General features: G+C 41.1%; 3 protein-coding genes across 4 annotated transcripts; 1 reads left to right on the top strand and 2 right to left on the bottom strand.

The window, feature by feature from the left end:
• Positions 1-18983: 18983 nt before the first annotated feature.
• rnf144aa (ring finger protein 144aa) lies at positions 18984-50353 on the bottom strand. Of its 2 annotated transcripts, XR_014871094.1 has the most exons (9): positions 49721-50353; positions 34384-34534; positions 31808-31912; positions 30992-31052; positions 28549-28765; positions 27080-27227; positions 26642-26731; positions 21309-24766; positions 18984-21134 (listed from the first exon to the last, which is right to left on the bottom strand). XR_014871094.1 is itself a non-coding variant. In XM_085142764.1 (8 exons), the coding sequence occupies exons 2-8, from the start codon at positions 34516-34518 to the stop codon at positions 24635-24637; spliced, it is 888 nt and encodes a 295-aa protein (XP_084998890.1). In that variant the 5' UTR covers positions 34519-34534; positions 49721-50353; the 3' UTR covers positions 18984-24634. The 2 variants fall into 2 exon arrangements, 1 of the variants encoding a protein (XP_084998890.1); XM_085142764.1 differs by having other exon boundaries at positions 18984-24766.
• Positions 50354-51865: 1512 nt separating this feature from the next.
• On the bottom strand, positions 51866-55329 carry rsad2 (radical S-adenosyl methionine domain containing 2). Its single transcript, XM_085142763.1, has 6 exons — positions 54899-55329; positions 54655-54816; positions 54312-54541; positions 54081-54230; positions 53471-53503; positions 51866-53239 (listed from the first exon to the last, which is right to left on the bottom strand). The coding sequence occupies exons 1-6, from the start codon at positions 55221-55223 to the stop codon at positions 53075-53077; spliced, it is 1065 nt and encodes a 354-aa protein (XP_084998889.1). The 5' UTR covers positions 55224-55329; the 3' UTR covers positions 51866-53074.
• Positions 55330-55525: 196 nt separating this feature from the next.
• Positions 55526-63684, top strand: cmpk2 (cytidine monophosphate (UMP-CMP) kinase 2, mitochondrial). The gene is made up of 5 exons (XM_085142762.1): positions 55526-56481; positions 56735-56849; positions 57237-57438; positions 57635-57868; positions 58757-63684. Exons 1-5 carry the CDS (start codon positions 55888-55890, stop codon positions 58875-58877), a joined length of 1266 nt encoding a protein of 421 aa, XP_084998888.1. The 5' UTR covers positions 55526-55887; the 3' UTR covers positions 58878-63684.
• The last annotated feature ends 8194 nt before the right edge of the window (positions 63685-71878 follow it).

Below are 71878 nucleotides of genomic sequence, written 5' to 3'. Positions count from 1 at the left end.
TAACAATGGAAAAAACAAACATAAACTTCATGTTTAACTGTTTCCCACTTTTTATTTGGTCATTTTTGCCTTTTTGGCCAGGGTGAAGGGAGTATCTGCCATCAAACAAGAAGACAGCCGCATGTAGCTATGATGGTGTTTGCTAGTTCACCTTACATACATTAATGTAATAACGTGGTTAGCCTACTCAACGTAAATTATACACGAACAACATTAAGCTACTCACGCAGAGAAGAACGGCTGCTGCTGCCATCATCATCCTCATCATTTCTGCTACACTGGCAGGGCTAGGGGCCAGGACTCTACTCTTCAGCTTTTTGGGGGATGTTGCTAACTCTTCGTCCGATAACAGGCACCACACCTGCAGTAGATGCGCTCGGTGTGAGGTCTTGCATTAAGCTATCAAATACGGCGCATTTTTCGGCTTTTAAAAAAAACGCTATGCGTCGCCAGGTGTTTCATCGGATTTCAGGTGTTACCTCCTTTCCACAGTATCACCTTAAAGCACTTGTTGCAGGCTGCTGAGTTTGCATCTTTTGCTGTGAAGTACAGCAAGACTTTTGACCGCTTCGCCTTGGGCATTTTTAATCTGTAGCTCTGCTCTAAAAGAACGTACGTACCTGGACCCGCCTACTATCCCCGGAAACGTAAAATGATTGGCTAGAATTCAAAGTGTATCACATCTCAGGAAAAAAAAGCACCGAAATAAAGCACCGAAATGTGCGCTGCTTTTCGGTCTGGTTACTACCGTTTATGTCAGAACCGGTGCCATCATGGCACCGGATACCGGTACCCATCCCTAGTTCTAGCTGAGGGACAAGAAGTACTGTATTTTAGGAATTACCAGTGACTTCTACCAGTCGGTATAATGATGTTTACTCCAGCACAGTCCTGGTCTAAACTATAAATTATATCCAGCTGAACTAGACAGCAGCTGAAAATAATACTTTTTGCAGTTGCTCCATGATCTCCAGCTTTTCAAATGTAGACATGTTTTGTAATGGTGAGGTGATACTGGAAGTTCAAAAATGACTGTACCCCAAAACAGCCCTCAATGATGTCTTTTGTCAGAGGGACCTGTGAAATACTGCTGTTCAAGTCTTTTAAGATATTCTTGAATATTTTAATGGGTGGGAGGGAGATTTATTTCTTTATGAATTATTTTAGTTTTAAATTTGTCTTTTGGGTGAGCATTTCTAAATGTTTAAATTCTAGGTTTGTGGTGTCATTATTGTAAATTTATGATTTTAATGATGTTACCTTCTGCGGCTTAAGTAAAAGTACGTGTCCTGGAACATAAATAATGAATTAGATTCTCATTCTGCTTCAGTACATCTTAAAATATCTTGTAACAAATTGTATTAAAAATCTGCACATTATTACAGTGAACCACATTCTTTTTGATAGTGTAACAATACACTCAGAAAACAGAGAACTGTCACTGACATGTTTTGCATCGATTCTCCCTGCCTGGTATTCAGATAGTCCTGTTTCAGTAGTGAAACTGAGATGGATGAACAATATATATAGAGAGGAGAAACCTCCCAGAGGGAGATCTGCTCAGCACTGCAAGGAGATCCATTTCATAATCACAATATACTGCTATCGATTCCAAGTTTGAACAAAGCATTGATTTGATTGAACTGTCATTACATTGTGACCCTTCGCAACCCTAATGTGATCAGACTAAAAGCATGTCTAATGCTATTTAGCTAGGGATTTTTGTCAGTGTGCACGGTAAACGATACTGTACTTCAAAGCAATAGTTCAGCATTTAGGCACATTTCAATTCAAAACCATGCACATTGGGTATAGCATTAGAAAAATGAAACGTTATGCTTAGTTGAGCATAGATGGTAGGGGGGAAGCATGTAGCCTGGTTGTGTAGTTCAAAAATACATCGCTATTACTGAATGTCCTGCAGCCCAGAGCAGTGACTTGATGTCACCGTGAGATTGCAAGCAATCAGCTGAGACTTAAGCCTGGCTTATATTTCTGTGCTGAATCGACACTATAGGTACACTGCAGGCATGTATCCAAAGGCTGAGCTAATGAGCTAGCTTGACGTGCAGCTCCCCAGAAATGTAAACACATGTTGCCTGCAGCAAATCTGCTCTGTCTGCTGGCCGTGATTTGTAGAAAGGTAATGCTTCAGCAAAAGAAAATGTTATAGGAGTATCTGGCATGCAAAAAACAGCAAAAATAGTGCAAACACTGGAGCTAGTATTCTGCTAGTGCAGCAATAAAACACTTATTCTCTTTCTCAAAAAATGTGTTGTTCTGATTTGTTATTTACACCTGTGGTTCGTTCAGGTGTCCAGAGATTTTGAACTAGTTGTTTAACAACGCGCATTTATAAAAACCTGCATTTTCAGGTTAAGTCACGATCCAAGAAACAGCCTTAAAATATTAAATATTTGGTAACACATCCATCCGTGCTGGTAGATTTTGAGGAGGCAAGCACGCCTGCCTCTGTGTTGAACAGACTGTGGGATGTCACTGTAGCGTCACTAGGGTTTCTTCTGCTCTGTTCCTGTCAAAAAAACCCACAGGCCCACCCATCCAAGATGGCCTCTCTGCTTCCCACTTAGAGAAATAGATGGAGTGTTTAAGTGTTTTTGTCGAGTCAAATGGCACCAGGCAGATGACTGCATGCTATTACCATAATTTACCCTGATGCAGGCTGTCAGGGTGTATCATCAGCAGGTCTGTTTCCTGCCCTACGGAGCTTCCAGGAGCTTACAGACAGGTCTAGCTATTCACAGTCATGCTGTGAATCTCGATGCAGGTTCAGATTATCGTCTGCATTTAGTTTTTTGTCTGTCACAGCTTGTCGCCAGTAAAGTAAGCTTCACTTTCTCTTTTGCATGACAGCTGAGGGGTGCTGAGTGGCACTCGTCCTTCAGTCTGTCTGTCTGTCCGTCCCCACCTGTCTCTCTCTGCCAAAGCTTTTAGGGGCTGCCCGCACAAATCTGTCAGGCAGATGGGGGGCCGGCTTTTTACATGTCACTTGAGGGACGCCCATGCAACACAATCTGCGGCCCACAATGCAGTGTGTTTGAACCTCGCGAAGCCCAAATGGAGAATCGATGCAGCGCCATGCACAACCCAGATTCTCTGAAGAATCCCTCCATATCTGCCTGTCTGTGTCTACCTTCTGCTGGGCTCCTTTAGAAGAACTCTGCATCTTTTATTTATCCCTTGAAATAAGGCTGGACCCTGACGAGAGCATAGGCTGCACACACAGACACTCTTTTCACACAAACGTGTACACACACACACGCAAATGGGCCTCCTTCTGTTACTGAAAAGTCGGCAATTATGGAGAGAGAGGGGAGGGACAGTTGGGATTTGCATATGTCGTTGAGAGAAGAAACTACATCTCCCACAAGGCCCGGCGGTGGAAATGAACCAGCTGTCCATGGTTTGTAGATCAGATCCCATCCTCTTGATTACGAAATCACAGAATAATAAGGACCAAAAAGTTGTGGGCCACGCTGTTTGTTCCTCCTTTGTTGTTCCCTAGAACAGAAGTTATTTTGCTTCCGCTGCCTCCGAGCTGTTTGCCATGTGCCAATGTTTGGTGCACTGTGCTCCACTTGTTCTCCTTCTCACACAGAAAATCAGAAGGCTCCAGCCCTGCCCCTCCAAAGCTGTCATGTGAACTCCCGCCTTTTGTTTAATTTACATTTTGAGGCACAGCCCATCAATCCCCCCCTCTTCCTGCTGCCCCCTGCCAACACCACCACCCCACCACACCAACTGGCTTCATCAGAAATGCAGAGTTCAAACTAATTAGTGACATTTGGCCATTTGTGAAACTTTTTTTTCTCTCCAAGCTCAGCTTCTGTCAAAGATGGCCTTATAGCTCATAGAGGACTGTAGTACTTTTCATCAGTATGAAAACTGAATACTGTATACCAGAGACAAAAGACTCTTTCTGCCTCTTCGCTGATGCAAGTTTGAGTAGAGCTCAGATGCACATTACAATATGTGAAGCACTTGTATCTGTATAATCTATAGAAAAAATAAACTATGATCACTTGTTTTTGTCATGAGAAACATCTGTCTCACTGATTAAATGCAACTCTCCTATGAGGGAAAACATCTGCAGGGCCAAAACGACACAGATAATGTGACAAAATGATACTGGAAAGCCAAATAATGTAGACAGGCATTGATATTTAGTAAGTGTAGAATCAAGGGACTGAAGATGGCACACACAGAGGAGTATATTTTATATATGTACAGTGTGCACTGTGATTTGGCCAGTGCAGCGACATATTTAGTAAGTGATTCTGAACTTTCAGCTGTTTTTCAGACATACCAACAGCTGTTGTTTATGCTTATATATGTATATATATATATATATATATTTTATTTTGAATAATAATGTTTTGTACATTATAGGTCTACGTAGGTAGCGATAAATCACTTTATTACACATTTCACTGGGCAGGCATCCTGAATTTTACTCTGTAACATCTTGTATTTATAGGTGTTTTTGGTCACGTATGTAGTTTTAAATGCCACAGTTAGACGAAAGTCTGTCAGTCAATGTTACAGATCAAAAACCATAACAGGCTTGGTGGGTACACACAGCAGCTGTGTCCATGCACTGTGCCATGATAGAAATGAGAAACTGGTAAGGTGGGACATGAAGCATGGACAGTAACCATTTGAATAAAATGGCAAAATAAAGGCTTCCTCAGAATGAACATTTGGGTAATTCAGAAAGCATTTTTTAATGCGCTGTAACATTTGTACTAAATCCTTTTGTCAGGATTTGGATCATCCCTGCTGTCATATGACTCAGACGCACACAATTAAAATCATGGGAAAGTCAGGACTTGCTCATATATTGTGTTCTTGCAGCTTTGCCGCACAGTGACACCACGTCCCCGTTAAATGAGTGACATCTGTCACTGATTTAAAAAAAATCTTCACTCTTTCAGAAATAATGACGTTTTTAAATATTGCTTTGATTTGAGAACGACTTGTCACATGAAACGGTTCAGAAAATATTACAACTCTGCAAAGCCGAAAGTTTTTTGCCAAACTTTCTTGCACCTCTGTGGACCGTGTAGCGTCTGGGTGTGAGGGGAGCCCTTGATAATGAGCAAACAACAGAACACGGTGAGGTATGGAGCAGTGCAGGTGAGGAGAGGGGAGGTAAAAAGCTGACAACGTTAATATGGAACGAAAAGGAGAGTGCAACCTGGCAGTCACTCAAATCCTGCACCTGCACCTTTATAAAACAAGCTCTCCGGTGTGTCTCTCTGGCTCCCTCTCTCTGTTTTTGTTTCCCTCATTTCTCTCTTTCTCCCTCCCTCTCTCTCTCCCTTTCCTTTCCATGTGCTGTGGCTCGGGGCGTTGTCATTTTCGGCATGTTTTCTCTACACTGTGCACTCTGTGTGTGTGTTAATTGCAGCCATCCTTGGGGAAAGGGGGAACGATGAGTAGGACCTGTTTGAGAACTGCCGTGCCAGGTTCTGTGGTACGACTCAGCGTGGAGCTGTAGACACCTGGTCTGCCTGAAGGGCACGAGGAAGGCACGCTTGCGCTCGCTCTCTTCTCCCTCCTTCTGCCCTCCCTTCACTTTCTATTCGACCTCTCTCTCTTTCTTTCCTCTCTCTCACTTTCGCACATACTCTCTCTGTCTTTGCTCTCCTCGAGCTCGGAGAAAACAGCTGCTCTACAGCCTGCACACAGGCATCCCCCCTTACCGGCCCAACCTATCCCATCAATCATGGCGCACTGCTTACCCCTGCTTGTATGAATGCAAGTGTGCTAGAAAGGGAGAAACTTGGAACTTTGTGGGTCAATAACTCTGAAAGAACTTATCCAGGAGGCCTAAGGCCGCTGTTCCAGCTTTAAATGTTTCAGAAATCACGACAATACTTGCCTGACCATCCTCAGCATCTCTTGGTTGAAGCGAACTACTCAAATAAGGCACAGTGATTATTAATAATTATACATATATTAATGTGAACACGATCATGAAGGTTTATAGCAAGATGTGGTTTACTTTGACCATTTAGGCCATTGTTTCTTTTAGTAATGAACAAAATGTAGTTACTAAAGTAACTGCAGAGATCCGAAAACATGCCTGCACCCATTCCTGAACCAAAGTTACTGACAACAGCGGTGAGCTGATCAAGCAGCATTTCTTAAAATGTTGGGATTTCAGGTCCCAACAAGTTCTGTCATGGGACTTTGTGCAGACGTCAAGTTAAAGTACACCTCATGATTCAGTAGGTTGTTGAAGCATCTTTGATAGCAGTAACTTGAAGTAATACGTTTTTTGACAGATTTTATTAGTCTCTCACATCATTGTGAAGATATTTAGGCCCGCTCTTCATTACCACATTGCTTTAGTTCATTGAGGTTTGCAGGCATTTGTTCATATTTATGGTCTCATTACAGCATTTCAATCAGTTAAGGTCTGGAAACCTTGATTCTTTTCTTTTTCAGACTTTCAGCTGTAGAGATGTTGCAGTGCTTGGGATCATTGTCCTGTTGCATGACACAGTTTCAGCTGTCACACAGCTGGCCTCACATCTGACTCTAGAATACTTTGGTATACAGAGGAGTCCACAGTGAGGTGTCCAGGTCCTCTGGCTGCAAAACAAGCCCAAATCATCATCCCTCTACCACCTTGCTTGACAGTTGGTATGAGGTGTTTAGGCTGAGATGTTGTGTTTGGGTTTCTTCTAGACGTGGCACTGTGCAGTATGTCTGTCACATTCTTCATAGAAAAAAAGAAGCATTTTCCTGGCATCCCTTGCAAACAAGCCACACTTGTTCAGCCTTCTTCTAAGTGCACTGTCAGGAATTTTAACATTTAATATGGTAACTGAATCTGAGAGGGGTTAGTCATTGGAGTGAAATAGCTGGGACATCAACTCCCCGAAAGATTGCGGCATTGTGTGTGGCACCTGAACGTTCCAGAGCAACAAACTGCCAAAGAAATCGACTTTTATAGAGGTGCTCACTCTTCCTAATGAGCAGTTGATCAATGCTTTTGATTAGCAGCACCTGGCTGCAACGTTCCCTTTCAATTCCTATGGAAACAGTAAGGTTGTACTTCTGTGAAAACTTTCTTTTTCACATATGGCTGCATATCATTGCATTCATTGAAGCAGTGTTACAGTTTGAGCTAAAACACATCATTTAGGTCAACTCGTCTCAGGTGAGTTAACCTGAAAAATGAGTTTTTAATGGGGAAAATGCATTGTTGCTTCCATAGAACTCAGTAATTTAAGGATTAGTTCTTTGCTTTGTTACAGAGAGTTACAAGTTCATATACATACACACTTCTCATATGAAGCAGCTTTTACTTGTTTACAGTGCAATACCCACTGGCAGATTCTTTGCCGTCATTACATCTGTGAATTGATCTCCTTTAACATTAGACTGATTATTGTGGCCAAACCTAGACTGTGATCTGTGTCTATCACCAGAGTACAGCATGTATTTATAGTCTGTGGTGCTTTGTCACTGGTCCTTGGCCTTTCCACTCAACTTTGACATTCACCATTAGCGTTGTGGCCTTATGTGCACATGGTGGGTGAGTGATGAAAAAGTTGCCCATTTTCATATTCAAGTCTGACATATTGAGCAATGGAAAGATGCTCGTGGAGTGCTTGTGGGCAAAGACAGTGACATACGGACACAGTATCTCTCTCTCACTCTCTCTGATACACATGCGCACACAACTCTTGGTCAGCAGCACAGATGAGTTCTGGGAAAACAAGCAGCTGCAGGAGGAGGAAAGGACCATAAGGCTGGACTGCTTGCCAAATTTCATCATCTATTATGGATTGCCTGAGATGCACACTCTACTGCAACCAGGGGCATGTCTCAGATTCACGTGCACTAACAAATTTCTGTGCACACTCATGCACACTCACATGTGCAACTTGAGATCCGCTTTGGTGGTGCATGTCAAACCTCTAAAGTCTATCTAAACAGAACCTAAAAGGCCAAACTGCACCTTCAGTACCACCTATGATACAGGACGCCACATCATTGATAAAAATCTACTTCTGTTACCAAAACAATTGGCATTCGTGTTTTCTTTATTGCGTACATGTACAGTATGTGGCTTGAATATTAATCCTTAACTTATCATGAGTAGGATTTGCCAACGTCAGAAAGTTTCAACTTCCAGACAGAACCTTAAGGTGAAATGAATTGTTGCATTTTTCAACACAGAAATGTGTCCACGCAAACAATGATTCTTTAAGTGCAACTAAACAGCTGAAAGAACCACTTCACAGAAAAAAAAACACCCACATTAGCATTCGTGCCAGATGTTAGGCAATCAAGACAATTTAACTGTAAGTGGGCGACTGCTGGATTAACTTGGTGTATTAGTATTGTGACAGCGAGCCATGAGGACATAAATAAAAATGTATATAGGTGTGACTTCTTGATTCACAAAGGATTAGAGTCTAGAAAATACATTGTCCTTGTTGATAGGCTGCTGAAATCTCATTAGAAGTTATCTCTAATGGTGCAAAGTTTTGCTGTTTTGCACCTCAATATGTGAAGGCTTTATGTCATAATTAGTTAAATGTATCAAGCTGCTATCTTCTTTTTTAAGCTCCTGCAGCTCAGATTCATGTTTTTAGTTAATCCATCCCAATTCCCTAGGTCTTAGATTCCCTGCCATGGTTACTGCTGCTTTTTTGCCAAACGGCAGAACAATTGCTACAGTCAGCCGTTACTTAGAAAATGATAGATGCTATATTCTCTTCATACTTCATACTCATGTTAATAATGCATGATACAAGCTTACTCCATGTAAAAAAAAAAAAAAAAAAACTGACAAAAACCAAAATTTGCATTTCGTTGCCCTGTACCTGTGACATGTGCAATGACAATAAAGTTGAATTCTATTCTATTCTATTCTAAAAATTGTCTTAAGGTATTGGGTCACTATGTTCTGCCAGAAAACTTTCAGTATCACGCTTTCTGCAAGTCTTTTGAGTTGTTTTAAAGGGATCGACCCCCATTCTTCTAAAATATGTTTCCGCATTTGAACATCTGAAATATTCAAGTTCTGGGTTGTGATCTTGAAAGCGTTGAAGGCCACAGTATCGTCTTTTTTTATAATCGTCAAACCAAGGCCTTCTCAGACCGTTTTATCATTTATTCACTCAGAATAACTCTCAGAGAACAAATGGGCCCGAACAATGCCTGCACAATGCATAAAAGAGAACTCAGTATCATGGGTTCAGATTTTTCCTTTTTAAACGTGTCCTGTTCAAGAACATCCCATATCTTTGCCTTGAGAAACTCTGGGTTGCTGTTGCAGTATACTTTGGGTTATTTTCCATCTGCGTTTGAAATGCTGTCTGATCAGTTTCACAGCATTAGCCCAGTACACTTCATAATTCATCCTGCTACTTTTATCAGCAGTCACATCATCAATAAACACCAGTGGTCATCTAACAGACTGATGGCCATGCATGCCCATGCCATAACAATGCTGCCACCATGTTTGAAAGATGAGCTTGAGATCATAAGCTGTTTCATTCCTTCTCCATTCTTTTCAATTCTCATCATTATGATACAAGTTGATCTTGCTTTCATCATCCAAATAATTTATTATTCTAGAAATGGGCAAGCCTTTTTGTTTTTAGATACTTTGTGTCAAAGTGCAATCGGGGTTTCATGTTCTTGAGTGTAACTAGTGGCTTGCACCTTGTTGTAAACCAGGAGTATCCAACTCCAGGCCTCAAGGGCTGGTGGAGGTTTTAGATATCACCCTGGGTTAACACACCTGAATCAAATGATTAGTTCATTACCAGGCCAACTTCAAGAGGTAATTTAGCCATTTAAATCAACTGTGTTGGAGCAAACACATCTAAAACCTGCAGGACACCGGCCCTCGAGGCCTGGAGTTGGACACCCTTGTTGTAAACCTTGTATTTCCATTCAAGGCGTCTCTTGATTATGGACTTTGACAATGATATGCCGACATCCTTGAAAGTGTCCTTGACTTTGGTTAGATGTTGTGAAGTTGTTTTTCATCACCAAAGGAAGAATTTTGAAATCACCCACTTTAGGTATCTTTATTGTCTTTTAGTGTTAATGAGCTGGTCGGTGCATTGAGTCTTTTTAATACTTAATCACATTCTTTGCCTGCTCCTGAAGTGTTTTTGTTCTCTGATAGATTTATTTACATTTTTAATATCTTTGGACCTTATTAAGAGTCCAAGTGAAAAGCTCCCAAAGATGAGTTCAAACCTTGAAATCAACACAAAATATTTTTTCTGCTTAGTCATGGAAGAAAAAGGGGACGGGGCTCATTTGTCCTTGAATATCCTTTTAAGTCAGTTATTACTTTCAGCCTAGAAAATGGGAGACTACGTATAACAATGACTGTAATACCTAAAAAGTTGATTTCTTTCTTTCATTAAACCCTTTAAATTAAAGCTGAAACCCTGCAGATTGTTTGATTTAAAATCCACAGTAGCTGTGGATTGGGGCAAAATTTTAAAATGTGTCACTGTCCAAAGAATTTATGGACATAAATACACTATATGCAGTTTATAGAAAAAAAGAATCAAATTACCTTTAAAAACTTATTTTTACTTTGCTTCATGCATGCTTTTGCTACTTGCAAGTAGGTCTTCCTAAGAATCAAACTTACCCAACTTACCAACCTGCAGGCTTCATCTGTACATCTCTGACATTTGTGTATACTAGGAATTCCCTCCACCCAGACTGTTCACATACAGTGGGGCAAAAAAGTATTTAGTCAGCCACCGATTGTGCAAGTTCCCCCACTTAAAATGATGACAGAGGTCAGTAATTTGCACCAGAGATACACTTCAACTGTGAGAGACAGAATGTGAAAAAAAAAAAAAATCCACGAATTCACATGGTAGGATTTGTAAAGAATTTATTCGTAAATCAGGGTGGAAAATAAGTATTTGGTCAATAACAAAAATACAACTCAATACTTTGTAACATAACCTTTGTTGGCAATAACAGAGGTCAAACGTTTACTATAGGTCTTTACCAGGTTTGCACACACAGTAGCTGGTATTTTGGCCCATTCCTCCATGCAGATCTTCTCAAGAGCAGTGATGTTTTGGGGCTGTCGCCGAGCAACACGGACTTTCAACTCCCGCCACAGATTTTCTATGGGGTTGAGGTCTGGAGACTGGCTAGGCCACTCCAGGACTTTCAAATGCTTCTTACGGAGCCACTCCTTTGTTGCCCGGGCGGTGTGTTTTGGATCATTGTCATGTTGGAAGACCCAGCCTCGTTTCATCTTCAAAGTTCTCACTGATGGAAGGAGGTTTTGGCTCAAAATCTCACGATACTTGGCCCCATTCATTCTGTCCTTAACACGGATCAGTCGTCCTGTCCCCTTGGCAGAAAAACAGCCCCATAGCATGATGTTTCCACCCCCATGCTTCACAGTAGGTATGGTGTTCTTGGGATGCAACTCAGTATTCTTCTTCCTCCAAACACGACAAGTTGAGTTTATACCAAAAAGTTCTACTTTGGTTTCAACTGACCACATAACATTCTCCCAATCCTCTGCTGTATCATCCATGTGCTCTCTGGCAAACTTCAGACGGGCCTGGACATGCACTGGCTTCAGCAGCGGAACACGTCTGGCACTGCGGGATTTGATTCCCTGCCGTTGTAGTGTGTTACTGATGGTGACCTTTGTTACTTTGGTCCCAGCTCTCTGCAGGTCATTCACCAGATCCGCCCGTGTGGTTCTGGGATCTTTGCTCACCGTTCTCATGATCATTTTGACCCCACGGGATGAGATCTTGCGTGGAGCCCCAGATCGAGGGAGATTATCAGTGGTCTTGTATGTCTTCCATTTTCTGATGATTGCTCCCACAGTTGATTTTTTCACACCAAGCTGCTTGCCTATTGTAGATTCACTCTTCCCAGTCTGGTGCAGGTCTACAATTCTTTTCCTGGTGTCCTTCGAAAGCTCTTTGGTCTTGGCCATGGCGGAGTTTGGAGTCTGACTGGTTGAGGCTGTGGACAGGTGTCTTTTATACAGATGATGAGGTCAAACAGGTGCCATTCATACAGGTAACGAGTGGGGGACAGAAAAGCTTCTTACAGAAGACGTTACAGGTCTGTGAGAGCCAGGGATTTTCCTTGTTTGAGGTGACCAAATACTTATTTTTCACCCTGATTTACGAATAAATTCTTTACAAATCCTACCATGTGAATTCATGGATTTTTTTTTCACATTCTGTCTCTCACAGTTGAAGTGTACCTCTGGTGCAAATTACTGACCTCTGTCATCATTTTAAGTGGGGGAACTTGCACAATCGGTGGCTGACTAAATACTTTTTTGCCCCACTGTACTGGAATTACTTACACTCACTTTTTGCTGTTATTTTCCAGGTGAGTAGAGCTTAAAAGCAAGGTTTAGGTTCTAGGTTTTGTGTTTATAACTAAATGCCAAATAAATGCCTTCATTAAGAGACTCTGAAAATGGTGCAGTTGTCCGCTCTCTGCGATGGGACAATGCTCACCCCATCTGTGATTGCAGCCGTGTGAAGCTGCTATAAAACAGGTTGGCCCTCTAATGTGGTCTAAGTTCATTACCCTCCTCCTCAAATCCTGATCTTTATGTTTGCTTGTGCTGATTGGCAAGTCTTGACACCAAAGACAATGTTACTTCTTTTTTTGTTTAGTGCAGCTTTTTAGCAAATTTATCACTTACCTTTTTGCCTTACTGACACTTAGGACAGTCATTCAGATTTTCCCCCCTAAAATAAATAAATCCATAACCCTAAAATTAAGTTTAGTAATTTAGTATTGGACTCCTCGGCGAGAGGAGCGTTGAAATGTGTTGCGCAGTACATGCCTTGTGGCCCTCGACAACACCCACGTTCGTCCTGTGGTTACATTTTACAGAGTGGTCTTGGCATTCTTGGTCCCATCTTCAGGCAAGGAAATGGGATAACTTGTTGTTGTGCATGTTTGTGTATCTTTTCAGAGGGAACACTTTGGCAGGCACCATTACCGCCCAGCAGTAAATTGCCTTGTAAATTACAGTGCCGGGGTAATAAAGCCAGATTTGTATATCACCGGGAGTGGAGACTGTGTCTGTCTTGTAAATTTAATTAAACAGCAGGTGCAAAATCAGGTCATATGGCTTTGATGTGCCCCATGTGAGAATGACAACCAGACAAAGATTCTAATACGAGCGGCATTTACATATTTTTGCATGTGGCGTGCGGCTTGTACGGAGGTAGGGGGAGTCTCGCCTATCACCTTGTAGTGTATTAAATTTCCCCCAAATTAAAGAGGATTTTAAATTAGCTGTCACCTTCAATTTTAATAGATCTACAACTAAATAAATGCTTAATCTCTTTAAAGAAAAACATCCCCTTGTTTGTTTAGTGTGCATATAAATGCTGCTATTACCTATAGCTAGTGAAGACTGAAACACTTTTGGACTAATTGGCTCTTATTGCCTGTCTCCTGTACATTGCACCTCATCACTAACCTATTAGAGTGCAATTAAAGAACTTCTAAAACTTCTCAACTTCAGATAAAAAAAAATAAAAAAAATCAATGCACGCTGGATGATATTGAGAAAAACTGCAATTTTTCTGGCCAACTGGAGTTGTGTTTTAATATAGATCTCCTTCAGGCTGATGTGCACTGAAGCCAAAAATCATCCTCTTATGGCTATGCTTGACCTCTGACACTGTCAACGCGCTGTCTGGGCTCCAGAAGGCCCTTTCCTGTACATCTCTTTGAGCTCTCTGCCAGAGAGCCTACAAACGTGTCAGCGGCATCAGTTGACCTGTCTGCAACACCTTCGCTTGTTTCTTCTACATTTTTTTTCTTCTTCTTTTTTTTTTCTTGTTGGGAGGAAGTGGTTGATAATTACCACCTAGGATGTAGCCATCTGTGCCGCCCTTTCACGGCCTGTTAAGCTCGCTTTTCAGAAAGTTTACTGTTGACAGAGGGCACGTGAGAGGAGTGAACACCGGGGCATGCTAAAAAGATTGCACACTCAAGCAGTATTAGAAGCAGCGCTAAGGAGCTGATTTACAGGCTGAAGAGGTGGAGGAGGAGGAGGCAAAGGAGTAGGTGCTAAAGAAGGATGGGGTTGGGTATGCTCATTAATGTGCTTGCATCCAGAATAGTAATACTGGAAATTTACATCTAGTCAACATCAAACCATTTAATCTGATCATTACTACTAAGCGAGTTTAAAAGTGACCACAGAAGTTCACCATCTCCAGCTTGTTTTCATCCCAGCGCGCACGCTTTGCTCGTGTTCTGGCTCTGTAACTTTTCATCAAACCTGCCCATCACTCAGAGCTGCCTATTGTCGTCAGACATGAGGGACACCTGTGTTTCTGCAATAAAGCACCAGTTTTCGTCAAGCTGTCGGATATCTGTCACTATGGCAGGCTCGATGTGGAAGCCTTCACTGTCAAAACCTGTCACTTCACCGAGTCTTTAATGAGAAAAAGGCAAGTTGGAACCACAGGCACAGACGTGTGCGTCTGAGTGAGTGAGAGATGGAGCAGGCTGAGGGAACAGGTGCATGGCTGGAAGCTGTGGTGGTGGTCGGAGCAGTAGGGGCTCGGTACAGTACGTCATTCCTGATAGCTGATGATTCCAGTCCCACTAATCAAACGCACATCAACTGCCAGTGACTAAAAGACACATGACTGACATTTCATAAAGAGCAGCGGGATGGAAATCGATTCCAGCTCCGTTATACAAACTTCCTCTTAAACTCGCAGAGGAAAATATTTTTTCCCCACTCTAGCCTCGGGTATTATAAAAAAAAATCAATTTGTGAGCTTCAGATAATTTTCTTCCTAAACCAAATATAAACTGAATTGGAGCATCCTTCCATGATTGATTTCCCTGCAGTTCATTTTCCACCTGGCAATATCCTCATTAACTTGAGTGCGTTTGTATTTGCCTTTGCGTTCATGGCAAACCATGGCAATATAAGATCCTCACCAGTGCGTCATCTTGACAGAAAACAGAATTTGTTAAGATTTCTTCCGGCAATCGGCAACTGTTATCCTCACCAGGCAGGCCTGCTGTCCCGGCAGGCTTTTCAGAGGCCAGGTGAGGAGGCTCAGGTGAATGCCCCAAGGCAAACTTCTTGCAGATAAAAATCGAGAGAAAGGAGGGATGTTGGGGAATGAGACAGGAGGCAAGTGGAGTGGGAAAAAACAGGAATAGTTTAGAGAAAGAAATGGGTTTAGGCGATGAGGCAATGAGGTGCAATGGCAGGAGGCTAAGTCAAACAAAACTCGGTGCAAAGGGAGAGGATGCCGATGACACATGAAATCAACAAGAATACAGAACACACATTTTTTTCATCATGGATTAGTCCAGGAAAATACATATTCTTATTTTAACTTCACATAAAAGTGATTTTTCTTCACCAAATTCTGCTGTGTTTGAATGAATTCCAGTACTTTTATTCACTTTCTTGTCCAATTTGAACAGGAATACTCATCTGAGTGTTTAACTAATCTAAAAAACAGTTATGCAGTTGGAATAAATGTGAAACTACAGTCAGCAGCTTAGCTTAGCATAAAGAATGGAAGCTAGGGAAAACAGCTGTCCTGGATCTGTCCAGAGGAGAGAAGCAAGTGAACCCTGTGAGAGGAACAAGTTTTTAAAAAGAAATTACAGACTATTTTTTGCACATAACTGTGATGTCCTGAAGTTTCTTCTGTGCCAAAACCTTGTAGTTTTCTGCAGGCTAAGAAAAACATGTTGGTCGGTAAGATGTTCAGCAGTATCAGTCTTCTGATCCAACTTTCAGCATTGATCTTTTGTCCACATCTCAAATTCTTCCTTTAATGTGATATTTTGCGACATCCACTTAAAAAAATTATTTCAAGACTATCCATTCTTTTTTTGAGCCCATCTTGCTGAACCACAGGAAGCTAATGAGAGCTAATAGGTGTCACAGCCTTGAGGGACAATGAGCAGTACAGCTCCACGCTGGGATAAAATAGATCAGAGGCGGAACCCTGTCACCGTATGTCAATCACCAGCTGATATACAATGGCCCCTGGTCACAATTAGAGCCCTCTGTGCAACTATGAGCAAATACACATGCCTAATATTAAACCTTAACCCCCATTGGGAGCTAGCAGGGAGCTCCTAGCTCATAATGTCAACGTGTGTTTACGGCGTTCTTTCCTTAGTGGAAGACTGCATCAGAGTGACAAGTGAGAGTGAAAGAAAGGAAAGTCAGAATGGGTGTGAAAGCTCAGTGGGACAGAAAATACTGAACGGTTGTATTGTTGTATTCTGCACCTACCAGTGTTTCCTAAGTGACACATGTGCAAACAAATAGGTGAACAGAATGAATGTGTGGTTTATTTATCCCCAGCTAACTTGAAAAATGTGTTGCAGGATTGAAAAATAGGTGGAAAAAGAAAAAAACATCTTAATCATTCTGCACTGAACACGTCACTTAATATTTGATTTATTTAAAGCCACTGTGTTCCACTACTCACAAACACAATGGGATGTTTTTCATAGCACTCTAGTTCCCTCTTCTGGCAAATGGATTTATGGTTAATATCGAGTGAATGGTGAATATTGCTTTCAGCACTATGGATTACGTCCCACTGGTGCACCTTATGGACTGGATGACTCATATGGATTTTTCTATTAATTTCTGGTCACTCGAAGAAAATCTAAAGAAAACATTTATAGCTGCAAACATTTAACTGGAAATGTTTGAGACTAAGAGAAGTGAATATCTACATAAACACATTGGCCAAAATCAGACAGGCATTTTTAAGTACTCTCTAATATTTGGTAGAGAAAATGATTCATGTATGTAAAAAAATGGAAAATGTATCAGACAATATGAAACAGAGGTGTTTCTAGTGATGTCATAAGTTTCACAGTTGAACTGATTATACACTTATTAATGTAAATACTAATTCAGACATTAACATTACAACAATTAATGTCAGTAAAAATCAGTGCGTATGTTTTACTGCGGTCTTTAAATCTGTCTTTTCTGCTCTCACATGAGTGGTTCCCAATTTGTCATTAGCTCTACATGAGGTCATGACATAAATCATGCAAAAATAAAGCTGTTTGATAAGGTAAAATCTGCTGAAGTGTTAGTAGTTTAAAGACTTGAACTGTTGCTTCAGTGACTGGGAATCGATGAAGTCCAGAAGATAGTAGTTGAATATTCAGAGCAGGGACTCACAAACAGGTCGAGCAGACAGATCATGCAAAGCACCGTTAAGATAGTTCAATTTGCATTTCATGCATTAGACACACTAGCGTCACATGCATTGTATATTCAGTTTAAATTAAAAAGTAAATAAAGGGCTTCTGACTATTTTAACTCGCAGTAATTTTGAAAGCTTAAAGCTTAAGAGTATTGTTGATATTGTAAGTACAGAGCAGCAGATGAGGGGGGTGTTGATGGGGAGCAGGATGACGACTTGGCAGCAGAGTGTTGGAAGGTAAAGCCAGAACAGACCAGCCTGATGGGCCGGCAGCCAACACACGTGTGATAGCAGAATCTTGTGTTCTGTAACAGAGCAGGTGCAAAGGCCTCGTCTCTTCTCTTCCCATCCAGCCCCTCTTTCAGTGCTGGGGCTTGGCTCTCTGTTTCCAGTTTCTCTGAGGTTCAGCTCTTTGTCTCGCAGGTGATACACTCATCTCTGTCTCTCCGTCCATCCCCGCACCTCCTGGCACTCTCTCCCTGCATCATACTTCATTTGCTCCAGATAACACATCAGCTTCAGCGCCCATCCACAAACCTTGTCACCATGGTGCCCACAGATGGCAACTTCCTGTGGTCCTGCCTAGTGATTGGTGGAGCGACTTCCAAACAGAGAACAGCTGGTGAGGGATGATATATCACCGAGCGTTTGCACTTTCATTTTCAGGGTTGTCTTGTTAATGCTCCCGATCCAGCATCTGGCAGGAAATAGAAACAAAGGAAGAGAGAAGGAAAGAACAACCTGTTCTTTGGCAGACCTTAACAAAAGGCCGATACATCTTTGATGAACACAAAGAGATGCAGTGGAACAGAAAGAGCCGCAGTGAATACGAAGGAAAGATGCTTGGTGCAAGTTAAATAAGGACTAATCAAAATATTATTGTCTATATGATTCAAAGTCATTTTTTTATACAAGTTATTAAATGAACCAGACAGGAGGGTTAGAATAATTAAAAAAAAAAAAAAAAAAAAAAAAAAAAAAAAGCCCTGTGAAAGGTGACAAAATTAGCTTTTTGTCAGATCTGTTACTCTCTTCTCTCTTTAAGTCACTTTTGACTTCAGGTATCTCTTAATAGAAAATTACACATTTGGAACACTAGAGGGAGCTATTTGACAATTGCATGAGCCAAAAGGAGACATGTTAAGAGATTTATGGAAGCCTGTTTCTGCCACTAAAAAAAAAAAAAACAAAACCAAAAAACAAGTATCCATAACTTGAAATTTCAAGTTATTTTCTTGAAATTTTGAGTTAGCTCTGCCAATCAGTAATCTACGTGAATTAGGTCACTTTCTTGTTACCCGGAAGCATATGGCGCAGAGTAACGCGCACTCAAAACCGTATCGCAACAAATTGTCTCTTTCGCGAGTACGTTTGCTGATAGTAACGCCATGTGATTCAGCTAATAATCATCATTTTTGAACTCACGCTGAAAATACTCAATCTGTGCATTCATGACTGGATGTAATACTGGTAGCTTAGCTGTAGCATTTGTACCTGAGGGCTTCAGCTTCCGGGTAACAAGGAAATGACACCATTCACGTAGATTATTGATTGGCAGTACTAACTCGAAATTTCGACTTATTTTTCTCAAAATTTTGACTTAATAAGTCGAAATTTCGAGCCAATAACTCGAAATTTCGAGTTAGCACTGCCAATCAGTAGTTGTTACCTAGTTGTAAGCAGACCCAGTTTGAGAACCACTGGCATCAGTGGAAGAAGAGGACAGAATCACGAAAACAACAACCTTTAATACCTGGTGTCACAGTGTTAGTGGAACTGTAGATATATTAAGATGCCAATTCTAAAGTTGTACAGAATGGATTTAATGCAATTTTACAATGGTCATAGCTTTGTTATCATTTAACCTTTAATTACTCAGTGAACTAGAGACATTGTTTTCTCATAGTCCTGTGTATGGAAAGCAGTTTCTTTGAAAATAACCCACCTACGGGAGTGACCAATAATTGTAACTCATTGTAATTAATATACGACCAATAAAGGGGCGAAAAATCCCTCTATATAAACGGATAATACAAATACACAAACTGATGTAACAAGTGTACAAAACATAAAATATATCAAAAAAGAAAAAAGTAACAGACACATGAAGGCCATCTACTAAATATAGGAAGGCTGACCAACATATTTTATGGCTGAACATCAAAGTGCATTTTCTAAACGAAAGAAGAAGAAAAAAAAAAAAACCAAAACAGGATGACGACTTTATCAGTGCCACCATATGAAAGCTCTTTAGAGGCTACAATATTATATTTACCATGTAGAAGTCAAAGAAAACTCATGCAGCTTCATCTCTTGACACAACAAGTTATAAAATATAGACTGCTGCTCGTAACCAAACTTGATCTGATAGTTACAAAGTTGATTTTGAGCCTTTCTAAAATACTCTTTCCATTCAGGGCCCCAAGTAATGAGAAGCAAGCCCTTACTCAGGTCATCCTATTCTCCAGCACCTGTGCTGATGAATCATCTGCGTGAAGTGGTTGTACTCTGTAGGCCTTTATGTCAAGCCCTGAAAAAAACAAGTAATTATGCTGCCCTTATGTTTGTTGCATAATACAGTATCTACCTGTTTATTAATGCCAGCTGACATTGATAAAGAAGAATGTTGAGTTTGAAAAAGAAAAGAAACAAAGTGTCCATGATTTGTTACTTTGTGCCTTTCAAGAATTCGATGGACTTTTAGTTTTTGGATTTAAATAAATGTTTACTAGTGGTATCAGCCCCCTCCCGCTGTTCCTCAAACTGTTAAAACCCCTAAAAAAACAAATTTAACAAACCAAACAAACAGTTGTGATCATCTGCATCGACTTTTCCAGAGTGTTCATTTTAGCTGCTAAACTCCTCCAGTAAAACACAGCAGGCACCATATCACGCACGTCACAGATCATATCAAGAAGTAAAACGATAAAATCCATATTATACAATGCAGCGCTTACATAAAGAAGCAATAATTTCAACCCTGTAAAAACTGTTAATACATTACAAAGACGTGATCAAAATGCACACACAGCTCAGCTTCCTTTTGCCTTCTGGGAAATCTGCTTGGCACGATTGTCATTAAAACAATGAGAGTTTCAGCAATTTAAATGATTTGCAGCGAAGAAATGTTGCTTTGAAAGGTAGAAAATGTAACCGAATTCAGTGTCAAATGATCATGCTCCTACAGAAGGCAAGGCTAATAAAAGCAACCCAAGCTACAGGTAACGCATTCAAACCTGAAGGCTACTAATAATAACAATGTTTTTTCTAAAATTTTATATAAGAGTTAAAAACTGGTGAAAACTGGTGGGAGGTGCAGGTGATCAGCTACTGTTTAGCTTATACAGTATTAGCTACTCTTGTTAACCCCTTTATTGGCAACTGTAGCCACACTTTTAATGAAATGCTACATGAACACTGATGAATTGCACCAGAAGGGAAGCGAGAAACCGAATGGCTTATTAAAACACTGGAATGGCTATGACAGGTTGGCACAGTGGTTAGCACTGTCGCCTCAAAGCTCGAACCTGATGTTCAACTCTGGTCTTTTCTATGTGGAGTTCACATGTTTTTCCTTCTGCGCCTGTGTGGTTTTTCTTCAGGTGCTCTGGTTTCCTGCCACACTCCGAAGACATGCAGGTGCTATGCACGGTAGCAAAACTTATCCAACTACAAACTTCTCCCTTAAATTAAATGTCTCCATTTTAAACTGAAAGGTTTCTACTTTTTTCTTAAACTGACTTACAGTTTTGGTAAAGAAACAAACAAACAAACAAACAAACAAAAAAAGCACAATCTCTTTGAACTGCAGGCTTTACGTGTTGGGACATAATAAAAGAAAATCAGTTGGTCTTCAGAAGGTCTTAAATTGGGTAAATACTACCTCAGATTATTAACAAAACATGATGTGTCACACTGCCACAATATTTATTTAACAAAAACTGAGATGCAGAAACCGTGGGTGAAAAACTTCAGTGCAGACTTACTGCTTCCATAGGAAATAAGAGGGGACAATAGCAGCCAGATGCTGCTAATCAAATGCACTTGTTTAACTGATCATGTGCTAGTGTGAGCAGCTCTATAAAAGAAGGCGTCGGTTTGCTGGTCTGGAGCACTCAGGTGGCTTTTAATGAGGGAAGACCTCGGCAATAACCTTAAAGAGCAACCGCTGCTGCCCATCAATCGTGGAAGGCCTTCTCCAAACTATTTTACAGTGAAAGATTTTTCACATCCATCCAATCATTCTCTTCTACTTATATCCTTACTGGGGTTGTGGGTGGCTGGAGAATATCCCAGCTATCATAGGGTGAGAGGCGGGGTACACACTGGACAGGTCGTCAGTCTGTCGTAGGGCTAACACAGAGAAACACTCACATTACTCACATTAACACATATGGGCAATTTAAACTCACCAGCTAACCTAACCCCTCTAACTGCAGGTCTTTGGACTGTGGGAGGATGCTGGAGTACTCGGAGAGAACCCACGCAGACACGGGGAGAACATGCAAACTCCCCAGAGAAAGGGAGATGGTTAAGGCTAGATGGTGGAGTTGAACTCAGCACCTTCTTGCAGTTAGGCAACCGCTGTGAGGGAACAGTGCTAACTGCAAAAACCCAATAACTACATCTCAAGACTCCCCAGGCCTCAGTTAGGATATTAAATGTTAAATATGACAGTACAATTAGAAAAAAGAGAAAAACAAACAAGTATGGCTTGTTTGGAAGTGTTACCAGGACAACGTCTCTTCTCTCTATAAAGGACTCCTTAGGTTTGCAAAGCTGAATCTGAACAACATCCTTTGGATAGATGAGACCAAAGTGGAGACGTTAGGCCATAAATCCTAATGCCACTTATGCTGTGTTTGGTTTTCACCAAATCAACACAGACCCCTCAGACCAACTATCAAGCACGGTGATAGAGGGGTGATGACTGGGGCTTGATTTCGAGCTGCAGGACAACTTGCAATCTTTGAGTTGACCATGAACTCATCTGTAAGCCAAAGTATTCTAGAGTTAAATGTGAGAACACCTGTCCATAGCTGAACAGGACAATTATCCAAAACACACCAGCAAATCTACAACAGAATGGCTGAAAAGAGGGGAAAAAAAGGGTGGGGTGGGACGGCAAATCAAGGTGTTGCAATGACACAGTGAAAATCCAGACAACAACCCAACTGAAATACCGTGATGAGACATTAAGAGAGCTGTGCATAGATAATTGCACAAAAACCTAAATGAATTAAAGCAACACTGAAAAATAAGCAGGCCAATATTCCTCCACTGGACCCAGAGGACCAAATATTTTCTTTTATTATGTCCTGGTCTGAAAAACCTCAGAATTGACAGTTGGCGTACTGTGATTATAACCAGGTAAGATTGTTTTTGTAAAAAGGTAATTTCATTTTTCTGAAGACTGCAAAGAAGTTGGCAAAGGCAAATTTCTTCTCTGGAAACCTTAAAACTAGCCTAAGGACAAAAAAACAAAACAAAAACCCAATGCACTGTATATAATGATCATAAAATGAATATTTTCCAAATGATTCCCTGATTAAATTAAAGCGACGATATGCCGACATTCTGCAGCTCTCATTACACAATACTTCCATACAATTAATCATGGCCAATCAATAACCTTATCATTACGGTAATGCACAAACTTGCATAGATAAAGTGATATAGTATAGAGCAGCTTGATATTCATGTGCCCAAAGATTTAACATGCTTTTTAAATTTACTCTATAGGCTTTTCTGACATTCCTGCAAGGAACAGCTGCTTTTTGTTGGAGGTCTAACTACCAACAAAACAAAACAGACACTCGGACCACTAACATATGCAAGTTTGCAGTTTGAGCCAGCGAGTATTTGTTAAGACTCAAAAAGTGGGAGATCTGAGTTGATCTTGAGATCATTCACAACCATAGCTGGATTGATCGCTCTCCTGCTTAAAGAGGCTCAGAAAATACAGGGCTTAGATCACAAAGAACACCATTTGAGAACAATTGTTTATATTATATGTAGAGAGAGACATCCTCGTTTTTTTGTTTTTCTTTTTTTAACAGTATGGCTATTAACAGAGTGGCATATGAATGACATCATAGAATCGTCTGGATATAAAGGGCTTCACTGACTAGTCCTTAAAACATGCTTTCCCTGGGATCATTTGGATCTGACTTGTTCTTTTAGTGCATGGGGGGCTTGCCTGATTTTCACTACTTTTAATTTAAGGCCATTCATTTCTATTTGGCTAGACTGCCGTCTAGGGACTGAGAAATACAGAAGTGACATCTCTTTTAGTGAATTAAATTAAAACAACTCCACAGCACGTGGATACGAGGTCCTTTGATAGAGTTTAATTGAATGCTAAAGGGGAGTGCCACTCAATTTGTGACATTTGTGAATTTAATGTAGAATGCAAAGACAGTAAAAGAAAGTAAGGTGATAGTTAACCAAAACAAGACGCGATTATCATTTTACCACAGGAAAAACTGTTTTTTTTTTTCCTTTTAATGTATTTGAGAGGCAGTCCCCTTTAATATGTTTGCCTAACAGTTGGAAAAACACTGTAAAGTACAACACATAGACACTACTTTGAGCACAGTTCTATTAAAAGCGCAGGATTATAAAACATTGACATCATCAAGAGGACGTGCTATACACTGAGCTGAGAGTGACGCTAGCCTCCCATCTCTACCTCAGTCGCAGACATGACAAAGAAATCATGTTCCGTGTGCAAATCGAGTGAACACCAAACATCCGTGGTGTAACTCTATTATGCTACTGACTGAATCTGTAGAGCTACATCGAGTGTGGTGGTGAGGGAAAAGCTTTTGTTGCGCATAACAAACCGACGAAACAGAGCGATGAAGTAAGAGTTCTTTCTAAGGTGGCTCCTGCATGACATGGTCCATACAAGAATAATAATAAAGAAAAAAAATAATTTCTTAATGTTGATTTTTTTCCCTCCTTCATTTGCAATTACCCACCAAAGTGCAACAACAAATTAACCCACACCTCAGGAGAGGAGGGGGGGAGGGGGGGGGGCAGCTGAAGTGGTGCAGTCATCCTCCACGTCCCCAGTCTGGCAACTTCTCATACATTTGAACACAGTAGTCCCTCAACGAGTCTCATGTCCACTAGCCTTTGACCCCTGCACCTCTTTTCCTCGAGATAAACATGTAGGGTCGCTTTTCTGCCATGCCTCCCTCATGCAGAGCAATGGATCCCCAAGCGGCTTGGGCTTGTGCAGGTTGAGCCCAAAAAAGAAGAAAGCTCTCAAAGCTGGTGGGATGGGAAAAGAAAATGTAAAAGGGGTGAAAAAGGACAAAAATAGATAGGCCCATCCTTGAAGCGGCTCCCCGTGCCAGCTCGGATGGTTTTTTTTAGGTTGGCAATGGGTCATCATCGCCTTTGCTGCACTTGCACTTGCAGCAGAGTACGATGGGAGTGGCCAGGAGGAGGAAGGGAGAGGCAACCAGCAGGAGAAGGCCAAAGCCAGCAAAGATTCCCACAACCTGCAGGGACACAGCAGCAAGACATTAAAATAAAAAACAACAACAACAAAAAACCCCATTATTTAAATAAATGCAGCACTCTTTTAAACATACAAGCAGCCATGCATTTAATCTATTAATCCTGCAATTCAAGTAGCGTTAACAGCTTTCAAAGTCATTTCAGAAAGTTTTATAAGTTACCGATATTTTTTTGAGCAACTGTGCATATACTGTTTCCCAAGTGTCCCAAACTATGAGCACGATTTCTGCAGTAACACATGTTCACCAGTGGATGTCACCAAGTGCTTTAAAATGATCTTTTTTTTTTTCAACATGTTAAGAATATTCGGTTTTATTCCAGTTTTACACATTAGGCACCACAATTTATATTTTCATAATTGGGCAAGTCCTTCACTACTTCTTTTTTTTTTTACTCAGAGGGAAAAAAAGGATATCAAACAGTGGAGATGCCATTTTATATCATTAAAATAAGTTCTATACTGCAGTACATAAAGACAGAAGGCCTTTAGTAAAATGTTCTTACTCCCACAAAAAAAATAAAAATCTAAGGACATCATGATTTTGTCACATAGTGAGGCTGTACATAGCAAAGTCACACATTCAGTTACACAATTATGTACTTCTCCAATCAAGTGGCACAAAGGATGGTTGTTTTCCAGCAGAACCATTTTGTGTGGAAGTTATGCAAGTGTTCTACTAAGGAGATGGTTTTTAGGAGTTACCAACACAGTATAGATTTAAGAACTGTAGAGTTACATGTTGGTAAAATCCAGCTTTGTTTTGTTGGTAGCCAGGCAACTTAAGCAATCCACCACATGGGGGAGCCAAACTCCAGGAAATTCACACACAGCATGATGGAATACATAATCGGCTGTCACATGCAACAGTGACTTATAATAGCACAATGGGTTTTTTCTTCCTCCAGTTTATTTGGGAAAATATATTTTGCAGGATTGCTTGCATGCAGGGTTCTTTTAAAATAGATAACAACGACAAAAAAAACTGCATTAACTGAGTGTTAGCTAATGCATTAACTGTTATTTTTTCTGCAACAAGGCTTTGTGTAGTGAAAAACAAACAAAAAGTATCAAGTACAGGGTCTTCTTATTAACAGAGCGTTGTGGCACTTAAGCATAGCATGTGACATTGCTTCAGAACGATGGTACGTGGCTACAACAGAAGATGCTTTGCTCTGATACACCTTGGCTTTATAAAGGAAGCGAAAGGGAGGCTTGCATATATGTGAAAGCGCAAACGGGTGTGAAATGAGGAGAGCGAGACAGAGAAAAGAGACACACAGAACACTGAAGCTATAGCTGGCCTCCACCAGCTGAACTGTAATCATATGACTCAGCCTGCCCTACTAGGCAACAGATGCCAATGTGTATGCTAATACTGGGAAAATAGCAAATATGCTGGACAAAGGGATGTGCTAAGCTATGGATAGATTTTTTTGGCTAATAAGTGATACTGAGAGGGCATTTGGGAGCTCAGTCTATGAATTAAGCACTTCAATATGTTGTATCATGAGGAAATCTAATCCTTTATATGCAATGTGTAGCTTTATTGGATTACCGCCAGGTAAAGAGAGACCTTGGTTATGTAAACCTTTTTTTTAAGCCTTAAACAGCAGGACACTGACCACTAGACACTTGTCGCTGCATGTGGATTGAGTTGAGTTCTTTTGCTTTTGTGCTGTTACCATAATACGAGCCCATCACTGTATGTGAATGTGTGCACAGAAGGAGAGACAGAAGCAGAGCCAGGGAGCACGTGTGAGGCCACATGCTGCAGCGTGGCTAAGAGAGGGGGAGGCAGAGGGGGAGGGGTGGGTTGCCGAGTGTGACTTGCGGATGGGGAGAAGGGTGTTCTCACCTGTGTTCTGTGCCAGATAACGGACGCCCTGGAGTGCCCCAGTTTGTTTCGACAGGGCCCTTTGTCATAGTGGATCAGGAGAAAGTCATCCTAGTACATGACACACATACAGATAAAGACTTGACCATCAGCTATCTGAATGATACGGGTGGACGTTCAGAGAAAATGACTTTAAGTGACCTGCGGAGCACGGTCGCCTGTGTGCTCACACAATTAGGATTATATAAGGGCACCACAGCTCATTAATCACCAAAGTTATACGAGTTCAGCTGAGGCTGTCGCTTTGAACAGTCAAAATAATGAAAATTGCAAATACTCTTAATGTAAAGCTACGATTTTCTGATAATTAGAGATATTGTTGTCCTATGGAGTCAAATAATATCCAAGATTAGCAGTGTGAAAATACGTTACAGGATGAGGAATAAAGATGCCACTCACATCCAAGGACTCCAGACAGTACCAGCAGAAAGCATGCTTGCAGTTCTTGCACATCATCTGTGCACAGCCCTCGTCCCTCTCAATGTAAACTTTACATTTAGGACAGCGCTTGATTGGTGCATCATCCTCTTCGTTCTTATAAAAAGAGCTGAGGAGAAGACATGCAAGTTAAGTGTGTTCAATTCAATATTCATACTATGTGGCATAACAGGATTTTATGTAGTTCTAAATCAGATTCATCTAAATAAACACATATGTAGGTGTCACCAGTCACTAAAATGGCCTTGAACTCAACCCCAGACTAACATTCTCCTGTCCTCTCGGTGTCAGGTTATCTGTATCCATTTCTCCCATTATTTCTAAACAGCTGACTCCGAAAAACCTGTGCATGAACAGCTCTCTGTCATTTTGCGAATTATCCGAAGACAGCAAACAGGCCCATTGATTTTTCAGGCCGGTCTCCATGAATCTGTCATAATGTTCGTTTGAGTGAAACACAATACAGTCTCAACACCTCCACCACTTTAGCTAGAAACTAGAAAACACTGAACTGTATTCAGAACATGACTTGTTTTTGTCTCTCCCAAGTTTAGCAAATTTGACTGTGTTAAAAAACAAATTTCTGCATCATGAAAGAAAAGCACTTGTACGACTTGTAGAAACCATAATCTTGTGACGGGCAGAGAGATTAATGTTTAACATAAGCATGGCCAAAACGAACAAAAAACCAAACAAAACAAGCACAAAGAAAATGATGCTTTCAGAGATATCCTTATGGTGAACAAGTGTAATTCAAACACCAAGGCTCTTTACAACTATGAACCCTCTTCTCCAGTGTGGCCTCTGAGCTCCTGCGCAGACAGCAGAAGGTTCTGCAGAGCTAATGGCATTTCCAGGGTAAGAGGATAAGACAAAGAAATGGGTCAGCTGCGTGCATCTCTGAGCAAGTCTGTTCTACCTTAGGAGACAGATGCTGTACCCTTAAAATTAATGATTAATCTATTTCAGCCGGCCTTACTGCAGTTTAGTTGAAGCAGATTGTTTTATCTCTACCTACTAAATATGTGCTTGAGTGTTGGCTGATGCTCAAGCAAAAAGTGGCAGCAAAAAGACACACTGACTGAATCCTGCCAGGTTTTCCTCACCTTCACTAAGATGGGCTAAGACAGCAACATACCATTGACAAAACTAGTATTTCTAGCAGGCCTTATACCTGTTGCACTATCACATGCCAAAATGTAGTATTACTTTACTGAAGTGATTGCCTGTTAAAATTTGAGCAAAAATTAAAAATGTATTATAATTAATGACTTAATAATTATGGATTTAATTAAGGACGCTGCTTAAGAACAAGGACAGGTTTCAGAATTCATTTCATATCTCATAGCCTGTAAGTATTTTTTGGATTATGGTCCCTGAAATGTTAAAAGTGTGAAAGTTAGTGAGTGGATGCAAGTAGAAAGCAGCACCTGTTTTCTCCTGGTAGGAAGGACGTAATGGGCAGGTTGTTCTCCTGGCAGGCCTGCCCGGGGTGCCAGTTGGCCTTGCAGGCCGAGCAGAACTCGAGGGCACATACAGCACATTGGACCAGCTGGGGCAGGGCTGGAGAATCCGCTTCCTTTAGCTGGCACACCGCCTGGCAGGTCGACGAAGGGCACCATGTTCGGCACGGGTCCAGCAATACCTCTGACGACACAAAAAAGGTCCAGGTCATGAATACCGACTCTCTTATTAGCTCATTTGAGCCAAAATATTTAATAAGTTTCAGATGCAGATTTCTGAAGATGTAGCGCGGTAGACTAGAACCTTCTCTGGCTGTTTGATGATTTTTTTAATGCCCCGGGATTTCCTGTTATGTGTGAAATAATGATACATGTATTCAAGAATAATGGTTCTCTCTGCAAACTTATTATAATTTGATATCATGCTCTCTGCACTTTACGCAACAAAAAACAACAACAACCAAACAAACAAAAAACATCAGTACTGGAAGAGAAACAAAACCATTTTCACTCATTTTCATTTTCAATTCTTATACAAATAGCAGATGAGTCATGTTAGACATGAATTTCCCTCTGGGATCAATAAAGTTCTTATTCTTATATACTGAAAGGTTTCTTTTGTTTTTTTAAAAAAAAAAAGTTATTTCTTGTGTTACTGCATCTATTATTTGGTAACGTGTTTCCATGGCTTCCAAAAATTCTTTCGAATGTTTTTAAAAGTGGTAAAAACAGATTCTGCCAATTCTAAGTACATAGCATGATGCACTTGCCCTTGTATCCCATCCTTATATCCCCTTGCCTCACTGCCAAGAACTATGAGCACACATTCTACTTGCACTTTTGGCTCAGCCTGAGAAATATGGAACGGTTACAGAAACTGTTCTGCCTGACTAGACTGGGACATTGATGAGACGGCTCACTGCTTTCATCCAGAATCAACAGCTCTTTCTGAGGATTTTTATTAATTTACAGGGTCCCTTCTGTGTTAATGAATGTGTGTTTGTCTTTATGGATATGCATTTATTCCTGCAAGCGTGATCTGCATGTTCTGTGTATAGTTTGTGCCTCTGTGTAGGCGGAGAACCTGCAGAGTGAGTACCATCAAAGAGTGCTAGCACAGCGTGGTCACTGCTGTCTCTTGTAGGGATGGAACTAAAATATTGCTGATTAGCATGTCTACACCGACAGCGTGAAGCAAAGCGACACAGACCTGCCATCATGTTTTCAGCTCTGAGATCCAAGCTATTTATTAGAAAATGAACTGCTGACACTAAAAATGTACAAGTACACGGGGGAAAGAGACAATGGGAATTTAACAAAAATACAAGGGATCAAGTGGTGACAATCCCTAAGGCTAAAGAGGCCAATTAACTGTAGTTCCTGCAGTGGCCAGTTGAGGCTGGCTGCAAAAGTGGGTCAATCCCTTAATGCACATTACCTGTTAGTTTCATCCAGCCATGCAGTTTGTATCGATGCCCCCTGCTAACCAAGCTAGCTAGCCTTAGCTAATAGCTTAGTACACTGCCCTCTCTTGTACACTACTGTACACTACTAAGCCACCCTTCATTTCTTTATACTTCGCTTCTAAGCAGCCAGACTTTCATGTAATCTTTAAAGAGGTCTTTAACAATAGCTCCCCAGGTTTTATGAAGGTCTGAACAGTGAATGTCTACAGCTGTGAAACACAATCGAGGTTCTTCATTTGATTTGGGGGCAGCATTTAAGCCAGTGGTGTTGGGGAGCTTGTCAAAATTGCTTTTTGCTTTTTCCATGTATTTTTGCACATTTCAATAAACTAATGTATCCATTTCCCATTATGGAGTAAAATATTGAGATACAAGTGTTGGCTCAAGACTTTTGCACAGTACTGTAAATAAACACAAGCAGCTAATGCATGGTATTGCTGTGGCTATACACGTTTTGCATACAGTCTAGCACTTGACTATAGAACCAAACCAATGTAATTATAATATATCAAAACAAAGTACAGGAATATTACTTAACTGAATGACTATTTGTAGTGAAATTCAATTTAATTGAATCCAGGATGAAATCCAATTGTTCTTCATTTTGTACATCACAAAATGTATGCAAAGAAAACTTGAAAACAGTGTTGAAGAGTGAAATTTATGGGGCTAAGAAGGATTTGCCAAATCTATTCTAGCAGTTTTCCACAGACACCCCCTGGTGTAACTCAATAGCGAAAATGTCCACAGGGGTAAAAGTCTAGATAGAGCAAGCAACAGGTGAGCTCCACGTGCAAAATGAGACTGTCATCCCTTTGTGTGTAGTATCTCTGCAGGACAGACGGGTCCATGTGACTCCGTTCGATAGTCATCGCCCATACTGTGCCTACTGGTGAACTCTGAAGTGATCACTGACGTACTGAAGCTGCCTTGTACTGACTCACCCCTTTCAAACTGAAGTTTCTTGTATCTCTGCATCATCTCTGTGGCCACCATGCACTCAATCTGCAGGAAGTGAGGAGAAGAGAAGTGGGAGTGAAATGAGCAGGTCAGTGTTGACATTTGTAGACAGAAGCTGCAAGAAGCAATTATAAATTCTTCCCATGAATTTCATTTCCAGAACAATGTCATAATCAAAATTCCACAAAACCTGAACTTGCCATTTGTTTGGGCCTTAAATCTCATCCCCACAGTAAAATAGAAATTGATTGCCAAGTGCAGCCAAGGTGCGTACGTGGGCCCACACATGGTTACTCATTTAATGGGCATTGAAAAACATTCAGGCTTTGAGAATTACAAGAATGGAAAGGGATGATGCATGCTGTGCCTGACCAGCTAAAGTGGCTTTGGTTCTATTAAGGGCCAGGGACGCTAATTAGAAACTGAATGCTGCTGTGTGCTAAACTATGCTGCACCCTATGGTAAACTGCCTGAAGAAGGAGCAGTTGTCTCAATGTGACATCTGCTATGGAAAAAGGCATGCAGGATTGCTCATTGTAATTGAATACACACGTGAAAGTGAAGTGAAATGCACGTCTCAGTTAAGGATGGTGCTTTAAATTGACAATGATGTTTTAGAAATATAGGTTTAACCGATATACTCAATAGTTGCACAAAGTGCATTAACTCTGCTACATTTGCACATACAGTGCTACGCCTGCGTAGAAATTTAAAAAATGACTACTGCTAAATGGAAAACGAGTGACTGAGTGGTCCGATGTCCAACGCAGAACTAAGACGTTCTAATAATGGAAACGCACCTCATTTTCTTGCAAGTGTCCTCTTTTAGGACAGGCAGAGTCCGGACAGCTAATTGCAGTTTCAAGGCCATCTTTAATCAGGAGTTCCACATACTGCTTCAGGCACTGAGGAAAAAACAGACAAGTATAACATAAATCCAGTAAAATCTCAAGTTAATCAGCAAGATGAAACAAAAATGAAAGCATAACCAGCGGCAACAGATAAGGCAAACAAACAGTGGCCAGTCTTGGGATCACTATGATGTTAGATGTACACCAAATGGTGGCACCTTTTTCTGAAAGGCTGACAGCTGCACTAATCAATTGTTTTACACTACCAAGTGATCTGTCTGTGAAAAGCATGTCTGTGATGCTTTTCAGCTTCTTTCGACTCACCATTTTGGTTTTTTAATGATTAATCAAATGGATAGTGCTGTAAAAAACAAACAGAAACAAAGAAACAAAAAAAACCCAACCCAAAATCTATTCACCTAAAACCTGCAACATGCCCATCCTTCACTCCCTGGTCAAGATATATGCAGACTATGCAAAAGCCAAAACAAAGCTAAAGACAAGTAATTATCAGACTGAATGATAGCCACAACTATTTTTCTAATGGTACAACAGTAATAGAGATGCCCTGCTTTAGCATGTTATAACATTTCTTGGCGCAAACACATGAATTATGCTTTTCATGTGAAACTTCTATGAGTCATTTAAGGGAAGCCAGTAAGTTTTACAAAGCTGATTGTTACCAAAGACTGGCTATTTTCTAGTTGTTGTTTTTTTTTAAACTGTTCCTTTTATGTCAGCCAAAAAAAAAAAAAAAAGAAGAAGAAAAAAGAGAGAAATAAATTGCAACATACTGGGAATGTAAACATCACATGCCAAATGTTTCATGCAATATATCAAAAAAAAAAAAAAAAAGGAAATGGTGAGTTATTAGTTACAGACTGCAGTATGCTTGCACTCTGGAATAAAGTGTGCTAAAGAAAGTTTGGCAATTACGGCTGCACCCCAGACTGAGTTCTAGGAAATGGCAGCTATTTTTAGTTGTCATTCATGAGCATTGTTTCCTCATCCCTGGACAAGATTGGTTTACATCTGCTAACCAATTGAAGGGGGGGGTTATCGTTTCTCAGCCTCAGCTGTTACACTGGAGGGATGTGAGACTGATACTGCAGCCATTTCGGTGTATGACTTTTACTGGGTCTAAATTTAACACAGAAGTTACATTTACTGTACTTCAACGCAGAGGCAGAGCTTACTTAATCTTACTATTATTAGATAATTGTAGTCTGTTTAATAATAGTAAGATTTATGTTGTTTGAATTGGAGTTTTAGGAAAAAAAATAATTAAAATGTATTTATATAGCGCTAGCTCACAACAGTAGAACCCCATTGATTGCAACATCCCTTATGAACAAAAGCTTTGCGGGGGCAGGAAGGAAGAAACTTTTGGCAGAATGTGATTTAGAGAGGGACAGCTGGTACCCAGAGCATAGAGAAACAACAAACAGGACGAAAACACCAACTACGAGAGAGAGTAGTCAAAAGTTAATGACATGTATTAGTGGTATATAAATACACAACTGAAGTTCAGCTGAGTGGAGGAGAAGTGCTAAGTGCAATATGGAAAGAGCCCTAGCAGGACAACTAAAGCTGGGCATACACTGTGTGATTTTTTCAGTCATGTTATTCAGCTCCTGCTCAAACTGTATGACTGACTCGCAGGGGTTAGAAGTTTGTAGGTCACGATGCAGGGTCTCACACTATATGGCCCGATGCTCTGATGCGACCTGAGTGCTCACACTGTGCGTCCATAACATGAAGATGATAACACAAAATCCGTCTCTGGCTCTCCCTCTGTCTTCTTCTTACACAGACACACACACACACACCACCGTCAACTTTCCTAAATTGCTAATGAAAAACATTGATCAGGCAGCTGTGATTGAGCAGTATTGTCCATCCAACTCTTTTCACGGTTGTTGTAGTTGTGATAATTTTGTGAGGTGACATCGAAAAGGCTCAGATGAGCTTCCCAAAGTTCTACAAGTTGTGCCTCCATCGCTTGTGTCCAGATGACATGCTGCACTGCCGTGCTGCTCGGGCCGATCCCCAAAACGGTCGCACGACTGAAAAATCGGCTCAAAATGGGCCAAAATTGCACAGTGTATGCCCAGCATAAGTGATAGCTCTGAGTCAACAGATCCAGTCATAAGTGTAAGGTTTATCAAAAAGAAACATTTTAAACCTAGCCTTAAAAACAGAGAGGATGCTTGCAAATAGCTGATGTTCTGCTTCTCATTGTACTTTTGGGAACTCAAGAAACTGCAAGTAAGCCTGCAGTAAATGCTCTATTGGGATCATAAGGTACTACAAGTTGTTAAAGATTATAGAATCTTATCGCTCAGGACTTTATATAGAAGAAAGAAGGGTTTAAATTCAATTTTGGATTAAGCTGGGTGTCAGTGAATAATATCTTCTGTGGTATTAACTTCATCTCTTTTTCTGGTTCAAAAAGGACTCCAGGGTTCCTTAAAGTAGTACCTGAGGCCACAGCAATGCCACAAGAAAAGGGGAAAAAAACTTACCAGTGTACAAAAGACACATTGGCACTGTGTGATTGTGGTCATCTGCTCCAGAGGGAACTCTCCAAGGCACAGCTTACATGAGACCAGAGGGTCCACGGCCAGCTCCCACGTGGGACGGTACCGCGCCGTGGTCATCTTCACCGCCACGGAGCTGAAACATCAAAAGACACAGCAGGGAAGAGGAGAGAAAGCAATTAGTTAAGCTCAATGTTTCCTGGGAGATAGTGAAACAAATACTGCTGGTGACAGAATAAATAAGAAAAAAAGAGTCTGTGTAGCTTCGAATTGTTTTTTTTGTCTGTTCACTTAATAAATCCCCCGTCCAAGATTTGCTCTGACTCAATGCTTTACGAATTGTGTCCAGTGAGATTGTGCACACACAAACGGGCTTGCTGTATGCACAATGACACTAGCTCGCCGCCTAAATGGCCGTTGTCAGTTCTGTTCATTTTTATTTCAGGCCTCATGCTTTCTGGCATTAAAGAAAACACGGTTCAAAAAGCTTCTGAAGCTCCAGTAGTTATCTTCAACAGCTTTCACAGCTCCCTGTGAAATTTTCACTTGGTATGAAGTTACACTTTTTTTCCTTCACTGCGCGTCATTTCGTGTCTCTTATGAGAGTCAGAAAGGGTTATTTTAGGCCATCTCGTCTCACTCTCTCCTTCTCTCTACAGCTGAGAGCAAAGAGCACCCACTCGGCTGTTTACAGGAAGTGCTCCCGCACATACACAGCGTCAACACTGTCAAGCTCTCCCCGTGCTGCTTAGCAACTGGCTAAAGGAGGATTTTGAAGGTGGAGGGTGAGCTGATAGGAGGGGGAGAAACGTGGCAGAGGGAAAGAGACATGGAGAGTTCGCAGTTTGCCTTCACTGGTCGCAGTCTGCTTCAATGTGCAGCTGCCTGTTTGCAGAAGAGGGAAGCAAGTGGGAAGAGATGGGTTGAAGAGTTCATATCCATGGACTCTTGTGCTGTCTAAATGTGCTAGTCAGCGATGAGAGAGACACACATCACATCCTCCTCCTTTACAACACATTACACATTCTAAGTAGATTGGGAAATGCAGGTCATTGCATCCACCACTGACTGACTTCATTAAGCTGTAAATTAAGCGGTAAAGTCAATCCACAGATATTAGGATATTAAAATAAGAGTTACAATCTGCTAATGTGGCAAATATCTCTTTGTAGGATTGTGTCTGGTTTCTTCTTTTAGTTCACTGGCCACTTTATGAGGTGCTGGAAACATTCAGAGATTTTGATCCATATTGACATGATGGCATCACACAGCTGTGTTCTCCTACTGGAAGCAGCCATCAAAGAATAGGGAAGCACTGAGGTCAGAAAGAGGTGGACATGGTCAGCAACAATACTCATTAGCAGATCGGCATTTTCTAAAATACTCAGACAAACCCATCTTGCACGACAACCATGCCATAGTTCAACAAGTCATTTAAATCACCTTTCTTCACCAACCACATGGCAGCAACCTAATGCATTTAGTCTTGTAGACATGGTAAAGACAATCTGCTAACATTCAATCCAAGCAACAGAATGGGGGTCAAATATAGAGGAACTGAACAAGTGTTCCAATTAAAGGGTGCAAGTATATTTGGATTGTTGGTACAAATGGTTCTCTTTAGATAGAATGGGTTGATAAATGATAAAGGGAATAATTTCAGTGTTTTCACTATAAATATTTCCAAACATTGTGAGACAGCCTCCTCATCCTCAAGTTAGTAGAAGTAGGAGGAAGAAGAGTCATGATTAAATGTACATTAAGATGGTAAACTGCTCATCTGAAAGTACAGGTTTAAGCAATAATACATAAAATGTGTCACTACTCTCGTTTGTGTAAACAAAAGCTCAAACTCTCAAGCTGGGAAACTGTTATTAGTAATTGATGCCAATTCATTTGCTGCTTGACTGGGGGCAAATGTCTCATTTGTTACAATTGGACTGCTTTAGTTGTTCCTGTTTTGCATCTCTTTGTCGTGTTTTAAGTAGGAGGGCCAAGGAGGAAATTGCAAAGTGAGAAAAACTGAGAGGATAAATTAGAAAAATGAGATGCAGCTCATGTCTGACTCACTCAAAATGCCTGGCATCCATCCATCCATCTATCCATCCACCATCCATCACGCTCACCAGAAAGCACTGAGTGGCGAAGAAGCTCCTTTATGTAGCTGCTGAACTCATAGAAAAGCTTAAATGGCAATTTATTATCAAGGTGTTGCCAACTCATAAAAATGACCCTCGGGGGAGTGCGTGGAGGTGTGTGCTTTGGAGGCCAAAAGGAGAAAGAAAGAAAAAAGAAAAGTCAAAAGAGAAACCAATTACTATATTAATGATGTCACAACTGCAAATGCAGCCAAACAATTTAGTGTAATGGTGTGTAATAGCCCTTTTTGTTAGCTTAGGAAAAAAATATATAAACATGTTGAAACAGCCTGGATTGTCACCATGCAAAAATGAATAATAAAGTAAATGTGCGGGAACTTCTATAAAAACAGAAGCAGCTTAGCCACTGTTTCATTCAATCAACAAACTGCTTCACTAAATATGATTTGAATACAAGTTGAACCCCACCAGCAGGAGTGGACTGACACTTCACAGGATAAATGCTTAACACTACAAAGCAAAAAGCTTTGCTGATGACTAGAATGATAAGATATTCCAGGGTGACTGAAATTGGGGGGGGGGGGGGGGGGGGGTGTCTTTTTGTCTAAATTACTAATTAATATACATTAACATTCCACGAGCAGGATCCCCTAAAACAGTGGGTACTTTAATACTTGAACCTTTTCCTCTAATCCCAGGTTTTATATCGGCTGTGCAAACACTGACAGACTGGGTCGATGTGGACAAATGAAATGGTTTTGTAAAGCCCTGACATGGCCTGAGGAAAGAGGGAGCGAGTGAGATAGAACGGCAAACGGAGAATGAGTTTTCACGAGAAAAGGTGGTGCAGTGCGATCCCTCTGCTGCATTATTAACTAGATGGTCCATTATCACTGCGAAAAACACGTGCGCGCACACAGATACACAGGATATTCAAAGCAATGGACTACTTGGTACTATCTTTTCAAATATAGCCTTCCTGAGTATGATAAGTCTGAAAAGGTCAGGTCAGAGAGTTAAAGATTAATAAAGTGAGACTCAGAAATCAAACATCTTTCCTGTGCAGTGTCCACCATGTGTCAGTTAACAGTCTAAAATAGCCCTCACTCACAGCTTAACCGGCTACAGCACCATACATGCCATAATGACTCCATATCCAGGAGACAAACAGACACACACACACACACACGCACGCACGCATTAACAATCCATTGCATAACAGGACAGGGTTGGAACTAGTCACAGAGGAGTGACTGACTTCTCCAGGGAACAACAAGTAAATGGGATTTCTTGCCGCAGTAGAAGGCATATGATGCCACCCATTAAAGTTTTTTTTCCACCTACATCATGTTATGTAAAGCAAAGGTCAGCCACAGTACACAAACCCAAGCACAGTCAAACACACACAAGCCATGCAAGTAACAGCAAAACCTTAACCAAAAAGCATACTGCCCGAAGCCTCACATCACAAGCTGACCTCGCTTCAACGATTTCAAGGTTTTCATGGTACATATGAGGACTATGATACAAGACCAGACACAGACTCACTCATCACCAGCATATAAACATTATGCCTCTTTATTATTGGGGAATTCGTGTATATTGTCTTACAGATAAACCTGTTGAACTGCTTGTTAACACAAATATCACCAGAACTCAATCCAATGGAGCACCTTGGAAACAGAAAATCTGCAGCAGCTGGCCGATGCCATCATCATCATGACAGGTGGGTATAAATATGTAGAGCATAAAGAGCAACGGTGAATAACTACATGTCAACATATGTTTTTAATGAGTAGCAGTACTCTGAATTCCATCCATCCATTCGCTTCCGCTTATCCTTTTCAGGGTCGCGGGGGGCGTTTGTACAAATCTGCAACAGTTACAGTGTTTTTCCAGTCAAAGTCCTCCTGAATTGTGAATATTGGTTTTAATAAGTAAGTAGAAAGAAAGCAAACAACCTATTTTAATGCATCAGAAAGTGTGTCATTTATGAGTAAACGATTAACAAATGAGTCTTCTTTAAAAAAAAAAAAAAAAAAAAAACCTAGACCGATATTAATACACTGCTCCCAGTGTTATCTTCTGATCAGAGTGTGCATTCATATAAATGCTGCTTCCTACCTTGTAAAGAAAATCCTAAAATGCTAATTCTCACCTGAACCCCCTCAGAGAGACTTTAGAAGTGAGAGCACATTTTCGCATGCTTCAAAAAGCAGCCTCGCGCTGAATAACAATGCAAGCCTTTACATTCACTAGGAATCAGCCTCAAATAACAGGTTATAATGCACCAGTGTGTACGATCTGTACTGTGTCATTTGCTTTGATGCAGATGGGCAAGCACACAAAGAATCAGTATTTCAGCTCTTTGTTTTCAACTGAGCACAGTTTATCGTCGCAGCCTATCTGAAATTAAAAGAAAGACAGTAACCATTAGCTGCTTTGCAAGTTTGGGCAACCCATTTTTTTCTTTTTCTTCTCACGCATGTGGACACGCACAAAAATGTCTTTCGCCTGATTCAGAAAGAAACTGCTCTCACCCAATGAGACGAGCCAGAGACAGTGTGATGAAGGACACACAGTAAATACTGAATTGTGTTCAGCTGCAGTAAACAGCTCATATTGTCCTACGTAAATTATGAGAACGGCCCAGTGCAGTAGATGCTCGCCCGTGTGATTATTTGCCACAGCCAAATGAATATTGTTAGAGGAATGATATAACACCAGCTGTCACGAACAGTTTTCGTTCTGACTTGCTTTATCGGTGAAAACAGAGCTTTCTCAACTTTCTGAGCAACATTTTTGTCTGGCACACAGCTACAATCATTTCCTTGTCATCTCATTGGACTCGGTCCTTTAATTGCATTTTGCTGGAATGCATCACTCTTCACAGAAGCATGATTCATTGCAACTCAAGAATCCATGTGCAGACAAATAGTTATTGAATCTTCTGAAATTTCGATACAGTTAACAGGAACTGGAATTTGTTTGTTTCTTAAAGAATTATTAACAAAAAGGAAAAGAAAAAAATACTCCAGGCTGAGCTGTGTGCACACTGATCGTCAGTCTGAAATAACCGCATCGTGATCCTGCTCTCTGCTGCCCCTGACCCCCCCCCCCCCCCCCCCTTTACTTCCTTCCTTCCTTCCTTCCTTTCCTCTCTCAAAAGCCCAGCCCAGCTCATTGTGGCCAATTAGTGCAGCCTTTAAGTTTATGCCATATTAACTCTGCGAGGAAGAAGACGCAGTGGAGAGAGAGTGACAGGCAACCTGCCAATTTTGCCTTTTTTTCCAGCCTCCCTTGGCTTACCTTTACTGCCTGATATTTCTTCTTGTCACCTCATGGTGCAAGCTTGTGGCTTTTACTCGCTGTCCTAGGCAACCAAACAAACAGGCATACCACGGGCTTTATTTATAACCACAGCCTACGCACAAAACTGAGCAAATAAGATAGGTACAACAATACAAACTTCTTGAGGATGAGCATCCTGTAAAGCAGCTGTGCTCCATGGGGGTGGGGGGGCAACACAGATGCTTCAAAGTAAGTTTTATAATAAATCATCTTAAGTTTAACTTGTGAATTTGCAGAAAAACAGTATTACACTGGACTTGAGCTTCACGTGAATTATTTCTCAAAAGATGAAAGCAAACACAAACCATTTACATATCTGACTCTTAATTCAAAATACTGAGCATCTGGCTCATTAGCATGTTCCCAAACCCTCTGTGCTGTGAGGTTTCTGTCAGTTGACTCTTATTTAAGCACAACTCCATAAGTATCTGTAGAAGGTATGCTTTTAAAATGTGTGATCCTACGAGCTTGTTCATCAGTGATTTTGTTGCTTTCTGAAAAATCAAACTGCTTTGTCAGGGTCAGCACACACTCTGCTTGAGAATTACATTGTGTTGGCATCATAGACGGTATATAAAAGAGGTAAGCATGTAAGCTTCTGCAGGTACTTGATATTGATATTGTGTTTGCTCCTGTTCTTAGCAGTTTCACCGTCACACACTGGTTCCCTTTTGCAATAGGTCAGTTAAACCCTCAAAAAGAAAGCAGTTCACAGTTACAATTTAAGAGAAGTGATGTAACGACAGCAATACACTATTGTGCAACTGCACATCCAAAGACGACATCGTGCAGATAGTAACCTATGTAGCAAAAGTAATGGCATAATTGATGAGCAGCTGTAATGTGATTGCTGAAGCTATAACCGTAATGCACTACCGTGTATATAATGACAGCGTAGGTTATTCTTTAGAGCAGCTAACCTACATTTTATAAGTCAAAGTGCACACAGAGTATTTTTGGGTGGCTCTATTGCTAAAAGTGAAAGGTGACTTGCTCTTTTTGACAGGCAGCGGTTGGGGACAGATGCAGTCTGTCCTTGACACAGAGGTGGGGTGGGGGGAGGGGGGCCAAGAGTTGTGATAGGCCTAGTTTTTATATGCCCCAGTGAGTTACACAGTCACCCAAATGTATTTTGGCATTGTGAGTGCTGTGTGTGTCAGTGGGCTTAGCAAGTCAAAGTCCATCTTGCAGTGTGGGCCAGACGGACAGTGAAATGGTGATTAAAAAATACCCGACTAAATATAATATAAACTCAGTGCACTCAAGCATGTCGATACGGTTGCTACGGCCTGCTGAATTTCAGTCTGAGTATAAAAATGGTAATTTAAGCAGCTTTGAACATGCCTTGGTTGTTGGTGCCTGATCTGAGTATTTCAGTAACTGCAGATCCACTGGGAAAATCACAGTGGATCTTTCCCAGTTTTACAGAGAATGTTCTGAAAATGAGAAACTATGTTCTCGGGGTGAAAATATCTTGTTTATCTCAGAAGTCAGAGGAATGGTCAGACTGCTTCACGCTGACAGAAAGACAACAATAAAATGATGTCACAACCGGGGTATGCAGAAAAGCAGCTCTGAATGCTGAATAAATCTCACAGCAGCAGAAGACCACACTGGGTGCCACTCCTGCCAGCTAAGAACAGGAAACCTCGCCAACAATTTGCACGAACAGAAGCCATAAAAGTAAAAATGTTGCTGGCTTGACAGGTTTCGTTTTCTGCTGTGACATTCAGATGGTAGGGTCAGAATTTGGCGTCTGCCTTGTATCAATAGTTCAGGCTACTGCTGCAAGTTTAAAAGTTTCAGATATTTTCTTGGCAAACTGTGGGTCCCCTTAATACCAGCTGAACACCATTTAAATGCCACAGCCTGTCCGTTTATGCTGTTTTCTGTGGTTTATTTTCCAGTTCAATTTTTGATATAGGTAATAACTATGACCAGATGGAAGAACAGGAGGGTAGGGTCTTGTTTTCCCCAATAATTTTCAATTTAACAAGAATGACAAAAAGGAAAGAATGCAGCCAATTCAGAGGTGACAGTGGCTTAACTGCCATTATCTTTGTCACCTACCATTAATGTGTCAACAGCTAGAGGAAATTCGGGGGAAGGCAGCAAAGCTATATTACATTCAGTGTTAATGCCACCTGCTGGAGCTGCCTTCAGAGAAAAGAGAGAAATAAACTAGAATGAAGCAGACTAGCAAGACGGGAAACAAAGAAGAAAAAGGGAAGGAAAGAAGATGTAGATGAAAGTATGAGTGAGCATGAAAAAGAGGGAAATGGGTAAAAACAGACTGAAAGAGTGACAGTAAAAAGAAAAGACTGGAGGAAATACAAGAAAATAGCTGGAATAAAAAGGGCTCTTTTCTTTTATGCCTCCTAACTAGACCATTAGGCAAACAAGCTGAAGCTTTGGCAGTACTTAATGACTGAGTGTAAATATTCATGAGATTTTTGTAGCATTTTGTTTTTTCCTTCAAGTTGTAAAGAGCCTACATTGAAGAAAGTCGACTCGATGTTGGGCCACACTCATCGATAAAGTTCACAAAGCTCTTTTTTTTTTTTTGTTAATATTTGATCTTCCCCCACCCCAATTTTCTTTATACAAAAAAAAAGAAAGAAAGACTGAATACTGAATGGCATGATGGTGAACAGCAGACACAGAGCAAAACAGTCAGATGGGGGCTAAAGCAAGGGGGCCAGTTCTTGCCTACAGAGTCTTATTGTCAGTGGTAACAGCACTTACAGTTCTCTACAGCACAAAGAATAAACAAGATACGAACGTTGTTGTGGAGACAGTAACAGGAGATATTTGTTTCTTACCAAATCAGTATGCAATAAAAAAAAGAAAAATTAAAAAAATGAGGCTGTAACCAGAGACGGTGAGCTAGTTCTCACCTCCAAAAAAACTCATGCTGCCACACATTGTCTCGCAACCTGAGTGAAGATGACAGGCATGCCACACTGAGCCCATTTCTATTGACAGATGGAGAGAGCCTGGGCGAAGGGTCGACTTTGCTGGGAATCTCTTGTCACTCACCGCTTTGCATCTTCAGTCTTTATGTTTACATGTAGGGTTTGACTAAATTACAGCAGACAATAACAGGTAAAGTCCAAGGTCATTATTGTGGACGATTTTGACTTATTCATATATCTGTAATTATGCAGGGAAATTGCAAAACTACTCCCGGCTTTAGCTGACAAAGAACACTTATCTAATACCGTAACATTGCTCAGCTGGGTATGAAATTGTGTGAACTGCTTTGTCTAATGAAGGAAAGTTAGTTTTAGTTTGTTATGCAAATGCATCCAGAATTCACTTTGTGCTTCTGTCCAAAACAGAATCCAACAAATATCAGCTGGCAGGAATTTTTCTCTTTCCAGACTCTGTTTGGTTGATCAGTGCTTTTGGCTTTCATCTTGTAAAAGTTCTTTATGGTTTTTTTTTCTCCCTACCAGGTTGTTCTTTATTTATTTATTATAATTTATCTCTGAAATCAGACTCATTAGAATCTCTTGTGAATTTTAATACAAATCAAAATGCTAGAAAATACTAATAGCTGCTGAATAGATGGACTAAATCTTGACTGTTACGCACACAGCCGACAAACGCGAGGACACATCCAGTGACAGCAGCAGCTGACAACAAATAAGGCCCGTATTCGCACGCTGATAAAACGTTCCTGAACTACACATATTAGGCTGTGTTTCTGAATAAAGAAAAGGCAAGAAGATGTTTGCGGTTTCTAATATATGAACAGTTCCTGATTTATCTGGACTTATAATGGAGGTGATGCCACTCAGTCTTCACCCCATCAGTTTGACGATTTAAGGCGAATAAACAGGCCGTAACAGGTTTTGTGTTCATATCATGAAGTGACAATGGAGCTATGTGATAAGTTAAATAGGATTTATTATTTCTTAAATTTTGCTTTTGAAAAAAAGAGAAAAGGTCAGAATGATCAATTTACTATGTCAAACACACACGTCTCATATTCTTTAAACTGGTGAAAGAGTGTTAACACAGAAATTAGCACATAGCATTGATTCCCTTTACATGTCAGGCTGAACACTCAGTGTGTGTGATTAGCATATCACACACACACACACACACACACACACACGCACACACACACACACACGCACACACACACGAGGCATAGTCTACATGTCCCTCATTAGAAAAAAAATGCCCTGGGGACAAATTCCTTATGCCACTGCACTGTGCTAAATGAACTGAGAACTGAGTAGGTTATGTCAAGATCTGGCAAAAAAGCTAATTGATGACATGAAGAGAAGTAAGAAATAATAAAAAGAACTGCGTGTCCTTTTTCACCACAGCTTTAAGCCACTAAATAGTACTGATCGAGACACTTAAGTGGAGTCGGGTCGTGTCAGCCATTTTAGTCTTTCACTGAAGTTATTTTAATGAGGAAAATACACAACAAGGGCTAAAATAACAAGCGTGACTCTTGCATGCTGAGCACTGCCGTCACTCCCCTGGACAATAGTGTTTTCATGGACAAAACAGGAGTGAGAAGCACTCCAACAGAGAGGCACTCAGAGTCTAATCTGTGGGATACAGTGGCACTCTCACCAAGCAGTGGGCTAAACAATTCACAAGCAATTTTGCTAATCGCTGAGTCTGCAAAGCAGACAAAACAGAAGAGTGGATTGAGTCAGATCCCCCAAGAGCTCATGCCACAGTCTGACCCTCCATACTCCCTGTAGTCCTGCCATGACATCACAGTTTATCATCTTGTACAGAGTGCTTTCTTGTATCACGTAAAAATCACCACCACAGCATATTATTTTCTCTTTGCCTCCCAGCTCTTTCCTTCCTTGCTGTTGTGGGATGCTACCCTGTACAGAAAACCCAGTCTACAGGTCTCCCATAGAAATGGGAAGGAGGAAGCCCCAAACACATGCTAGGAAATGTTCTGGCATCCTGTTGTTGGGTTTGTTGTAGAAACACAGAGGATACTATCTCACTAAAGGTAATCAAAGGCCCTCAAAGTATCTACATGGGGAAAATATTACAACACCCTGGCGACGCTAAAAAGAAAGCCCCATTAGACTTTTTTGATACTTTGATATATTCTCTATCAATCCTTATCGGGTTGGGCTTCACCTATTTGTAGTTTGGACATGTGTCAGGCATTAGCCGTATATAACATATTGGTCATAACCGATCCAGATACTTTTGTTAAACTGGAGATTAGAAAGAAAGGGAAGAAATTGATCAGAGTTACTGACAAACTCTCTGCAATGTTCTTGATTAAAACTTACTCATAAAAACACTTGCATTGACCACAGCTTCCCAAACATGTTCACACCACTTAAAGTTAGGATCTTTAGGATTTAATTAAATAAAACTGCCTTTCCAATATCATTCTGGATTACTGAAAAAGTAGCCCGATTAAACAGGCCTAAATTTTAAAGGCCTTGTATCCAAACAAGTCTGAACACTAAATTGGAAAGTTGGAATCATTAAAGCTGCAGTAACCACTTGGTGTTGTTTTTGCTTAGTGCTTAATGCTACTAAGGACACCGTTGCAAAGTCTTATTCACTCCAAAACAAGAATGGTGCAGGAAAAAACCTTCAATATCTGCCCAACAGGCCAAGTTGTAATGTGATCACATCTCCTCTAACAAGGGGATTTTCACATTGTCAATGTAATTTTTCCTCTTTCAATCCCCAGTGGCACTAATCTATGCTTTACAAAATGCCAGGCTGCACCACATTTCGCTTCAGTGGTGTCGAGATCCCAGCCTACCACTTGGCTCATCTACTTCACTTAGCGGTTTTCATCATTTCTGCGAATGATTCTCAGCTGAGCGCGAGCCCGAACGTGTTCCATTTGCCGCTTTTATCTGTAGGTGGAGAGCGTCAGTGATGGAGACAGACATAGTAGGAGCAAAGGGCTGGCTTAATCCCAGTAGCTGAAGTGTGAGCTGTACCCCTTTAATGAACAGAAAACATAATTTGTTGTTGAACTATAGTCTACTGAGAGTACTGTAGGAGGAAAAACTTCCATCTCCTCCTACAAAATGTTTCTTCCTGACTCTTTTCCAAATTATTAACCAACCCGTGGTGTGTGAATGCGAGACACCAAATTCTCTTTATAAAAGCTTTACAAAGATGTGCTGGAAATACTGCCATATAATGATGATAAATTATCAGTATTCAAACTTTTCTGCACAAGTCAGTAAAATGCATGATAATTTTTTTTTTTTTTTTTTAAATGGACCTAGAACTGCAGTGAAAGTCAAATATTTTATCCCTGGATGGTGCAAATATATCTGCTGGAACACGGGAAACTTTAATATGCAAGAAACTAGGGCTGCACGATTTTGCATAAAATGAGAATCACGATGTTTTTGCTTAGAATTGAGATCACGATTCTCTCACGACTCTCTTTTCCAGTATAAATATTTATTGCGCTTATTAACTGCACATCAATTTCGTAACAGTTGGGACTGAACATGAAAACAATAAATAAACATAAAAACAACAAATGTCTCACATTTAGTCTTTGCCGCAAAATGTTGTACTGCTTGAAATTCCATCTCCACCGTTGCTCGACACTGCGTGTATAGAGCAGGTAGTGCAACAATAGAAAAATAGTTGCGGGACGCCATTGTGTAGCGTTTGTCTAGGGTGTTGATCATTTTCCTAAATCCCTCGCTTTGCACAGTGTTGACGGGAGCCATATCTTTGGTTAGGTGATAAGTAATAGCCTCCGTAATTTCTTTGTGCCTGCGGGAGTTCGACAGGTATAGGGAAGCGCTGTATAAGGTTCCCGTTATTGATGTTTGGGTGGTTGACCGGGACGGATTTTCTCCTGTCACTTTCTCGTCATCCCTGACTTGCTCTCCGTTGTTTTTTCCCCTGACAATTTTAGCAGCCAGCTTCTGTATCACGTGGTATAAGGCGCCGACCATTTGTTGAGCAGGAAGAGTGAACGCTTGTTTTCATGCAGATTACGTCCCGGATCAAAATGCGGTACAATAGTCGTCGTCTTTTTTTTTTTTTTTTTTTTTTTTAAATCGTTGTCATTTGGAAATGAGATCGCACATAAGTATGAATTGAGATCGCGATTTTCTAACGATTAATCGTGCAGCCCTACAAGAAACAGATGTTCAGCTGGCGTTCACTTCTCCCTCACCTAAAATTCTTTGTTCTTAATCCTTGTTTGTGTGAAACTATCCTGAGCCCTTAGGACTAACTGAAATGAAAAGAGGAAGACCACAGAGAAGATTCATGGATATAACGAAAGAGGTCATGCAGAGGGTTGGTGTGACAGAAGATGGAAGGGATAGGATGACATGGAGCCAGATGATCCACTACAGCGATCTTAAAGGGAGCAGGCGAAAGAAGCAGAAGATGAAAAAGACTGAAATACTCTGTCGTATAAAGTGTCCCGGTCAGCAGATTCCGTGGTGTGTTACATAACAGCGTCTCAATTTACAAAGCCCTACCTGTCTGAGAAAAATAGGGTGTGTGAGACCAGTTCAAAATGCCAAGAGCCTGTCTGGAAGAAGCACGGCGCACAAGCACCAAATAATACCCTCATAACAATCCCCGTCTCATCCAAACATAATCCTAACTGGCTGGATACAAGCCATAACACACAGAGCTAAAGTGCTCTCGGAGCAGAGAACATCATTTTCGGGAGCTATTTAGGGCTCAACTGACAGCAGTATTGCCTGTTTAGTGTGTACACTATCCTCCACTCTATCCCCAGCCATGCACACACACACACACACACCTGGAAACCACCACCACCACCCAGACAACTCACTCCAAGCAACACCCTGCTGAAATGGCATTTAAGCTGTTGCATAATCTTTGGAGGACTCGCAGCACAAAGGCAGAACATGACCCCTGAAATCAGATTACTCTAAAATGACTTTCTCTGGAAGTGTAAATGTTACCAGAATAAAGGAGTAATTTAACAAAGCTGGACTGCAGTAATGAAGTGTATACCTGAGACAGCTAAGGCTTTACAAAGTCCAGTTACCTAAGCACAGTAATTTGACATTCAGTGTCAGTCCCCCTAAATGTAGCCTTACTTCTCTAACAAGGCTTGACTGCCATTGGAGGACTGACAGTAATTGAGGTCTGATCGCTGGTTAGGGGTATTTAAACTGAAAGCCCCACTTCTACTTCAAGTCCAACTCAAGGTAATTAATCTTCTTAACATTAGGTGCTTTTGTAGTGACCTAAAGATGGACAGAGCACTGACAAACAGCCTCTCCAGGATGTCGATTACAGCATAGCACTGTTTCACCAAAAAACAAAACAAAAAAACCCAAGGCCCTCTCTAGGTTTATTTCCCAGAGACCCTTCTGTTATTAAACCAGAAGGTCCAACCTACAGATCACACTAGAATCACTACCTTTAGTATATGATTGCCTTCAATATAGCTCAAATAATCAGCCATGAGTCGTTGCAGACATGCTCTTTAAAGAATGCATAAATGCCCAACCCAGGGCTTTCCCAAGTCTCTCAGATTGCCTTATTTGCAGCACAGCAATGATCTATCCTGCTAAGATCGTTGCATATTTTTTAGTACGTAGCAAATGCCAAGGTCAAACAGACCACTGCAAAGCTTGGATAAACACGAAACCGTTTCTAAGAAAGTGTCTGCCCTGTGTGAAGCCCATGTAGCACAACAGGACAATCATAACACCTCCTTGTCTATATAAAAAACACCAAGTGCCCTTCATACATGTCTGTTACGTATAGGTTTCCATGTGCATTCATGGGTGTGTTGTTTGTGACAGTCTGTTGACTTCAATAGCAGGCTGGGTTCTCGGCATCATGACCTCATTCCTTCTGGCTCTTAAGTCAACTCAGCACCCCACTTTCCTCTGGGAGTGGGCTGAAAGCTGCCGGTCATTCCAAGGAGCGTGTTGTACAAAGCAAGCTACAGTATAGCTCGCTTTGGACAAATTTGCTGCAGAAGAGAGGAATAGCAGCTTGATGTATTTTATTCCCTGATGGGAGCAAGCTGTATCCGAGAATAATGGAGAAAGTGAGCAAATTATTTTTTTTCTCCAGCACATTGATAGGGCACCTAAAAGCCTGTTTATGACAGGATTGGTGTCAAAAGTGGAATTTCATTTCACAAAACAATGATGAAGTAAAACAATTTCTCTTCACATTGATGTGTCAGATAATGTTAATAAAATACAGGCAATACTGACTTCTGTTACTAAAAATGGTTGTTTAAGAAAAAAAAGATTTTCCTCAGATTTACTGACAACCCTCAGAGGGGAGATGACACCATGTGAGAGGTGTACAGGTAGCAAAGAAATTAGCAAAGGAGTATTTTAGCACTTCAGAGCCTTGATTACAATATAAATCCTTTGATTCCCTAGTAGCCTGGTTTCACAGCAATGCATGTAGTCCAGCTTCACCCTGAAAGGAATCTACTGCTTTACGTGTATATAGCAAGCACTGAGTGACCTTTTCAGGGCTCAGTGGAGCAATCAACTCCGAGCATGTTATGCACCCTGCAGCTGTGGCATAGGAGGCGAATATGACAGAAGGATGTGGGAAACAACCCAATTACACAAACTCCAAGCAAGTGCCAGCAACAGCTACTTAGCCACTGCTAGCTGCCAACTAACTACAACTCTTTATGTTAAAATTCGCTAACACAGAGGGGGGCTACCTCGTCAGGCATCGGCATCAGTCGGCTGGCTGTAAGCCAGGTAGCTACAGCATATCTTGCAGTAACAAAAAAAAAAAAAAAAAAAAAAAAAAAAAAAGAGAGGGAGAATGTCGGAAATATGCGACAGCCGTGCGCTGACAGTGACAGCTCAAGCAGCTCTCTCACACGGAGTAAAAGCACAAAACCTTACCTGGCTTTCTGAGATAACGCCGTCTTGATAGTGTAACCTCAGGAAGGGCTGAAGAGATGATCTCTTGAATTGGATTAACGAACAGGCGGCCAACCAGTCAAGCGGAGGAGGTGGCGGTGGTAGTGGTGGAGGAGGAGGAGGATGATACCTCTGAAGGGGTGATGCCCATATTCAATATGTAGCCCTGAAACGTCGGGGCGGACGCATTTGACCTGCTACTGTCGCCTACAGCGCCTGAGTTCGGGCTCTGGTCAAACACTGACACCAAAAAACCTCGAGTCAAATCATAAAAAAGCCTAAGCGCAGATAAAATAAGCAAACGGCGGGAAGCACGAGCCGCAGCTGACACTCTTCTTTCTGTTTTGCTTGACAGGAGGATTGTTTGTACACCGGAACAGCGGTTTACTCTCGATTACAGAACAGTGCGCAACATCCAGTCGTCACCCTGCCACACGAATCGTACAAAAAACAAACAAAAAAAAACAGTACACAACCTTGCTGAGAAGAGATCCGGTGGCGCCCTGTTTATCTATCCGCCGTTCCTCCTGCCTTGCTCGGTAGGAAATCAGCTGCTTCGCACTGGAGGGACGCCATTTGTTTGTGAGAGGTTTTCCGTCTGCTGTCCTACGGTGCCCCTTAGAGGAGAGCTCAGCACCTGCCACCTATCCAAACAACAGCTCCCCCTGCTGTCAAAACACTGCAATCGCCTTTAAGCGTTTTCTCATTTGCCTTTACAGCCTACATTGCATACACAGTGCCTAACAAATGTCTTTTATGTAATTATTTATCTGGGTAAAAAATTAGAAAATACGGTTTGTCAAGAACTTTTTAAAACTAACAATTGATTTAATCAGTTGTTACGGAATTCACGTTTTTTATACAAGCATATTGGACTATTAGTGTGAATCACTATTTTTCAGCTTTTTGTGAAACAGTAAATTTGACAACATTTTAACAACAGTAATTATATTTTAGCTTTAAAAATGTCATTTTGATTAAATGCATTAAATGTGCATACTGGTTCATTAGCCATTACAGTAACATAAAAAAGTGATTTTAATAATTGATAAGGCTGTTAATTTAGAAAAGCTGTGGCTTAAAATGGCATTTTTTTATTTAAATTTTTTTTAATTTCAACTAGTATACATGCTTGTTTCCATTAATCTTTTTTTCTTTTGTCTGCCAGTCAAAATATTATTAATTTGTCTAAATTTAAGACCTAAAAATGAAAAGAATTACAAATAGAAAAACGTGTTTTCATACACAAGCTTTTATACAATAGAAATTGTGACCTACATCTCAGTATTCAGTCAGCTGCAGTGAACTGCAATAACATTAGTTTCAGTTCAGCTATGTGTGAGTGTTGCAAAACATAAATCAGACATTGTAAGGTATGTGTTTGACAAAAAAAACAACTAAACCATATCCAGATAGAGGCAGTGACAGAAATATTGAAACCACTCGAGCTATTTGAACTTCTGTACAACATTTCCAGTAAATTGAAAGTAGAAAAGTATTGCTGATCTTGTTGGAACCAGCTAGAGTCTGCTAGGTTTATACAACAGATAAGATCAGTGTACTTAATTTTCCAAGGCCTGAAAGGTTCACACAATGGTGTGGCTTTGTTGTTGTTAGCCTCGTGGAAGTAGATAGCCCAGTTCTTGCTCTGAGAGGAGACCACCGTTCTTTCAGATCAGCGCTATCCATGTTTATCTTACTTTGCATAAATGTGTGTTCTTATTTCTGTTCTACCTTAAGAGGAAAACAAATTATAGTATCAAAAAAAGTTTAAAATGTACAGCGACAAATAGTTACAGTGGCTTGCAAAAGTATTCGACCCCCTTGAACTTTCCCACATTTCGTCACATTACAGCCACAAACATGAATCAATTTTATTGAAATTCCACGTGAAAGACCAACACAAAGTGGTGCACACGTGAGAAGTGGAATGAAAATCATACATGATTCCAAACATTTACAAATAAATAACTGAAAAGTGGAATGTGCGTAATTATTCAGCCCCCTGAGTCAATTCTTTGTAGAACCACCTTTTGCTGCAATTACAGCTGCCAGTCTTTTAGGGTTTGTCTCTACCAGCTTTGCACATCTAGAGACTGAAATCCTTGCCCATTCTTCTTTGCAAAACAGTTTTCAGATCTTGCCACAGATTCTCGATTGGATTTAGATCTGGACTTTGACTGGGCCATTCTAACACATGGATATGTTTTGTTTTAAACCATTCCATTGTTGCTCTGGCTTTATGTTTAGGGTTGTTGTCCTGCTGGAAGGTGAACCTCCGCCCCTCAAGTCTTTTGCAGACTCCAAGAGGTTTTCTTCCAAGATTGCCCTGTATTTGGCTCCATCCATCTTCCCATCAACTCTGACCAGCTTCCCTGTACCTGCTCAAGAGAAGCACCCCCAGATATTGCCACCACCATATTTGACAGTGGGGATGGTGTGTTCAGAGTGTTGTGCAGTGTTAGTTTTCCACCACACATAGCGTTTTGCACTATGGACAAAAAGTTCCATTTTGGTCTCATCTGACCAGAGCACCTTCTTCCACATGTTTGCTGTGTCCCCCACATGGCTTGTGGCAAACTGCAAACGGGACTTCTTATGGTTTTCTGTTAACAATGGCTTTCTTCTTGCCATCTCTTCCATAAAGGCCAACTTTGTGCAGTGCACGACTAATAGTTGTCCTATGGACAGATTCCCCCACCTGAGCTGTAGATCTCTGCAGCTCCTCCAGAGTCACCATGGGCCTCTTGGCTGCATTTCTGATCAGCGAATTCCAATAAAATGGATTCATGTTTGTGGCTGTAATGTGACAAAATGTGGGAAAGTTCAAGGGGGCCAAATACTTTTGCAAGCCACTGTATTGTGGAAAACATGACTTTATTTTGCCTTGTTACTTAACCACATAAAAAATAAATTATCACAACATCATTGACAAGTTGTCCTTCAATCTAAATTTGTTGTGTAAAATTATAATTTGAATATAACACTCAATGTTACTTTGTTCAACAATCATAAACAGTACAATATATTTACAATACAATACAATACATCTTTAATTATAGAGAAGATTTAAAAACCAGCGGTATACCAAAGTGCTTAACATAAAAGACAGATATTTAGATATTTAATAAAAAACAAAGAAGAACAATACTTCTGGATCACCTTCTATTTGGTGACCGTAAACTTCAAATAACTCCCCCAGAACACACACACGCCTAGATATATCTGAATATTTACATTCCTAGTGCACAATGTGCATACTGTAGAGCATATCAATGCAAACACTTAGCAAAGGAGCATCAAACACAAGCTGAAGAAGGTCACGGGCGCAGCGTTTTACCACTCTAGCTTCATATCAGCTTTGCTCCACACATATTTTCCCCCTCTTTTTAGAAACATTTTTTCATCGAAGCCGCTGAAGCGAATCGCGTCCTTTACTCCAACATCAAGGATGGATTTGGAAGGATCCTTCCGTCCCTCTCGACAGTCCAGGAAACGCATCTGTAACAAAAAAAAAAGGGGAAAAAAAATCAACATATGAAGTAAGTTTCCTTCAGCTAAAATGCCTAGCAAGTTACTAATTTAAACAATTATACCAAATTCAAGCCTTTTTAAGCCTTTGAGCAATCCACATTCATATAACTCAAACATGCAGTTCATTTTTTTTTTACTTAAACATCTGATAAAATGGCTCAGCCACACTACCAGTTAGTAATAATCTGAAGTACTTACATATTCATCCAGGATCAGATAGGAGTTCCTCATCTATTAAAACAAAAAAGACCACAAATTTTAATTTTTGTGTATCCTTACTTTGGATTTTCAACCATTAATTACAGCACAACAAAGAATTATTTTAGGCAGGATGAACTGAGCTCATGTTTCAACCTAATATATATGTTTAGTTCCTACTTTTTATGCCATAGTGCTGCAAAATTGAGGAGTAATGCAGAATGAGCACACCACAGATATGAAACATGGATATTCTAGAAGTTATTGCATTATAAACTATACCAAAAGTCTATACCAAAATATTCCCTTATATTTGGTGGCCATCTATACAGCAACAAGGAGAAAACAAAATCAAAATTCCTAACTGACAGTGGTGTTCAAAAGTCAACTTTTGCATAATTTGTTTGTTTAGCTGTGCATTGTGTGTGTTTACTATAATAATATTCAAATTGTATTCACTCTAGGCATACCAAGCTCTAATTCTACGCCCTTACATAAATCAAAAAATAATAAAAAAAAAAGGATGAAAAACATGTTTCTCACAGAATACATTATGGTTATTGCATTAAACATATTTGCCATACTTGCTGCACATGTCTGAGAATTATACCTTCTCATTAGACTCAGGAACAAGGCAGGTGACGCTGCTGTGTCTGTCCAGAAAGTCCTGAAACTGCTGATCACTGATGACAAACCTCTCTGCCTCTCTCAGGGCTGTCTCGCCTGCGTTTTCCCCGTCAATCAGCAGGCACTGAAAGACCTGAAAACAAGAACGAGACATTCAGTACATCCATGATTACTCCATACAAACATATTTATTTACTTATCTTTTCATTTTTACCTTCCAGCGGACAGGATTAATCAAATTGATTTGCTGTGTCATGTCTTCGTCATAGTTGAAGATGTTGATGACGGAGTTGATTTTCAGTGCCACTTTATACTCCTTGCACCAGCTGCAGATTTTGAAGAGGTTGTCAAGGTGGCTCTTCCTGCCTTGAGTTCTGCCAATCAGCTGGTTGGTTGCTTCATCAAAGCTGTCACAGGAGATAGCTAGAATGTCCAGATAGAAACCTAGAAGAGGAAATAAAAATGAAAGAGATCATAAATGTAAATTATTTTATGGTATATGGCACAGCTGGAATGTACCCATAAAAAAGAAGCTGTTAATAACGTAACTATCTTACCATATTTCTGGAACCATTCTTCTTTGATCATGCTTCCATTGCTGACAATGCTGACACTTGGGAGCTGGAGGTCCTGTTTGCAGTACTGGACCAATTTCCCCACAAACTCTCCCTTATTATGCAGGAAGGGCTCTCCGCCAGAGAAGTTGATCTTTTCCATCCCTTAAAAAAAGACATAAATTTAATAGCATGCACAGCAATTTGACAAAAAACAAAGCTTATTGTTATTAATTTGTCAAATCACCTGATTCCTTTAGAAGTTTAAGCCCCGTCTTAGCTTCCTCCAGGGGCAGGACGAAGGACGTTTTTGCAGTGTGGAAACAAAATCCACATCTATAATTACATTTGCGCGTAAAGTGGTAGTTGACGCTCGTTGGGATCGTTGGATTTTGGTCTTTGTTTTGGTCCAGTTTATCACCAGCAGACGAAACGAATGAGTTTGTTCCCTTGCAGGCTCCTGTTGTCCAGTAAGTGAGTTTTGAAAAGGCGCTCTTAAAAATGCAGTAGATGGTGCTGATGAAGCGCCGCAGAAGCAGCCTGGGAGACGAGACAGCAGGAGAAAAAACCATTTTTTAAATGACGAGTTGTGCTGTCAGACTTGCTATGTTTGCAAGATAAATGCTGGCGCGTCATAAGCAGAAACCCGCAGGGCGCATCTTATATAGAGGGTGTGGGGAGTCGGTCAGCTGAGCGACTCAAAAGTTTCTGTTTACAAACAACGAAAACGAAACCTAGCCTGGTTCCATTCTGCTGAGATGCAAGAGATAATTTACGCGCGTCATGACAACGCATTCTTTGCATTTCTTCGCAGTGTCACTCGTCCTTTAAACCTTTATTAGAGACCTTTATGTACAGTAGTGATATGCCATTAAATAGTGCAGGACTTATAGATCTTTAGCTCTAATGGTCAAACTTTCAGTGATAAATGCTTCTTTGTAAAACAGTTTCTGTTTCGAGTCTGGGTGCATTCAGTTCATTGTAGTTTTCACAGCCTCGCTACTTGTCCAGTCTCTTGGTGTCTCTCATTTTCATTAAACACGTTTAAGAAACATAACTTGGATTCCTGGAAAGAATTCCTGAGCTGCCCCTGAGAGGCGTTGGCTTCAATAATAAACGCGTTTCACAGTAAACGAAAAGTTTCGTTTTCTCCGTTTGGCGCCGTTACTATCGTTTTCCCTTCAGCTCACACGGTGCGTCTCGGGCCATATTTTGGAAACAGATCTGGTGTGCAAGATGTCAAAACACGCAATGTCTCTTCTTCCACGGTGGTGCTCTCGTGTTTTTTCAGTGGAGCTAAATGGAGCGCCTTTTTATTTTGCTGTTAAGGAAAAGCACCTGGGAGAAGACGTGCCGAGGGTGTTCAGAGAAGTTCAAAACCGTGACAAGTGCTACTCTGTCCTTGTTTACTGCAGCAGAGACAGAATCAAAACGGCGAAGTTTTACGGGGAGCTGAAAGACAAACTGCTGAGGGACTTGCCTCCGGAATGTCGCTTGTCTCCCATGTCTTCATTTCTACCAAAAGTCAGGGATTCTCTCGTTAAAGGCTACTTTTTAAAAGGGAATTCTGACACTTCCTCCCTGATTGAGCGACTTTTGAGTGATTTAATACAACATGACCCAGTGTTAGTTTGTTCGTATTCTCCAGCTGAAGACGGCCAACAGTGGACGCAGCACATGTGGTCAGAGACAGCAAGCCAGGTGATGGACGTGGCAAAGGGATACTATGTGGTACCCTCAGAAGCGCCAGAATATCACCCATCTACTCTCAACATTATCAATTCAGATGTATTCTACAGCTTTGACGAGGCCTATGACGTGATGAAAAAAGTACGTATTTTCTCATTTTAATGTTTACAAGACTGTTTTATGTTTATTTTCGTATACCGCATAAGATTTTGGCAAACGGGCGCACTCTTGTGGAGGATGTAGGAATAGCAGTTTATACCAAGAGACCCAGAGCTCTTGCGTCTAACGTTTATCTATCAGGGAGGGCCAGGTGGCCCACAGCACTGTGTGCGCTCATTGACAGCACAGTCTATGACTCACTCCTGCCTGCTTAACTGATTTGTCTGTTCTGCAGTGTGGTGACATCATCCCAGAAGCTAAGGCTGTGCTGGAGCTGCTGCCCAGCAGGGTGGAGGCCAGAAATAAACCAGACTTCCCTGTTATTGTCATAGAGGGCCTGGATGCCACAGGTTAATGCCATTACCTCATAAATAAATATGTGATCAGTCTGATGCATAGATGTCATCCTAAAGTGGTAGCTGGTTGTTCTCCCCTAAAGCCATTATCTGCCAGGGAGCTTCAGTTAATGGAATATCATGTATCATGACCTCAGAAAAGTTACATCACTTTGAAATGGTTTACTGTGTAGCTCGCTCCTCTAATACTATTTTCAAACCTTCATGAAAGCTCAACTGTGTGGTTCAAGAGGGAGTTTTAGTTGAACTTTTCAAGGGCCACCGCAGCTTCTTTTAATATGAACAAAAAGGATGAATCCCTCCTTTTGTCATTCGAAAATGTTCACACCTTTGTTTTCTTTGGTTTTGAGGTGAATCTATTTCCTGTCCTCTGTATCACAGGTAAGACCACTCTGACCGAGTCTCTGAAGGATACACTGGGGGCCACTCTTCTGCCATCCCCACCAGAGTGCCTTTCCCCCTGGAGAGCCCGCTTTGATCAGGAGCCACCCCTAATCCGCAGGGCCTTCTATGCTCTGGGGAACTACATCTCAGCAGATCAAATAGGTCTAAAGGGCATGAAGACACCTGTCATTGTTGACAGGTAAAGACAGCTGAGATGTTGCAGGTGGAGTGAGGTCTGCCTGTTTTGTGACCTTTTTCTTTTTCTTTTGTAAGAACTTGTAGATCCCGCTGAGATCCAGATCTATACAACTCAATATTCAGTGGCTACCAAGTCACCTGATGCGACTTCCACCTGTCGTTCACCTTTCAATTCACCATCGATTACCTGTCCCCAGATTTTGGCACAGCACAGCGGCCTATGCCATCGCCACAGCGGTGAGTGGTCCAGTGTGCAACCTTCCAGGAGAAGGTTCAGAGGTGTACTGTTGGCCTAGCGACCTGTTTCAGCCCAGCCTGGTGGTCTTACTCACACTTGACCCCGAGGAAAGGAAGAGGAGACTGCGAAACAGAGGCCAAGGAAAGACTGATGAAGAGGAAGAGCTGGATCACAACCAGCTGTTCAGACTCAGGTGAGGTAGTTGGAGTGCTTATGCATAATGTATTATTTACTCAGTTAGCATTATACTTGCATTAGAACACTCATCAAGCAAGTGAAAATGCCCATTTAGACTGAAAGCGTAAATAATAGGTTGTGAACTTGTGATAACATTAATATAGATCTTTTGAAGTAGTTCTCTGCGCATATCGCTGGCACTCTTAATCTGATTGAGGACAAGTATGATGATTCTAGGTACCCAGAGTTGGTGATGTCAGGCACGTCAGACAAAAATGAAAGGCTCCGCTATGTTATACTTGTATTAAAAAAAAAAGAAAAAGAAGAAAAAGTATGAGTGTTAGAGCATGAAAGCGAAGATCAGTACAAACCCGACTGTGGATCCACAGTCAAGTCAGCTCAGTCTTCGTCTGATCCATCAAACACTTAACAATCAATTACGGTCCCATGGGAGAGGCAGCTGATGAGAAAGAGCAGGTGATTAGTTGCTGAGCTGCTGTGCTCCATTAAGCTGGTCAAAACTGGCAGGCACTGCCGGCCTAGTTAGTTGCTACACAGACAGGTCGATGGCTACTTTCATTCGTCTTCTGTCCTGACATAATGGCCTTTCCACACGGGACAGCCAGATGTTGGGCCTGCAGAATTAGAAAATGGAGGGAGTTGACAGTCAGCCTGTGAATGAGTGAGGGATTCTGCAGACTTGGCCTGCCACTATCAAAAGGACAATTCTTCACTGGTAACAGAAATAGCAGAACTCTGAGCCATCTGTGTTGTTTCTCAAAAATGTACTGTATTGTATAACTTACTGTGCTGCAAAGCTGTAAGCAATCACAATACTAAAATTTGTCTTGTGCTGCACGCTTCCTTCACTCCTTGACCAATGTTTGCGTGTGTGTGTGCGCAGAGTGGAGGAGGCTTATCGGAGGATCAGCGGCCCAGCTTGTGTTACTGTGGATGCTAGTCCTTCTGCAGACCGAGTGCTCCAACAAGTACTGCTTTTAATTAGGGGCAAATGCCACTTGTAAACAACTCTCCATCTCCCCTGCTGGCAGTCAAGCATCAAGTGTATGCAGTGCATCCCGTCACCACTAGGTGCCAGTAAGGCATCGTAAATGTGATTGCAGACAGACTAGTGGGCAGATTGGAGCGTGGAGAAGAGATTCTATTCATAACGTGTAAAGGTTGAATGCCAGGGGCCAGAACTGCATGCTACAATCAGAAATACATATTCATGTAGACACACACACACACGCACACATACTCACACTAATGTATTGTCAGGAAGAAGTGTACATCTAACGACTGTTGTGACCTCTCAGAAATTAGACACTGTGTAGCCTCCAGATACATTGTAGCAGCACTTTTTTTTTTTTTTTTTTGCAGACTGACACTCGCGAAGTGGATAGGAACATTTATATAAGGGCGACGAGTTACTGCAGATTGAATCAAAATGCACAAATAAGAAAAAACAAATCTTAAAATGTACGTTGAATGTTAGCTTGTTAAAATAAATGCAGAACCCAGCCTGTCTTCGGATAACATATTTTCACTTGTTAAAAAAAGTTTCAAATTAAAAGTAAATGACACTAAACATCTGTTTGTGTTTTCTCTTCTACAAACTGTGTATAGCTGCATGTTTGTGTTGCTTATATAACTGGCTATGTACATGAACACAATGTCCTGCTCTGTTTGCAAGAACATGAACTCAGCTGTGTGATACTGACACAAGCGATGCACTAAGATCACATGGCACTATCTGTACTTGATGCTCTCATAAGCACTGGCATTTTCAAGTTGACACGCGTAAATGTACACACGCCTACTTTTGTAAAACACACACACACACATCTACTAAGAGCATATACTGTAACTCATTTATATAGGGAGGAAGTGTATATTTGGCCTATGTGATGGGAAGATTAATTGGGGGTTTTAGTAATTATGAGCTTGGCAAAGCTGCAGGGTGGAGAAGACAGAGTGACCCATCTCTTTTACTGTGATGCATCAGCAGAGTGCCAAGCAATGCAGACCCTATTCATATGGCAATTAATGGAGCGCTGTATATCAATGTCATTTCATTGGTCCCCCACATAAGTGCATGGAATCACTCTTTCTACCAGTTATAGCAATTCAGTGTTTTACTGAATGCAGAGGTGCTGCGGATGCAAATCTTACCATCGCATGCCGTCACACAGACTAAAATTAAGTCATTATGTTTATAGAGTATGGTTTCCTACATGAGGCAGCTGTGTACAGTTTGCTGAATTCATAAGCTCCTTAGCTCCCCCTTGCCTCAGTGGATGTTCTGTATGGCACAGAATGAATGTAGTATAGACCATGTGGAATTTTGATTGCCATTAACACAGAGAGTCCAAAATGTATGAAGTTGGGAGAGCAAGCCAATTAGGCCTCCTGCCATATTTCATACCTGAATGCAAAGCTGTGTGCGCTAGCGGTGTCAGCCACATTTCCCCGTCAGATGTTGTTAAGTGCTGATATTTTTGGCAACAAAAAGTTAACGGTGATATCATGCCATTACTGCTCCTCAACGCAGCCGTAATACAACATTTATGGCCCATAATCACATCGCATTACACATGCAGCGAAATAATTCTGTTCACATTTGTCGTGGCATTTTTATTTTCCTTTTGGAAACATTTGTAGCTATTTCTTTTGTCAGATAGCCAGAATATACTCCGGAGTCTTAACAACAACAAGAACTCACATATTCACCCACTGAAAATATTTCAAAGCTGAATTGCAGTTCGAGGAAGAAGTTAATAACTAACGCAATCTGCTTCCAATCTGTGACTTCACTACTTGAAGTTTCAAGATAAAAGTCCGAGCCTCATATAATGAAAAACTAAGATCCATCTGAGAGCGGCAGAAACTCGGCCTTACAGATATATGTCTGTGCACACAAATGCACTGTACACTTACAAAAGCAGAGGAGACACGCACACAGACACACACCTTACTCTGTATGGGGCCACTTTGCACTACACTCCTCAACTTCAATATTTCATCTGCACAACAGAGAAGGAGCAGCGGAGAGGAGGAAAGCCCTCCATGAAATAATTAAAGATCCAGCAGGGATGCAGCAGCACAGCAGCCGCCGTCCCGTCCTAAGTAATAGATCAAATGAAAGCTGTCCCTTAGATCATTAATAATGAGTGTGGTATGGAGACTGAAGGCATAGGCAGGAGGGGAGTGGGAGGGCATAGGGCTGGTACAGGTTGGGAGAGGGAAAGAGGGCACTGAGGAAGCACAGGTTTTTATATTGTGTGTGGGTGTGTGTGCATGTTAGGAGTGTGGCTTGTTGGGGTGTGTGGGTGTGTGTGTGTGGGGGGTGGGTGGGGGGGGGTGTTGAATAATAGTCTAGGTCCCTTGACAAAAACCCGAGTGAACCTCATTTGGCAGCCACATGAAGCGGCATGGCAAGAGGAGTCATGCATATGATTTGGCACCAAGTGTCTGCCAAACTCTAAAGACCCTCTATAGCAATATCTGTATGCATCCACTGTCAAATAAGCAACATTTTCCACAGTGGATGGGCAGGATAGCGGGAGGTAATAATGCTCCTTTCAATCAGTGAGACCTCAGAGCAGCAACCGGATGGAGTGGTGGTGGATTTTGGGAGAGCTAAGTTTGGCGGGGACGGGTTGTCTACAGTGGGGGGAGGGGAGGGATAAAAGAAGGAAGAGAAGCCTAGGGGAAGACTGGAAAGAGGAGAGGATGCAGGAAAAGGGGGTGGAAGTGTTGAGAGTGATGGGAGATGTCGTGTACGCTGCCATCTGTGGGCTCAGGTCCCTCCAGATTCCCCTTGCTTTATACTGCTCGCACCTCCAAATACAGCACACGAGCGGCTTCAAATACCAACTAAAGTCTCCTATTTTACATTTGTGATTAAAAAAAAATCCAAATGATATTTATAAGGAAATTTAAATCAGAGTACAGCCTCATAAACTCATATTTTAGAGCTATTTAAACACCTTTAAGGACAAGTATTTTGATTTCATCACCCTGTTTATGTCATCAGATCAAGTTAGATGATTAACAAAACAAACAGATTTATTTTTAGTCTTCTTTGACCCTAAATCTTAATACAATTATTTGTCCATCCAGACCAATCTCCTCTACAGTCCCTCACCCTAACATAACATGCCCTTCAGACACTTCCACTATTGTACACACAAACACCGCGTATGCAAGCACACCATCGAAACGTCTCTCTGAACACAGCAGGTGGTGGCAGACACCCCAGCACCATTCTCTGCGACTGACGGGCGGTGGGATGTAAAAACATGAAGAGTGTAGGAGTTGAACTGATCGTTGGCGAAATGTTTCTCAAAAACATACAGAAAAAGCTCAAAATGGGGATTACTTTGTTGGCGGGGGGGGGGGGGGAGAAAAGTTTTGAAAATATCCCATCAAAAAACAGATGTATAATTCAACAGCTTTTCATCATCACGCTCACCCTTTGTCATGTTGCTTATTTGCAGGGGCAAAGACGGCATGTCTGTCGATAGGTGCAGGTATTAGGCACAGCAGGCTGTGTATTCATAATGCCATTATGTATTCAGGTTGTGCTTATTTTCTGATGTTTCCGGGGGATAGGTTCAGTATAGTTTGTGATGATTGCATGAAACCTCACCAGTTTTGCCTGGCGGCTGTTGGGGAGGCTTCACCAGGAACGGTTAAATATTTAAACACTGCTGTGAGATCTCATTAAAAACGACACATCAGCCCCCATAAGGCCCCTACAGCACTCCCTCACACACTCCCAAAAACCCAGTTAGAACTCGGTGGAGTGTGACAAAACAGTTATTGTCTATTTACTGCGGAGAACTTGTGATAAATCATCATATCCTGTCAAATAAGGCAGCTGGCAGATGTGTTGAGGAGTGGTAAGTCGGGGAAGAAAATGATTGAGATTCAGTTCTGTTTGACAGCTCCAGACAAGCAGAAATATACCAAAACAAAATAACATGACAACTAGACAAGACTAATATTTCCATAACACACATTTGAAAACAAGACGGAGAACAAACTTTGGCTCTCTTGAGTCTTCTTGCCTTCTCACAAAAATCTGGGCAATTAATTCCAACACTATTGTTTTGGGGCTTCCCTATTTTTAGCCCGGCTGCCCTCTCAAATAAATTGATTTCCTGTGGCAAACTTGGAATGTTCCTTGTGTGCCATGTTTTTTTCTCTTTCCCTCCCCTTTTCCGAACATACAAACACCGTCCTTCTTCCCCAGAGGAATAAATGAAAGGCAGGACTGCCAAGTTCTACGCAGCTTTGTATGCACATCTGTCTTTATACATGAAAATGGTTTATTTTTGTTTTAGTTCCATTAATGTTTAGGCATGTCTTCTGCTTCGTCGGGCATCAGCAGACAGCAGAGAAGCTGCTTGCTTGACAGGCAAGTGGATGACTAACTCTCAAAATACCTAAACTGACTGGCTGTCTCTCTCCCTTCCTCCACATCTCTGGTCTTACTTTTTGATTCAGTCTCTCATGAGGCATGCAGGTCTGTTTTTCTTTTTTTTTTTTTCTGTGGTCCCCGCCACAGAAGTAATGGCGGGGTCAAAACAGACCGAGCTCTCACATCGCAGGAAGATATTTAAACTCCCGGCACTACACATAAATAAAAGTAGAGCAACTTGATCCTGGTTTCTTGTAACAGTATCTGGGGAGTCACCGGTCTTTGATGAACACTACCACAGACAGATCCAGGGTGGCTGGGGGAAGCTGCACTCGCGGAGAAGTGAGGAATTACAAACGCACAGACTGACGAAGAAAATCAGAATAATTCTGAAGGATATGAATCATTAAGCAGAGCAAATGTTTGCTAAACTCTGCAAAAGTACACCAAACTGTTCAATTTACATAACAATTTGCCTTTAATTTATAATGGTTTTAAGTCACTAGATGAGAAGTTAAAGTGTATTTTTTAAAATGAAATAACTGAGATTTTGGTGAGGCTTATGTTTCAACCTGTGCTGTTGTCACAGACTGCAGCGTGAGAAGCAAAGGATTGCAAATAAGGCCTTTGGGGTGAGAAAGCACAGTGATAAAAAGAGAGAGAAAAGCAGGGAGAGAGGCAGAGACACAAATAAGAGAAACATACCACTAGATCCCAGTTCCTATCCCGACTAAGCCATCTGAATCCCTCTACACCCATTTAGCTTGCTCACTCTCTGGCTCGCCCGTGTGAGAGGGAGAGTGTGTTTGCTTGCTTTACAGTCTTCTCACTTCAGCACGGAAAATATTGAGTTTATGGCTCTCATCTCCATAATCAACACCATATACCTCGCAGCCAGCTGAAGGGACAGTGAGCTAACAGGAAAAAAGGGATTTACTCTGGATTCACCTCCCAACTCTTCCCACAACTCAATCCTTCTGACTTCTAAACAGAGTTTAATGAGTTGTCCTTGGGGGTATGGTTTAACAGTACACATGATTTTATAAATCTAAGACCTACTCACTTTTAAAGCTGTCCATCTCTGAAAAGAAAACTTTAGCGGGTAAGTTCTGAAGTCAAGCATACATATAATAAGATATGGAGAAAGGACGTTGTGATGAAAGAGCCAAGGCCTCATCCTGCTTTGTGTTTTCTACGACTTTATAAGTAGACATTCACAGATACAACAGTGAATTCCTCATGCCTGAGATGAAATATGTGCCATGACAGAAAAGCCAAGAAACAATGAAACAAGAAACAAGGTAAAGCACACTATAAAGAAGTAAACTTAAAAAAACAAAACAAAAACAGTAGAAAGAAAAAGAAAAAAAAGAGAAACTTTTGCTTTCCTAACTACCTCTACAGAGCCAAGTGATGATGTAGCTGGCTAAAACCCGACTCGAGCAGTTATCCATCTCGCCCTGTGCTGCCAGCTGTCAGAGTACACAGCTCCAGCTAGCCGCTGGTGGCAGGTGTAATCAATATAGACTCCACAGAGAGTTGCACTACCAGAGGCCAGTCTCTACTCTCTAACCCATCTCTGTCTCTCCAGGGGAAACAGTAGGCAGGCGGGCAGGGGGAGTACGTTTGATGTCTCCTGCGGGCCAAGATGGAGCAGCTCAGCTCTGTTGCAGGGAGATGATTAATCCTGCCTATTCGATGCAGCATCATGTTTGACTTAAAGTGGTCAGTTTTTATCTGACTGAGGTGGGTATGATGCTCCTGCGAGAAGTTTTCATGCCAGAGATTTAATATAGTGCCTAAAAAGACAACTGCAGGACTATATGAACTTCTTAGAAACTTCATTTCGGTATTAAAAATCCCAGTCGCTCAGAATATAAAGCAAAATTAGCAAAATTTAGCTGAAAATTTTTTTTCTTTGTCAGTATTTTTTAGGTATTAAAAAATACTTAGCATTTTCATGAAAAGCATGAAAACATTGTTAAACAACAGTTTTGACCTGACATTTATATCAGCAGTTATTTGGAGTGGATTACATCCTTTTTGATAAACACCATGGATTTTCTATTAAACATTTTACAGGTTTCGCATTTCTGTATAATCTTTCTATTAAATGTATCCCTAAGAGTCATTAGTAAAAATGTCAATGTATAGTTACAACTCAACACTATACACGTATTAAAATTCCCTGTACTTTTAAGTTGTGGAGTAGTTTTGACTGATGTATCATTAACGCTCATTTGAGCAAAAGACTGGCAGTCTTGCAACACACACGCACGCAATAGTGCACCCAAAGGTATCCGCTTCTCCGGCTAATTTAAAGTGTTCTCACAGCACAGCAATCCAGAAGAATAAACAGTGAATATTAAATGATCTTTCATTTTAATGACTTGTTGTTGTCTTTAAAAAATAATCTTCTGGAATGTTTCCAGGGGATCTGTGGAGGAGTCGAGCTAATTTAAAATTGTATAGGTCTAGCCTGAAGAAAAAAAGTCTTATGTCTTTGCGTGTACTGTGTTTCTTTTGTTCCATATATAGAAGTATTTACAGTAATGACAGATTTAGGCAAGGGAGGCCACATTCTGATGTCTCTAAGGTATTTCTTCTGTAATTACTAAACTCTTAGTTTTGCTGTTTAGGTGTTAACTTAGTTTTGTTTGGTCTCAAATTGGATTTGCATTTAACATGTAGGGCATGGCATCAGTTGCAATAGTTTTAGTTTTCAAATCGTTTTTAAATATCTTAACCACTTGACAAAGACTGACCTCTGGGTTACCCTGGAGGAAGTCTAGCAACAAAAGACAAATATACTATTACAAGGGTTAGATCTATCTTACAGATGCATGCAACAAAGGCTTGCATTCATAACATGGGAGGAAATCTCTGTGACAGCCAATCCACTGTGAAGCAGACTGTCGGAAATGGAAAACAGTATAAAATAAAGCAGGATAATCTACTGTGATACATCGGTGTAATTCTAGATGATCACTCTTACTCTGAAGTAACTAATGGAGATTTAACAATAAGAAAGAAACTTTGGGGTAATATTTCTCCATCGTGGCATAATTAATATGCACAGTGCAGCGCTTTAATTTGAAAATTTACTGGTCCATTGGATTTGTCTGGTAAAGCCATGTCAGCCTAGAGACACCCACCTCGCTTTGCAGGACTATCTAATCTAATCTCTAGTTGCTTGTAAACCCTTTCTGTCAATCTTCCAAATCTGGCATCATCTTTCTTTTTTGTTCTACAAGACTTTATGGAAGTATCTAAAGCAACATTCATTGCTTACTTTGACACTGAAATAGAGAATAAAAGAACAAAGTATCAAACCATGCAAATAAGATGAAAAATGCTGAAGTTGTCACCGTGTTTCAGCTTTTTAAGGAAGCTTTCAAGCTGGAGTGAGTGAATGCAATTATGCCATCATCACTTAAAGTACGGTCTGAAATTGAGAATATTTTATTACTACGTAGAAGACCACCCTAGCAGTGAGTATGTGTCAGTGGAAATAGGTGTCTTTCTATCACTTTAAATCCTATAATCTCACATCCTCCTTCTTTTTTCAGTCTGACCTCGATTTTCTGCTCTCGTAAACAACTGATCTTTTCCTCTGACCTCAAACTAGTAAGACTGCTCCGTGAATGATGGATTGGTGCAATACGGTGGCCCATTTAAAGTTAACTCCTCTACTTTACGGTACGTCTGATGCAACCACGTGATAGGCCTTGCAGTATGCCAGCGTGTCAGCCACATGCTTGCAACAAAACTCAAAGCTTTTTGGTTTATTTAATATTCAGACTGTATTCATACCCTGTTATACCGCTTTAAGAAGACTATCATTTGGATATACTTAAAGCAGAATGTGTTCTTGCAGCCTGTAGCACAATCCTATGCTTGATGTCTCTTATTACTTCTCACAGTTGTGTGAAAGCAGAGAGGCAGGGATCACACCTGTTCGCATGCCGTAAAAACGGCTTACTGGAGGGTTGTTCCTGACTCTAATGTTTATACCATCCTCGACATTGTCCCCACAGGCCACTGAAAACACTGTGGATTATTTAATAGTGCTGTATACTGATGGTAGGCTACAGTTTCACTGCCGCTTTATTATCCAAAGCTGGGAAAGCTATCTTTCAATTGAAGATATGGAGACTGCATAAGCAAGAGGCATCATTCACTGCTGTGGTTTAAACGCCCTCGCAGAACACCTTATTCAATTGTGAAGTGCACACAAGTCAAGGGGCAAGGCAACCTCCCTGTACACATTAAATCTAGGTTTGCAGATAAATTGGCGAGAGCATGGCCGGAGATTGCTTCGATTTATGGGGTAATTACACAGGTTTGTTGCAGCATTGACACGCTGGGCTGTCTGTGCTTCAGTTTTTGTGCATGGTTAATAACAATGAGGCTGTCAGGTCTCTGAGGCAAGCAGACAAGTCTGATGTTACCGGTAGTATGATGTGTGCGGTGGCATATCTCATGTAGCAACCACAAGTCATATAGAGGCATGTTATATTACACTGCAGTCTCCAGCATGTCTGCTCATCCTGGCTCAGAGAGTAATCAGATAAGATAATGTAGTCAAGAGAGAGGGAGAGAGAAAGAAAGAGCAATAACTATAACACCCCCTGTCAGGATGGGAGTGCATCCCTGGGAAGGGGGATCTATCACTCTCGGCGCTCACGTACACAGTCACGCCTGATGCACACACTTACATCGACACCCACGCACAAAGCTGAGCAGAGAAGACGGGTCTGTGAGCACTGGCCGTGGACAAGGGAGGATGTTTATAAAGCTGCCAGGCTCAGTGCATCTTTCAGGTTGCATTATGTGTGCTATCCTAATTGGTGGTGGTGGAGGCAGAGGTGGGCCTCACTGGAGGTTCAACCAGAGGCTACAAGTTTCATACCATCGCAACAGCTCATATTTCACTGTACTCGGTGTGCTAAGAGGGTCTCTCTCACTGACACACATTCTAAACTTACACATTCACAAAGTGTGTTGTGAGCGAATGTAAATGGACACATCAAAATTCATATAGAAAAATGTTCTCTTTATGTAACGGTTATGTGACTACAAATCTACCCAGCACCACAGTCACACCAAAATTTAAAAAAGGCATGCTTTTACAGATCCCAAACCCTAACCCTACATCTCAGATTCATTCAACTGCAGGCACTCCAGTGATCTAATGCAACTATAGTGCTTTTCTTCATCAGAAAGAAGAGTGAAGCAATTCCTTTTTAACTGTGTTCTTTAATTACTGTTCTTTAACATGAGAGAGTATAACAAAAGTACAAAAGATGCTGCAGTGTACTTGAAAAATATCTTACAGTATTTTGCATTTAATTTGCTGTAAGTAATTGTTAAAATTACCCATTCTAAGCTGTGAAAGTCTCTACTGAATTCTCTCGTACAGTAGCTACAGACGGGATAATAGACTGCTTTTAGAAGATGAAAAAAAATCTCAAAAGGCACAGCTAAAGCCCAACGGTTTTAGTGATGTACTTATGTGTGATAGTTTTTCAGTTATAATATGCAGTTATTTATGGATAGAAATATAATGATTTATTATCCTAGATGAGAGACAAATTATACATCCATTTATCCATTTCAAGTCTTGGGCTATGTTAGCTGTGAGAGGGGGGAAGGCAGAGTACACCCTGGACAGACAACCATTCGCACTCTCTCTCACACCTACAGCCAATTTAGAGTCATCAATTAACCTAAACTGCATTTCTTTGGAATATGAGAGAAAGTCAGAAAGGCCCTTCAAAGACCGGTTTGAATCCAGGATCTACTTTCTGTGTAGTGACAGTGACAGTGCATCACCTGCGCCACCCAATTGAGTTAGTTTTTGAAATATAAAATTGTTTTGCCAACTGCGTATATTTGTATAGTCGTAGGTGGGTGAAGATATTGAGAAGTTGTATTCTAGTCTCCATAGTAACCTCTCACACTATTGCAGATGCTTTCTGAAACAGTTCTCATTTACTAAACATATTTTTTGACCACAGGTGAAAAAAAAATCGTCACTTTATGTACCAGTCAACATTGTTTTATCTATCCCTCCATTTTCCTATCCAGTTCTCGAATTCAAGAGCCCCCAGCTGTCACAGGGTAAAGGGCAAAGTACACCCTGAACAGATCGCTAGTCCGTTACAGAGCTAATATAAAAAGACAGACAACAAGTTCACACTTGCAGCCTATTTACAATCACCAATTAACCTAGCACGTATATCTCTGGTATACGGAAAAAAGCTTGAGCATCCAGGGAGCACCCACACATGTGCAGGGTAAACATCCAAACTCCACATAGAAGGAGCATAACCAGCTGGTGGATTCAATCCTGGCACTATCTTGCTTCAGGTGACAGCACTAACCACTGTATCACCTATAGAATATATACATTTTCCAAGCCCGTGAGATTACGACACCTTTTTCAAATGGATCTTTACTGAGCAAATGAGAGAAACAGATTTCCTCTGAGTCAGAAGCCCACTTATAGCACACAGACCTCACATGCAGCACTAGGCTTTTACTCTGACTGCATCTTTCACTGTCTCAGCTACAATTCCCCTGGATAAAGTTTGCATCAAATGTAGTGCCTCTGCTCTGCCCCCTCCAACACCTTCTCCACCCAGTCAACCAGCAAGGACTTTGCTCTAGTGCAAAGTGGTGAGCTCTGTCTGATCACTGGGCTGAGCAGATCCCACTGCAACAGACTTGAGGGGCTCGACTGTGTGATTAAGCAAGCCTCGGTTCCACCAGAGGGCCACCGGAGCAGATGTTCTCATTAAAAATGCAGGCTCTGTGAGCGAAGAAGATTGCCTTGTTCCAGGCAAAACCTGGCCGGAGGTTGAAAGCTCTCATTTCTCTCACTTGTAAAGCCAGCCAAGTTTCAATGCCTGTACACCCTTTAAACAACGTGGCAACCACAAAAAATGAATTATTCCAACAGAATCATGCAATCTTGGGTTATTCTACTTACTCCACTGGTAAAAGGAAAATGGATTGCTTCAGCTGTGTGTTATAATTAAGCATGTGGTTTTCCACTTTTTCTGGCTTCCTCACTTGTATCATAGTGTTTATAAAATGTAGTAGGCTGGCTTAGATCTCTCATTCCTGGGTATTTTTCGAACATATTATTTGGCGACCGGAGCAAAGAGAGGCAAAGATTTTTACCTTTAAAAGGAAAGATGACTGTCTATGAACACTCTGTGTTTTAGGGCTTAAGAACAAGGTGCCGATGACAGCTTTGGATATTCCTCGGTTTCCCAGCTGGCACCTAGACGAAGACTGCTACAATTAACATAAAACTACAGTGCACTAAAAAGTGATGCAGCACTCCAGAGGGTACAACTAAACCCACAGTACACAGCTGCTTAATAGAATTGGGGATATCTATCAAAAGCTTGTGTAAACCCTCAGTGAGACAGCAGCGGTCTAAAAATCTTTGTTGAACCCTGAAGATAATCCCTGGGCATTAAATATTGTCAACACAGACAGAGTTTGGTCTATGAAGCTAAAGTTGTTGGAAAGTTAAAGGGGGGGGGGGGCGGGGGATTTGTGTGATCTTGTGGGGCATTCTGGTTTTCATCAAACAACCAACAGTGGGGTGGATGGAGTTTGACGGTAGGGGTTACACGAGCTAGTCACAGTTAGTGAGTTTATGTGTACTTACATGTGCAGATGTGCAGAGCATGTGGGAGGAAAGGTTACTGATGGATTATAGCCCTCACCTTTGGGACTGAACCCATTACTGCCCTTTCTCTCACCCTCTCTCCAACATGCTCGCCACCTCTTATTCCTCCGTTCCATCTCCTTCTTTCTCCTTTTTCTTCTCTTCTGTTCTACTCTGCAACACATGTGCACACACACGCACGCACACACACATGCTAAAAAACAGCAGTTCCCTCACCACATGAGCAGACACACGCAAACTATTAGGTTGAAATGTTGGGGGGAGGCAAAGCACACACTTAACATGAATGCCAAACAGAGGATCCTTCCCTGCTGCTGGTGGCTGCCGACCAAAGAGGCCTTAAGCTTCCTGCTGTATATGCCCCGACATTATTTCCCAAGGTGTAAAAGAATGCCGCTTACAACAACGCACACCTCGCCATGTTCTCGTTACATATTTTCGTCCAGCTGAGAATGGTGTTAAAGCCACAGCTGCGTGACGCTGATGTTTCACTTAAATGCTACGAAGCGTTTGGATGACGCCTGCTGATACTGCAGTCTGCACATAAAGATACTGAGTGTGAGCTAAAGTTGCTGTCAAGTACTTTGTGTTCGTTTAAAAAAATGTTTTTGGCTCTATTTTCGTGTCGTTTGTTTAAGTCCAAGTATTTCTAGAGCGCGTCCCGGGATGCGCTTTATGTAGCAAAGAAAATCTATCGCAAGATACTTCAATCAAAGCGTAAAGGAGGATGCTGTTGGTTGCTTTTGGTCACAGAAAACAGCAAATGACTTGTTAAAAAGGTTATTAGAGTAGAGTAATGTGTAGTTTGGCTCAAACTGGGAGCAAGTGCCCCAAAAGGAAACACATCAGCATCATTAAGGAGGGTTTCGGAGACTACGCTGTAATCTAAT

Source organism: Neolamprologus multifasciatus, chromosome 19 (genome assembly GCF_963576455.1).
Source record: "Neolamprologus multifasciatus chromosome 19, fNeoMul1.2, whole genome shotgun sequence".
NCBI classification, from domain to species: Eukaryota; Metazoa; Chordata; class Actinopteri; order Cichliformes; family Cichlidae; genus Neolamprologus; species Neolamprologus multifasciatus.
Note: the sequence above shows the minus strand (reverse complement) of the source record. Positions and strands in the feature narration are given on the sequence as shown.

Excerpts from the sequence above, each read along its gene's own strand:
- rnf144aa (XM_085142764.1), bottom strand. The coding sequence starts at position 34,518 with ATGACCACGGCGCGGTACCGTCCCACGTGGGAGCTGGCCGTGGACCCT. Across the intron at positions 31,053-31,807 it reads GACACTTGCAAGAAAATGAG|ATTGAGTGCATGGTGGCCAC; the intron begins GTGCGTTTCCAT and ends CACTTCCTGCAG. Across the intron at positions 26,732-27,079 it reads ACTGTCTGGAGTCCTTGGAT|GATGACTTTCTCCTGATCCA; the intron begins GTGAGTGGCATC and ends GTCATGTACTAG.
- rsad2 (XM_085142763.1), bottom strand. The coding sequence starts at position 55,223 with ATGGTTTTTTCTCCTGCTGTCTCGTCTCCCAGGCTGCTTCTGCGGCGC. Across the intron at positions 54,542-54,654 it reads AGAATGGTTCCAGAAATATG|GTTTCTATCTGGACATTCTA; the intron begins GTAAGATAGTTA and ends TTCCTCTTCTAG. Across the intron at positions 53,240-53,470 it reads ATCTGATCCTGGATGAATAT|ATGCGTTTCCTGGACTGTCG; the intron begins GTAAGTACTTCA and ends TTTTTGTTACAG.
- cmpk2 (XM_085142762.1), top strand. The coding sequence starts at position 55,888 with ATGTCAAAACACGCAATGTCTCTTCTTCCACGGTGGTGCTCTCGTGTT. Across the intron at positions 56,482-56,734 it reads CCTATGACGTGATGAAAAAA|TGTGGTGACATCATCCCAGA; the intron begins GTACGTATTTTC and ends TCTGTTCTGCAG. Across the intron at positions 57,439-57,634 it reads ACACCTGTCATTGTTGACAG|ATTTTGGCACAGCACAGCGG; the intron begins GTAAAGACAGCT and ends ACCTGTCCCCAG.